Raw genomic sequence first — 72,089 nt, 5'->3', positions numbered from 1 at the left:
AATCCTGGAGGAGGTGCGGTAGGGACCTGTGACAATCCTGGGGGAGGAGCAGGAGGGACCTGTAACAATCCTGGGGGAGGAGCAGGAGGGACCTGTAACAATCCTGGGGGAGGTGCGGGAGTGACCTGTGACAATCCTGGGGGAGGAGCCGGAGGGACCTGTAACAATCCTAGGCGGGGTGCTTGAGGGACCTGTGACAATCCTGAGGGAGGAGCAGGAGGGACCTGTAACAATCCTGGGGGAGGTCTGGTAGGGACCTGTGACAATCCTGGGGGAGGAGCAGAAGGGACCTGTAACAATCCTGGGGGAGGAGCAGGAGGGACCTGTAACAATCCTGGGGGAGGTGCGGGAGTGACCTGTGACAATCCTGGGGAAGGAGCCGGAGGGACCTGTAACAATCCTAGGCGGGGTGCGTGAGGGACCTGTGACAATCCTGGAGGGGTGTGGAGGAGGGACCTGGGACAATCCTGACAGTGGTACAAGAGGGACCTGTGACAATCCTGGGAGAGGTGCTTTAGGGGTCTGTGACAATCCTGGGAGAGGTGCTTTAGGGACTTGTGACAATCCTAGGGGAGGTGCTGGAGGGAACTGTGACAACCCTGGGAGAGGTGCTTTTGGGGACCTGTGACAATCTTGGAAGAGGTGCTTTTGGGGACCTGTGACAATGCTGGGGGAGGTGCTGGAAGGACCTGTGACAATCCTGAAGAGGTGCGGGAGGTATTTGTGACAATCCTAGGGGAGGTACAGCAGGACACTGTGACAATCCTGCAGAGGAGCTGAAGAGAGAGACCAGTGACAATTCTGGGGGAGGTGCTGGAGGGACCTGTGACAATCCTGCAGAGGTGCTGGAGGTATTTGTGACAATCCTAGGGGAGGTACAGCAGGACACTGTGACAATCCTGCAGAGGAGCTGAAGAGAGAGACCGGTGACAATTCTGGGGGAGGTGCGGGAGGGACCTGTGACAGTCCTGCAGAGGCGTGGAAGGTTCATGTGACATTCCTGAGGTTGTTACAGCAGGGAACAGTGACAATAATGGGGGAGTTGAGGAAGGAACCTGTGACAATTCTGTGAAGGTGCAGGAGGGACCTGTGTCAATCCTGCAGAGGTGTGGGAGGGGCCTGTGACAATTTAACAGAGGTGCATGTGATAATACTAGGGAGGCACAGAAGGGAACAGTGCCAATTCTGTGGAGGTGCAGGAGGGACCTGTGACAATTCTGGGGAAGGTGTGAGAAGGAACAGTGACAATCCTTTAAAGGTGCAGAAGGTACATGTTATAATCCTGAGGGAGGTACAGGAAGGTAAATTCAGCAGAGGAGTGGGAGGGACCTGTGATTATCCTGAGGGAGGTGCAGGAGGGAAATGTTATAATCTTGGGGGAGGTGAGGGAGGGAGCTGTGACAATCCTTAGGGACATGCAGGAGGGATCTGTGAAAATCCTAGGGGAGGTGCGGGAGGGAACTGTGACAATACTGGGGGAGGTGCAGGAGGGACCTTTGACAATCCTGGGGGGGGGAGCAGGAGGAACCTGCAACAATCCTAGGGGAGGTGCAGGAGGGACCTGAGACAATACTGGGGAAGGTGCGGGAGGAACCTTTGACAATCCTGAGGGAGGTACAGGAGGGACCTGTGACAATCCTGGGGAAGGTGCGGGAGGGACCTGTGACAGAACTAGGAGAGGTGCAGGAGGAAACTGTACAATCTACTGCATCACGCACCGGAGGGCCAGTCGCATCCCCCCATGTACGGGCTGGAGTGGCATGTGAAACCCGAGTGACCTGGAGAAGTGACATTGGGGTATCAGGCTCCTTAAGACATCTCAGCTCCATAAGCGCCAATAAATCCTTCTGCCGATCTGGATGGTCAGTATCCACCTCCCCCGTGCGCACAGTGAGGACTTTAACTGGATTAGTATAATGCATCGTCAACTGCTGAGCCAGCTTTCCCAACATTTTCTGTATAGCCAAGTAGCTTTCGTCGCTGCTTATTGTCATGGTTAGTCTTTATGTCCAGATCGATGTTAGCATTTTAACTTACTCCGTTAGATGCGGGGGTGTTGAGGCTTTCATAAACGTGGCCGCCGCTAGTCTAAGCTAATTAGTCTTCTACACTGGTGTTTCTTATGAAAGTAGGATCATTAGTTGCTATTAGTTGTATGCATCATAATATTTTGTTTTCAAGTTTAGATGATAGGATGCATAGCTGATATTCAGTGGATATTCAGGATCATTCTTTGTCAGTGTAAAAAATGCTGGCAGCCATGACAGTGGTCTGGACACGCCCCCCTAAAAGATCTGATTTTTAAAAAGTGATCGCTGCCAGAGGAAGAAACAAATCTGATATTTTTTCCAAAACGTTTTAATTTATTTTTTACTTTTGCCATAGGAAATGGACATCTGCTGAACACTCAACTGATGCTTATCCTATTAAATAATCTATGGTGATAACCCAGAGGGAATTGTTTAGAAGCTGGAATATAAAGTAGAAAAAAAATTAAGGAGAGGCAAATGTAAACAAGAATCAGTATAAGTGAAACTGTAGTGGCTTTCTCAATCAATACTAATTGATTGGTAACTGCACATGGGAAATAAGTGGCTAATGGACAGAGAAAGTAGAAGGAAATGAAGTAAGATAGATGGTGCAATACATAGATTTATGTTCCCACAGGAATAGGACCCTCAATTCCTCCTATATGTGTTTGTCAAATTATGTCTTGTCTCTTTCAAGTATTGTATCATTGTTTTACTTACAGTATATGAATTGCTGCAGAATATATTGGTATTATAATAATAATAATAATAATAATAATAATAAAGTGTATATATATAAAATATTTGTGAGGTTCTTTGATTTACAACAGAAAAATACTTTGGGGACGATTTAACAAGGTCCGTATTGGCCCCAATGCCTCTGTTTCCGTGAGAGCCTATTGATGTTTCAGTATGTGACACACTGTTTGTGGTCTGTGGTCTTGGTTTTTCAGTATGTGACACACTATTTGGGGTCTGTTCCTTGGGTGTTTCACTATGTGAGACACTATTTGATGCCCCTTTATTTTTTAAAGACAAACCCACACACACATATATATATATATAAATATATATATATATATATATATATATATTATAGGTAAATTATTTAAAATTTTGACTAAATTCTGAGCAGTGAACAAGTGCGGTCTGTATGTTTCCTGTCTCCTTTGGCCCTTCTGCCTTGATGTGATAGCCTTTGGGCTTTTGTTTTTATACTGCACGCCTCAATAAATTATTACTTTTATTGGAAGCTCTTTCGCAAGTTTTTTATTACCATTTGGCTCCTGTTTTATACATCCTAGCTGTCAGGTGATACCGCGGACTTTCTCTCCCTTCACTTCCAATTTCTGTATCGTCGTTATGAAGACACTGTCTGCTTGGGCCCCTGGACCAAGGATTCGACATTGGCAAGCTGGATGACTGTGCACACACTGAAGAGACGTTGCCAGGGTACTGTGAATGTGGTAAGCGCCACTGTTGTGGTTTTTCCTTGTTAAAAATCCTATGACCCTGCAACATGCACAGCCCTGGGTGCTCAAAAGGAATATAAATGCATTGCTGTCAGACTGTGGGATTAATATATATATATATATATATATATATATATATATATATATATATATATATATATAGTATATATATGCATTGGTGTCAGTGGATCAATATATCTTAAATGCAAATGTAATTTGTGTGAGAGGTATAAAATATATATATATATATATATATATATATATATAATACCATCTGAAAATCCGGATGAGGTGTAAATCCCTGTGGATTCTCAAAAAATGTAGGCACTAATGTTTAGGCCCCAAACAAATGCCTTGTTCACATGGAGGCAAGAAGAAATATATACAAAATATCCCAAATAAGTCCCTATAAATACCCCTAAGTGTTACCTGAATTGAATCATGGGCCCGTGAAACTGATTAAAAATTAAAAGCTCCTGTATGTCTCCCAGGTGCATAGACATCATCACTACGTGACAGTTGCTATGGAGATATAAAACAATGTGTCAATGTGAGATGCGCATCGCTCAAAACCTCTAGATGCAGTGTGTGCCGATGTCTCAAACCGAGGACGTCATCATCAGGTGCCATTGTTATGGCAACAAAATAACAAACTGTCACAATAGCAACACCGTAATAAGATTACATGTAGTTTTGCGGACACACATGACCAAGACATTAAACCCATTCTAAGTGAGAAAGCATATATACTGTACATATAGCCACTAGTAATATTAACTAATCCTAAAATAGACTTTTAAAAATAGACTTGTAAGACCTTATAGCTAGCGGAAAGGATGCCCACAGTCTCATTTGTAGAAACCACTATAATCCATCATTGTATTCAGTCCTCTGGGAGCTAATGTATCCAATGTATGTAACCATCTTAGCAAACTGTTGCTTTATTCCCACCATGTCTTGTCTTAGGAATATTATCAATCAGTATGCTCCTCATCGAGGAAATGGCATGGCCAGCCTATTGGAAATGCTTCACCAACTGTTGGTCAGATCCTCATTTGTCAATCGCCTGTCTAATGGCGGACTTATGGTTGGCTAATCTTTCTCTGAACAGGGTTATTATTTTACCCATGTAATATAGCGAACATGGACAGATGACGATGTAAATCACGTAGTCAGATGTACATGTCAACCGATGCTGTATAGAAAATGTCCTGTTTCTGTGTGGGTGATGAAATTGATTACCTGTGATCATTCCATTACATTTCATACAATTGCATATATATATATATATATATATATATATATATACATGCATTAGTATCAGTGGGTCATTATAGCTTCATTGGTGTCAGAGGGCTTACTTACCTTAGGTCCAATCCATCTTCACCTTGTCATGCTGCTGCTTAACCACCGCTACATGCGCACAAAGTGTCATGTGCAATTGCTCTCTGACATGCCCGTCTGGTATTTCAGATGTGTGGAGCCCTGGCATTTTAGAGTGAGCAGTGGTAGTTTGTCGGGTCATGGCCCACCAGCAGGGCAATTGGGGCCCAGTTGTTGAGAAACACGGGACTAGATTACAAGTGGCACGATAGTGCTAGCAATAAGCAATATTGTGCCCGTGCTAAATTGCATGCATATTACAAGTTGAACGCTCGACTGCAAACAAATTTCTATAGGACCTTATTAGGGGGCCCTTTATAGTGTAGCAAGTAAACAGATCTAGGCACTGTTCTATCTATTCACTGAGAATTAGCTTAAAAGGTAAGAGGAAAAATAAATAAATACATTATTTATATATATGTGTTTGTCAAATTATGTCTTGTCTCTTTCAAGTATTGTATCATTGTTTTACTTACAGTATATGAATATGCACTTTGGAGCCCGTTCCACTCAAATACATTAAAAAATGAAAAATCATTTTAATTTAATTGAAATATGTTATAATGTGTTTTGCTATGTATTTACTGTAAAGATCTTATATTCTACTGTTCTTCACATATTAGAAAATGTTCTTAGATTTTTTTTAAATATAAATGCCTTTATGTGTATATATCAATACCTGTATATATTAATATAAATATATAGGTATGAAGATAAGGATTCAGCACTCTCCCATAACGTCGAGGGAATTTTTTGCGACATTTCACGAAAAACAACTTATAGGTATGAAGATAAGGATTCAGCACTCTCCCATAACTTTCCCTTCCTCAAGCTACGACGAGAAAGATGTATTTCCCGAAATGTCGTAACAAATTCATTGTTCATTGTTATTTTTTTTTTTTATATAATTATATATATATATATATATATATATATATATATATATATATATATATATATATATATATATGTAAAAGAACAAAATCTTCTATTTAAGATCACTGGAATGTAAAATATGCATAACTACCTTTGAGTTTAACGCTGTAGGTATAATGCAGTGTAAGTTCAGCACATGATCAATTAGTGTTAGCCTGCTACATTGAAGTGTAGGGAGAAGAAGTTAGTGCGGTTGGGATATCTGAAGTCCTGAAGTTAGCGCACATCAGAATTTACTCACGTGCAAAAATTTTACTTTCAACTTGTTATATGTGCGTTAACCTGCTGTCAGGGTACCAGGAATCAGACAGAGACTTGAAATGCAACATTAATCACACCTTTATTAAAAACAAAAAAAATAACAAGTCCAAAAGCCAAGCCAGGAGTCAAAGCCAGAGCAGGTAGTCAGACGAGCCAGGTCAGAAGCCAAAGCAGGTAGTCAGATGAGCTGGGGTCAGGAACACTGAGATCAGTGATGTCAGGAACAAGCCAGAAATCAGGAACCAGAAGAGAAATCAAACAAGCCAGGTCATAAACGGAGTCAGGAACACAGGAACTCACAGTGAAGTCTGAGACCACCTAAGGGCAAAGGCAGACTGGACTGAGGCAGTAAAATAGTAAGTAATGACATCATCATTCTGGGACTGCAACCTGTCTCTCTCTGATGATGTTCTCCAGTTTGGCCATATGAGGGAGCCTAGGTATAGTGAGCAGCATTACACACTCTGTTTCAGGCAAGGAGAAAACACAGGTGAGTCTGAAATGGCAGACATGAAACCCTGACACCCGCTCACATTAAAAGTTTACTTCCAGCGGTGTTTGCGTGAGAGCTAAAGCACTAAATAGCTCGCCAGTTGTAATCTGGCTCTTTATTTGTTTATACATATTGTGACAGAGTCTGGGACCATGTATTAATCACTCAGAGCATACAAGCAGTAATTTATCCCAGTTGTTAAGGGTTTCAGTTTTTAGGTCAGCCAGCACACCTGTTCCTTGATAATTATGCCCAGAGCTATATAGGAGCTCTGAGAGAGCAGGGAGGGGTCTCAGGCTGTGCTGGGATGGTGTACTCGAAGACTTGTAAATTAGCTGTCTGCCGGCAAAGCTAAAGGACTGGCGAAAAACGTCGTTTTTGGAAAATACTGTGATTTTCTGCATACTTTGGTCAAAAAAATGTATATGAAGCTCCTTCTCATTTGAGAACCATTTGCCTCCTGCTATGGAAGGACTGCAACAAGCTCCCCAATCTGAATGACTGTCATCAGACTCTATGATTAAATCTGGGGCTTTTCAAAAATAGCTCTCAAATTCAAAGCTTCCATGTTGGAAAGCCACCAGAAAAGCTCCTCCTTAGTTTCCGACGATAATGGAATGGGGTCAGAGTATGAAAAACCTTTCTGTAAATAGGATATTTTGATCCTTTGTAATTCATGATAATGTAGTGGGGCTCGGAAGATAGCCTCAATAGAGGATGAAAGTAACTCTACTATTCTGACTATCTATCTGATTGGTACAGATTGTTTGGAAAGAATTCTCTAGATTTCTTACTTTATTTTCTTTATTTTCTCATGGGGAGACTTAAAGCGGCTTTTGTGGAATTTATTTGAAATCCAAGAAAGGTTAGGGATTTTAAAGGAGTTAAAACTGTTTTTTTTCTTTTTCTATAAGGAAGAGGAAGTGTAAGCTTTCTAATAGATCTAATGTAACTTTTAATTGACTTTGAAGAGTAAGAAAATTCTGGTTCATTAAGAGAATATTGTCTAAATAAATAGACAAATTTCTAGATAACCAAGATACAACAGGTTTAAAAAAAACTGCAAAAATCTGAGCGGCGGAAGATAGACCAAAAGGATGACATGAAATTCCAATTTTGATCTTTTTCCATGAAAAAGTTAAACATTTTTAATGCTCTTGAGCTATGGGCACTGTGAGCTAAGCATCGGAAAGATCCCCTCGAACTAACCAATCGTTGTCTAGAAGACATTCCCCAAGAAGGTGAATGCCTTCCATCTTTAAATGATTGTAGACATAGTCATTTAGATATTTTAGATAGATAACTGTTCTTGAAATTACTTTTTTTATTTTGTTGGGTTTGGTGGGTGGGGGTTTTACTGTTAGGGGGGGGGACTTAGTATTTTTTAGAGGTAAAAGAGCTGTTTAACTTAGGGTAATGGCCTACAAAAAGCCCTTTTAAGGGCTATTGGTAGTTTAGTTTAGATTAGGAAGTGTTTTTATTTTAGGAGGGCTTTTTTATTTTCATAGGGATTAGGTTTAATTATTTATTTTTGATAATTTGGTTTAATATTTTCTGTAAAGTTAGACTTTTTTTTATTTGTGGTAATTTTAGATTCATTTAAACTTATGCTTTTTATTTTTAACCCCTTAATGACAACTGACGTAGCAGGTACGTCCTGCAAAAACTTTCAGTTAGTGACAATGGACGTACCTGGTACGTCAGTTGTCTAAGAGAGTGCTGGAAGCGATCGCAATCGCTTCCAGCAGCTCTCAGGGTATTGCAGTGATGCCTTGATATTGAGGCATCCTGCAATACCTTTTAAAAAGCATCCGATGCAGAGAGAGCCACTCTGTGGCCCTCTCTGCACCGGTAGCGATGGTGCCGTTGGTGGGTGGGAGCTTACAAGGGAGGCGGGTGATCGGCCCATCGCTCCCCGGCATCCGGTTCCTTCAAGTGCTTTGTGCACGCCGGATGCTGGGAGCGTGCAAAGGGGGGGCCTGCGGGCGCGCGCGCGTGCATGTGTGTGTGTGCGCACGCGCGCAGCAACCACTACCACCAATGATCATCAAAGAGAGAGGGGGGCAGAAAACTTTTTTTTTTTTTTTTTTTAAAATAGGATCTGCTATGGTAGGGGGATGGGGTTAGGTGGGGGGAAGCTAGACTACAGAAAACCGATGTTTAAGAAAAAAAAAACAAAAAAAAAACAACCTGCAGACAGCTGCCAGTACCCAAGATGGTGGCAAATAGGTAGGTTGGGAGGGTTAGAGAGCTGTTTGGGGGGGATCAGGGAGGTTGGGGGCTAAGGCAGGGGTCCATCACAGATAAATAATTTTAAAAAAATAAAATAAAAATAAAAAACACCTTTTATTTTAGTACTGGCAGACTTTCTGCCAGTACTTAAGATGGCGGGAACAATTGTGGGGTGGGGGAGGGAAGAGAGCTGTTTGGGAGGGATCAGGGGGTGGGATGTGTCAGGTGGGAGGCTGATCTCTACACTAAAGCTAAAATTAACCCTGCAAGCTCTCTACAAGCTACCTAATTAACCCCTTAACTGCTGGGCATAATACAAGTGTGGTGCGCAGCAGCATTTAGTGGCCTCCTAATTGCCAAAAAGCAACGCCAAAGCCATATATGTCTGCTATTTCTGAACAAAGGAGATCCCAGAGAAGCATTTACAACCATTTGTGACATAATTGCACAAGCTGTTTGTAAATAATTTCAGTGAGAAACCTAAAATTGTGAAAAATTGTACTTTTTTTTTTTATTTGCTCGCATTTGGCGGTGAAATGGTGGCATGAAATGTACCAAAATGGGCCTAGGTCAATACTTTGGGTTGTCTACTACACTACACTAAAGCTAAAATTAACCCTTCAAGGTCTCTACAAGCTCCCTAATTAACCCCTTCACTGCTGGGCATAATACACGTGTGGTGCACAGCGGCATTTAGTGGCCTTCTAATTACCAAAAAGCAATGCCAAAGCCATATATGTCTGCTATTTCTGAACAAAGAGGATCCCAGAGAAGCATTTACAACCATTTGTGCCATAATTGCACAAACTGTTTGTAAATAATTTCAGTGAGAAACCTAAAGTTTGTGACAAAATTTGTGAAAAAGTGAACGATTTTTTTTTATTTGCTCGCATTTGGCAGTGAAATGGTGGCATGAAATATACCAAAATGGGCATAAATCAATACTTTGGGTTGTCTTCTAAAAAAAAATATATACATGTCAAGGGATATTCAGAGATTCCGGACAGATATCAGTGTTCCAATGTAACTAGCGCTAATTTTGAAAAAAAGTGGTTTGGAAATAGCAAAGTGCTACTTGTATTTATTGCCCTATAACTTGCAAAAAAAGCAAAGATCATGTAAACATTGGGTATTTCTAAACTCAGGACAAAATTTAGAAACTATTTAGCATGGGTGTTTTTTGGTGGTCGTAGATGTGTAACAGATTTTTGGGGTCAAAGTTAAAAAAAGTGTGTTTTTTTCAATTTTTTTCCTCAAATTTTATAATTTTTTTTATAGTACATTATAAGATATGATGAAAATAATGGTATCTTTAGAAAGTCCATTTAATGGCGAGAAAAACGGTATATAATATGTGTGGGTACAGTAAATGAGTAAGAGGAAAATTACAGCTAAACACAAACACTGCAGAAATTTAAAAATAGCCATTGTCATTAAGGGTAAGAAAATTGAAAAATGGTCCGGTCATTAAGGGGTTAAAGTAATGTTAGTTTTTTTATTTTAATTGTAAATTAGTATTTTTTAATTTAATGTAATTGGGGTTCATTTAGGGGGTGTTAGATTAGAGGGTTTAGTAATTTAATTAGTTATTTGTGTTGTAGGGGGTTGGCAGTTTAGGAGTTAATAGATTTATTAGGTTAATTGAATTGTGGGGTTTTGGCGGTTTAGGGGTGAATAGATTTATTAGGTTAATTGCGTTGTGGGGGGTTAATAGATGTATTAGCTTTTTTTGCGTTGTAGGGGTTTGGCGAATTAGGGGTTAAAATGTTTATAAGATCATTTACGATGGGGGTTGGCAGATTAGGGATTAATATGTTTATAAAATACTTTACTTTGCGATGTGGGGATTTGGTGGATTAGGGGTTAATATGTTTATAAGATACTTTGCGATGTGAGGGTTGGTGGATTAGGGGTTAATAGGTAGATCGTGATGTGAGGTTTGGTAGATTAGGGGTTAATATGTTTATAAAATACTTTGCGACGTGGGGGTTTGGCAGATTAGGGGTTAATTTTTTATTAAATAGATTGCGATGTGGGTGAATGGCGGATTAGGGGTTAATATACTTTATTAGATATTTTGGTGGGAGATTGCAGTTGACAGGTAGATATTGTGCATTCATAAAGTAATATTTTCTGGGAGTTACTGTGCTCACATTTTCAGCGCAAGGCTTGTTGGGCGTGCCTATGTGTGGCGAGGTGAAAATGTGGTAAAATTTCTCACTTTTTTGCCAAGTAATTCCTTGCACTGAATATGTGATACTGATTTGTGACATGGTTCTATGTTAGTTTATGGGAGTAAAAATAGTGGGTGACGGGTGAAATATACGTGCCACATTTATATGCAGCGCCGTATATGTTATAGCAAAACCAGACTAAAAACCGACGTCGCATATGGAATCTTGCCCTAAGGGGGGTTGTAGTTTCCGAATTCTGAGACATAATATTAAAATAACTGTATGTTTGCATAAATAATAATATTAAATATTTACAAATTAATAATAAGAAAAATGTTATAACAATTGAGGAAAAAAAATTAAACTGTGAGGATAATTTACACTCTATAAAATGAATTTCTCTAACAGAAAAAATGTTTATTACAAAAAAAGTTTATTTATTTAATTGCCACTGTACGAGTTATGTGTTATAATGAAAGATAATTGAGAGATCAATTTTTGCCTAATAGGAGCTTCCTCAGACTGACAAATTTTTGTGGAAACTAAATAGTTAAATAGAAATGATTGTGGGAGCCAATCAGGGGTTGATGATACCTTTATAAAGATGCAGGTGTGCGTGTTGTATAATTAGGCTTCTGAGGATGGCGCAAGCCGAATCATGTCACGTTTTTTTCTGCACTTGAAGTATAAGTTTTAGTTCCCATTTTATTTCATATTTCAATAAATCTTTTTTTTTTTTTTGTGCATTTATGCTTTTTCAATTTTTTCTAATTCTACAAATAATATTGCCACAGGAAGCAAAATGAGTAAAACTTAAAAAAAAATGTTATTTAATTAAATTGAAACTTTGTTTATCTAAAACGATACAGAGCCTACCTGGTGAGTTGTGGGTGGGAAGAAACCGTAAAGGAGGTTTGGCAGAGGGTGGGAAGTATGACGCAATAAAAATATGCCCCAAAAATGGCGGTGATCCCAGAAAGGCAAACACCGGATAAAAAAAAACAGGAAAAATGTAGAAAATGAAAGAATTAATGAAATAAGAAACTGAAGTGAATAGAAAATAAAAAGGGGAAAAAAAATAAGAAAAAGGGAAATGTGACATAATTAGATTGAAGGAGGAATAAAATAAGTATGGGAATACCTGATTAACAACAAAGATAACGAGGCCTATGTATCAAAGGTCTGTCGGACCTGATCCGACAGTGCAGATCAGGTCTGCAAAACCTCGCTGAATGCGGAGAGCAATACACTCTCCATATTCAGCATTGCACCAGCAGCTCACATATTGAGCTGCTGGTGCAACGTTGCACCCTGCAGACTCGCGGCCAATGGGCCGCCAGCAGGGAGGTGTCAATCAATGCGATCATACTCAATCAGTTTGAATTGTGCCGATTCCTGTCCACCTGCTCAGAGCAAGCAGACACGGTTATGGAGCAGCAGTCTTTAGACCGCTGCTTCATAACTGCTGTTTCTGGCGAGTCTGAAGACTCGCCAGAAACACGGGCCCACAAGCTCCATACGAAGCTTGATAAATGGGCCTCAAAGGATAAGAAGAAAAAAATAAGGGAAAAAATGGAATAATAAAAAAAAAAAAAAAAAGAAACGTCGTTCTCTTGCTATATTTCTTTGAAAAAGCAGGAATGTAAGCATAGGAGCTGGCCCATTTTTGTTCAGCACCTGGGTAGCGCTTGCTGATTGGTGGCTACATTTAGCCACCAATCAGCCAGCGCTACCCAGGTGCTGAAACAAAAATGGGGAAGCTCTTATACTTAAATTCCTGCTTTTTCAAATAAATATACTAAGAAAATAAAGAAAAATTGATAATAGGAGTAAATTAGAAAGTTGCTTAAAATTGCTTGCTCTATCTGAATCATGAAAGAAAAAAAAAGGGTTTTGTGTCCCTTTAAATATAATTTTGGTTGTATATTGTGTTATCTCTTGCCCCATTGATGTAATCTATTCTTGCTTTTCCCAAGCTAACTTAGCTTTGTCTAATCTTTTTTTTATGTAGATTTTCTGTAGAACGTATGTTATGTTAAAAATTGACCATGTTTTCCCCTTCTGGCTTTGACCGGACAAATGCAATGCAATTGCTCAGGAGAGTTTTAATGTTTGCATATGAGTAACCAATCAATAATGTTTCTAGCTTGTTGGCTACTCATGGGGTTTGAAGCATCTAAAATCTGTTAGATGACATTTGTTGTAACACTACTTAATAATATTCAGAAGGTTAGCATTTTATAGACAACTGTACAATAGGCAGTTTTCTACACTGCTTAAAGGGACTCTGTACCCAAATTTTTTCATTCGTGATTCATATAGAGCATGCAATTTTAAGCAACTTTCTAATTTACTCCTATTATCAAATTTTCTTCATTCTCTTGGTATCTTTATTTGAAAAGCAAGAATGTAAGTTTAGATGCCGGCCCATTTTTGGTGAACAACCTAGGTTGTTCTTGCTGATTGGTGGATAAATTCACCTACCAATAAACAAGTGCTGTCCAGGGATCTGAACCAAAAAATGGATGTCTCCTTAGCTTAGAAGCCTTCTTTTTCAAATAAAGATAGCTAGAGAATGAAAAAAATTGATAATTGGAGTAAATTATAAAGTTGCTTAAAATTGAATGCTCTATCTGAATCACAAAAGAAAAAAACATGGGTTCAGTGTCCCTTTAATAACCAGGTATGTGCCAACTTCATACACACACTATGGGCCAGATTACAAGTGGAGTGCTAAATATCACTTGTATGCAAGCGATATTAGTGGTCCACTTTGTAATACCAGTGCACGATTATTATTGTGCGCTGCTATTACAAGTTAATCTCTCTTGTTCACATTGCTAGGAAGCATTGCGCTAACGAGATCACGCTTCCATAGACTCCTATGGGAGCCTCGTTCTGATTCCACCACATATGGCATCAGAACCTCTCGCAGCGAAAGAGCTAAATAGCGCAGTGATGGGCAGCATTTTTTAAATATATATGTATTATTATTATAGAAAAAATAACTAATTGTGTAGTTCATTAACAAATCTAGACAGGCCCAGAGGCTTGTTTTCACACAGAAAACCTCTGAACTACATTGTTTCCAATGCAGCAAAGGTTTCTGGGTAAGATATGCAAATTAAGTACACAATGACACACCTTTTTACTTCAGTCTGCTTTTCAGCAGGTTCCCTTTACGCCAAAGTATCGCTGTTCACACAGCTTATAAACTTAGCTAGGGTTAGTGCAGTGATTCATAACAATCCCAGGACAGACTGTTTCGTGGTTTTTGCCACTCATCAGCTGGGAGAAGGTTAGAATCACTGCTGGATGAAGTTTATTCCAGGCAGAAAACAACAACGTTTTAAATTAGGGGGAGATAAAAGGCGAGTTTAAAATCCTCCACTACGCACTCCACTTTTATCTCCCCCTAATTTAAAACGTTGTTGTATTCTGCCTGGAATCAACTTTGCCCAGCAGTGATTCTAACCTTCTCCCAGCTGATGAGTGGCAAAAACCACAAACAGTCTGTCCTGGGATGGTTATGAATCACTGCACTAACCCTAGCTAAGTTTATAAGCTGTGTGAACAGCAATACTTTGGCGTAAAGGGAACCTGCTGAAAAGCAGACTGAAGTAAAAAGGTGTGTCATTGTGTACTTAATTTGCATATCTTACCCAGAATCCTTTGCTGCATTGGAAACAATGTAATTCAGAGGTTTTCTGTGGGAAAACAAGCCTCTGGGCCTGTCTAGATTTGTTAATGAACTACACAATGAGTTTTTTCTATATTTTGTGCGTACTGGAGGATTTTAAACTCGCCTTTTATCTCCCCCTAATTTAAAATGTTGTTGTATTATTATTATTATACTTTATTTATAATGCGCCAACATATTCCACAGCGCTGTCCATGGGTACAATTTATGTAAATAAAACAATGACATAAAACTTGCAAGGGACAAGACAACATTTTACAAACACACACAGGAAGAATTAAGGGCCCTATTCCAGTGGGAACTTACAATCTAGAAGGGTAGGAGGTTGAGAAATAGGAGGTGGGGACTGCAAGATTGAGAAAGATGTTTATGCAGAGTTAGATGAGGGAAGTGAAATTAATTTATTATTGAGTTGGGTGGTAGGCTTCTCTGAACAAAAAGTCTTCAGGGAGCATTTAAAGGAAGAAAGATTAGGGCAAAGTCTGACATCATGAAGGACAGTGTTCCAGAGGGTAGGTGCTGCACGACAGAAGTCCTGCAGTCTAGCATGGGAAGAGGTGATATTTGAAGATGCAAGGAGCAGGTCATTATTGTATTTCAGTGGGTGGGCTCGAGTATACTTGTTGATTAGAGAGGATAGGCAGTGGGGAGCGGCATTGGTGAGAGCTTTGTATGTAAGGGCGAGAATTTTAAATTTAATTCTGCTGTGAATGGGGAGCCAATGAAGGGACTTGCAGAGAAGTGCAGCAGATACAGAGCAACGGGAAAGGTGGATTAGCCTGGCAGAGGCATTTAGGATGAATTGAAGGGGGGAGAGGCGGGAAAGAGGAAGGCCAGTAAGTAGCTTATTGCAGTAGTCAAGACGGGAAATAACAAGGGTGTGGATTATTTGCTTTGTGGTGTTAGCACTCAAAAAAGTGCGAATCTTGGAAATATTGCATCGATGGTTGCGGCAGGATGAAGAAAGCGATTGGATGTGGGGGACGAAGGATAGATTTGAGTCTAGTGTAACTCCAAGGCAGCGAACGTAGTGCGATGGGGATGTCGTCGACAGAAATAGAAAAGTCTGAAGTAGGCGTAGAGCTTTGAGGAGGGGATTAGAAGGAGATCAGTCTTGGACATGTTAATCTTTAGGTGGTGAGAGGCCATCCAGGAAGAAATACCAGATAAGCAGTCGCTGACATTATAAAAGACAGAGGGAGAGAGAGCAGGTGTGGAGAGGTAGATCTGGGCGTCATCAGCATAGAGGTTATATTTCAAGCCATAACTGTTGATAAGTTTACCTAGTGAAGAAGTATAAATGGAGAAGAGTAGAGGACCTAAAACAGATCCTTGAGGTACTGCAACAGACAGAGGCATTGGAGAGGAGAAGTACCCAGCAAATTGCACAGAAAAATACCTGTGAGAAAAATAAGAGTGAATCCAAGAAAAAGCAGTGTCACAAATCCAAAAGAGCTAAGGGTCTGTAGGAGGATGGGGTGGTCAACTGTGTCAAAGAAGATCGTTAGTAACCTTGGTAAGGGCAGTCTCAGTTGAATGTTTGAGGCAGAATCCGGATTGCAGGGGGTCAAGCACAGAGTTGGTGGACAGGAAGTGGGCTAGGCGATTGTAAACTAGTTTTTCAAGGAGTTTTGATTTTAGTGGAAGCAGTGATATGGGGCGGTAGATTTCAGGTGAATAATGGTCAAGGGAGGGTTTTTTGAGTATGGAAGTGACCTTTGCATGTTTGAAAGAAGATGGGAATAAACCAGTAGAGAGAGATAGGTTGAAGATGTGAGTAAGTGCAGGAGTGAGGTTGGAAGACAGGGAGGGTATTGGATGGGAAGGGATAGGGTAGAGCGGGCAGGAAGTGAGGCGTGAGGAAGATAGTAACAAAGAGACTTCATTCTCAGTGGCTGGATGGAAAATGCAGAGGGTGACAGAGGGAGTAACTGGGCCTGTTGTTGGAAGATTGCAGGTTGGTGTTGGGATGTTGTTTCAGATAGTACATGTTTTGTTTAAAAAGTAGTCTGCCAGGTCTTTAGCACTAACAGCATTTATGAAGCAGCGGCCTTAAGACCGCTGCTCCTTAACTGGTTTCTCTGAGGCTGCAGTCATAAATCCACCCAATCCTATATGATCGGGTAGATTGACACTCCCTGCTAGCGGCCAATTGGCCGCGATTCTGCAGGGGGCGGCATTGCACAAACTGAACCAGAACTGCTTGTGCAAATGTTCAGCAATGTCTGTCGGACATGATACGCTACAGCATATCATGTCGGACAGACATTGATAAATCAGCCACATAGACCGCAATCTAAAGCACTTTTCAGTGCCGTTTTTTTTCTAACACCCCACTCTCACCAACTTTAAAGTCCAAAAACTGGCTAGTGCAGTTTTTTTTATTAAAAAAATCCTAGATTTTTTTTTTTAATAAAAAACTATATTGCTCTGTTTTTTAGGGCATTTTTTGCATTTTCAGAAAAGTAACCAGAGATCTAATCTCTGGCTAATTTCCGGAGCATTAATTGCTACCGAGAGCTTGCGGTACCAATAACCAGCCACTTGTAACTGGTTAATGATTGCACTCCCGCAAACGAGCCTGTTTGTGGGAGCGCAATAATTTAGCGTTCCGCTTGTAATTGTCAAGCTGCGCCGTTGCAAGGGGCGCGGTGTCCTCTCCATGCTCATTGCCTAGGGCTGTGTCGGCTCAGGAGGCGTGTGGCGCTGACGTCATCGCCGCATGCTCCTGATGCCGGCCGTTCCTTTGGCGCCATTCACAGGTATGTAAGCGGGCAGTGAACGATCTGTCACTGCCCAAGTATAGGTGCTACTTTCTTGTGCTCCTGGGAGTGAATGATCGTTTACTGGTTAACCCCTATTCTGCTGGACTGATGCCTTGTTGCCTGAACCCTGCCTGTCTCACTATGCTAACTGGTTAACCCCTAATCTGCTGGACTGATACCTTGTTGCCCGAACCCTGCCTGTCTCACTACGCTTACTGGTTAACCCCTAATCTGCTGGATTGGTTCTCTGTTGCCATATTCTGTCTGCATAATTTGCCTTTTGCTGTCCAGTCTGTGGTGAGTGCTGCTCTCCTCAATTTCCTGATATTCTCTGCTCTGGGATATTCCCTATCTTTCCGGCTTGATGCCGGGATAACAAGACTACTGGCCTAGTCCGGTCTGATAGAGGAGTATCCCACGAGCCTTACATTATACTTGGGCCATGGAACCAGATGAGGTGGCACGAGCTGTTTATCTGCAAGGACAGATGTTGGGAACCCATACTACACAATTGCAGAATATGGATTCCAAGCTAGAGGCTATCACCGCTCAACTCTCCTTACTAGTCAGTTTGAGGAGTTCTGCTCCTGTTGCTACACCGCCATTACTGCTTCCAGTACTGTGGCTCCTCCCTCTGCTTCTGGAAGCATACCCCGGATACCTTTGCTTGACAAGTAAGAAGTTACTACGGATTGCAGGGGTTTCCTTAACCAATGCAGGCTACACTTTCGTAATGATCCGCACACCTTTCAGTCTCCCCAGTCAAGGGTCACCTTTATCATTTCTTTGCTGAAAGACAAGGCCCTAGCCTGGGTCTCTCCTCTTCTGAAACAGGATGCTCCACTCCTGCATGATGCTGATGATATGCTCCACTCCTGCATGATGCTGATGATTTCATTTCTGCTTTTTCTGCTGTGTTTGGGACTTCAGATCGTACCTCTGCTGCGGAGTATTCCCTCCTGGATCTTTGCCAGGGCAACAGAACCGTGGCTCAGTTTTCCATTGAATTTCGCACCTTGGCACTTGAAACCACTTGGGATGGCAGTGCTCTCAAGGCAGCCTTTAGGAGGGGTCTGCAGGAACGTATCAAGGATGAACTCACCTATCAGGATGTTCCTTCTTCTTTGGATGACTTTATAGTGCTTTGTATCAGCCTGGACTCTTGCTTTCAGGAGAGACAAGTGGAGAGAGACCTAACAAGGAGGGTCCTCCCTTCCAATCCCTCTGTTCGTCCAGTTCAGGTGATATCCTCCACCCCTTCAGCAGCTCCAGTTACCTCAGTGGAGGAACCCATGGACCTCTCCTCCTTCAAACCCTTAGAGTCCAAGAGACAGAGAAGAAGGTGACTGAGACTATGCCTTTATTGTGGCTCTAACTCCCACCAACTAAAAGACTGTGACATTCGGCCAGGAAAAGCCAATGATCTCTACAAAATCCCCTCTGTCCTCTAGGATCCTGGTACCTGTTACCCTTACCTTCCTTCAGAATACTGTCCACACTCAGGCCTTCATTGATTCAGGGGCAGCTGGCAACTTCCTATGATTCAAGCTGGTCTACCCCTTCTACAGAAAAGATATTTTCTCAAGATAACTACCCTGGATGGCTCCCCCCTTGGCTCAGGCTTGATCCATTTTGAATCAGCGCCCCTGACCCTGACCGCCGGTTTTCTTCATACCAAACAGCTCCAGTTCGAGGTCATTCATTCCCCTGCTCAGCCTGTCATCCTTGGCCTTCCTTGGCTTCGCTTAGACAGTCCCCAGTTCGACTGGGCTGAGGGACAATTGGCCTCTTGGGGTGCCTCCTGTTTCCACTCCTGCCTTGCTAAAGTCACTCCTCCACATTCCCATAGCCAGCATCCAGACTCCCTCCATTCTTCCTTCGGTATATACAGACATTGTTGATGTCTGTGAGAAAAAAGCAGCCGATGTGCTGCCACCCCACTGTCCCTATGACTGCAAGATCGACCTCCATCCCAGAGCCCCACTTCCTAAAGGCAGGACATATCCACTCTCCAAGGCTGAAACCAAATCCATGTAGGAATACATCCAAGAGAACCTAGCTAAAGGTTTCATTTGCCCTTCTTCCTCTCCTGCTGGGGCTGGCTCTTTTTTGGTGGTAAGAAGGATGGTGGACTCAGACCCTGCATAGACTACAGGGCCTTGAACAACATAACCATCAAGAATCACTATCCCATACCACTGATCACTGAATTGTATGACTCGCTCCAGGATGCCCGCTTCTTTACTAAATTGGACTTACGTGGGGCATACAATTTAATTTTCATCTCTCCAGGCCACGAATGGAAGACAGCCTTCAACACAAGATCGGGCATTATGAATACCTTGTAATGCCCTTTGGGCTGTGTAACGCCCCTGCAGTCTTCCAGGCATTTGTCAACGACATCTTTCGTGACCTCCTCAACCGCACTGTCATTGTCTACCTGGATGGTATCCTTGTTTTCTCTCCCACTTTAGAGGAGTATCACAGGCACATGAGACAGGTACTTCTTCGTCTCAGGGATAACTGTTTGGTAGCCAAGCTAGAAAAATGTGAGTTTGATCAAGTCCGGATCCAATTCCTTGGATATGTCATCTCAAAGGAAGGTTTTGCCATGGATCCTGCTAAACTCATCGCTATACTAGAATGGCCTCAACCTACCTCCTTAAAGGAATTACAGAGGTTCTTGGGATTCTCCAATTATTACCGCAAGTTCATAGACAACTTTTCTCAAACAGTCGCTCCTCTCACTGAATTGACTAGATGGAAAAAGTACTGCAAACATTGGCCTCCTGAGGCCATAAATGCCTTCTCTTGTCTGAAAAGGGCTTTCTGTTCTGCTCCTGTGCTCCGCCATCCTGATCCTGACCTGAAGTTCACTTTAGAGATTGATGCCTCCGAAGTGGGGGCTGGAGCAGTTCTTACCCAAAGAGACCCTCTGACTTCCAAATCGCACCCTGTAGCCTTTTTTCCTAAACGTTTCACTCCTGCTGAGAGGAACTACGATGTGGGTAATCATGAACTCTTAGCCATTAAAATGGCCTTAACCGAGTGGAACCAAGAACAAGAAGGCAGACGCCCTTTCCTGTCAGTTCCCTCACTCAAGTGATTCCTCCGAAGCTCCTATTGAACACATCATACCCCCCTCCTGTGTGATCTCTCAACTCAATACCACTCTTCTGCAAATATTGCAACGTGCTCAGTCTAGTAAACCTCCTGATGCCCCCATGGCCTCTGATATCCTCTTTGTACCTCAGAACCTCCATATCCCTGTGCTAGCCTGGGCTCATGATAGCAAACTCTCTGGGCATCCTGGTTTGACTAGGACCTTCAGGCATCTTCGCCAACATGTTTGGTGGCCTTCTATGAAGTCTGACGTTCAGGACTACGTGAAAGCCTGCACAATTTTTGCTGCCAACAAAACTCACTGATCCTTGCCTTCTGGCTTGCTCCAACCGTTGTCCATTCCCAAATGACCCTGGACACACATAACATTGGACTTCATTGTTGATCTTCCCTCTTCCGACCACCATATGGTCATCTGGGTTGTGGTGGATCGCTTTTCCAGACTGGCTCACTTTGTACCCCTAACCAAACTGCCTTCTGCTCAGGAATTGTCGTCCCTTTTTCTCTTGCATGTGGTACGACTTCATTTTATTCCTGTAAATATTGTCTCCGACAGGGGTTCACATTTCATCTCTGCCTTCTGGAGAGCCTTTTGTAAGTTGATTGGAACCACCGTTTCCTTGTCATCTGGCTACCATCCTCAGACAAATGGACTAACCGAGAGAGCTAACCAGGATCTTGAAGTCTTCCTTAGAGCCTTTGTCAACATTCACCATACCAACTGGTCTGCTTTGCTACCCCTAGCTGAACTGGCAAGAAACACTCATTGGTACTCGTCTTTGCAATGCTCTCCATTTCAAGCCGCAGCAGGTTATCAACCTTGTATCTTCCCTCTTTCAGCTCAGTCCACTGGGGTTCCTGCCACAGACCGTCACGTCACCGATCTCACCCCTCATTGGCAACGTATTCGCTCTCAGCTGCATTCAGTTTGCTGACCATCATAGGGCTTCTGTACGTGCCATTCCAGTGGGTGAACATGTTTGGGTCTCCACTCGACATATCCTCCTACGTCAACCCTATCACAAATTGGGGCCTAGTTGTATTGGTCCCTACAAGGTCCTGAAAAGACTGTCTCCTGTTGCCTACAAAGTGGCCTTGCCGAGAACCCTACGCATACATCCAGTCTTCCACATCTCACTACTCAAACCTTACATCAAGAATAGATATTCCCAGCCTCAAACTCCTCCTCTGCTCTTTATCCGTGGTAACCCCAATATGAAGTAGCCAAGATTCTGGACTCTAGATACAGGTGCAGACAACTGCAGTATGCCCGTGATGTACATGCTCCATCTCTAGTCTCCAAGTACCATGCTGCTCACCCTTTGAAGCTGGCTCTGGTTCCCGGAGGGAACCCTTGAGGTGGGGGCTATGTCAGGCCGCACCGTTGCTAGGGGCGCAGCGTCCTCTCCATGCTTGTTGCCTAGGACTGTGTCGGCTAAGGAGGCATGCAGCGCTGACGTCATCGCCGCATGCTCCTGATGCCGGCCGATCCCTTGGCGCCATTCACAGGTATGTAACCGGGCATTGAACGATCTGTCACTGCCCAAGTATAGGTGCTACTTTCTTGTGCTCCTGGGAGTTACTGATCGTTTACTGGTTAACCCCTATTCTGCTGGACTGATACCTTGTTGCCTGAACCCTGCCTGTCTCACTACGCTAACTGATTAACCCCTAATCTGCTGGACTGATACCTTGTTGCCTGAACCATGCCTGTCTCACTACACTAACTGGTTAACCCCTAATCTGCTGGACTGATACCTTGTTGCCTGAACCCTGCCTGTCTCAATAAGCTTACTGGTTAACCCCAAATCTACTGGACTGGTTCTCTGTTGCCATATTCTGTCTGCATAATTGTGCTGTCCAGCCTGTGGTGAGTTCCGCTCTCCTCATTTTCCTGATATTCTCTGCTCTGGGATATTCCCTATCTTTCCGGCTCGACGGCGGGATAACAAGACTACTGGCTGAGTCCGGTCTGATAGAGGAGTATGCCACAAGCCTTACAGTAATCTAGTCCTATCTGTCACTTAATTTATACATATGGGGCGCGATCCAATATGCAGCGTAGTTTGCGGTGCAAGTGAGGGAACCCCTGCCGCCCGCAGTTTCAGCTCGCAACTTGAGCTATCCTATATACAGCGCTGTCAGATGCTAAAGTGCCGTAAGTCTGACAAACCAGCGATGTCCAGAAATCTGCGTAAGCACAAATTTCTGGAGTCGCCAGTGACTTACGGCACTTTAGAAACTGCCGGCACCTACAAAACCTGACTAAAGTATGAAATCACCCGCACTGTCTAACACGTCTCCCAAACATAGCCCGACACGTTTAACCCTCTATCCGCTATCCCCCCTCACTATCCTAACAATAAAAAATGTTATTAACCCCTAAACCGCCGCTCCCGGACCCCGCCGCAACATAATAAAGTTATTAACCCCTAAACCGCCGCCAACTATATTAAATCTATAACCCCCTAATGTGAGCCCCTACCCCGCCGCCATCTACCTTACCTACCCCCTAAAGTGAGCCCCTACCCTGCCACCATCTATTTTAAAATTATTAACCCCTAATTTAATCCCCCTACCTCGCCGCCAGCTATATTAAATTAATTAACCCCTAATCTAATTCCCTACCTCGCCGCCAGCTATATTAAATGAATTAACCCCTAATCTAATCCCCCTACCCGCCGCCAGCTATATTAAATTATTTAACCCCTAAAATACTAAACTATCCCTACCACTAAACCTAAGTCTAACCCTACAAATAGCCCTGAAAAGGGCTTTTTGCGTGGCATTACCCCAAAGTAAACTGCTCTATTGCCAGCCCTTAAAAGGGCTTTTTGCGGGGCATGCCCCAAAGAATTCAGCTCTTTTACCAGCCCTTAAAAGGGCTTTTGGAGGGGCTTTGTAACAAAGTAAACTGCTCTTTTGCATCTAATCTAAATCCACCTACACCGCGGCCACCTATAATAAATGTATTAACCCCTAATTTAATCCCCCTACACCGCCGCCGCCTATATTAAACACATTAACCCCTAATCTAATCCCCCTACACCGCCGCCAGCTATATTAACTATATTAATCCTAATTATATTAGGGTTAATATAGTTATTATATTATATATATTAACTATATTAACCCTAATTATATTAGGGTTAATATAGTTAATATAGTTATTATATTATATATATTAACTATAGTAACCCTAATTATATTAGGGTTAATATAGTTAATATCGTTATTATATTATCTATAAATTAATTATAATAACCCTATCTAACGCTAACATCCCTAACTAAACTCTTATTAAAATAAATCTAATATTAATATTATTAATTAAAATATTCCTATTTAAATCTAAATACTTACCTATAAAATAAACCCTAAGATAGCTACAATGTAATTAATAATTACATTGTAGCTATTTTAGGGTTTATATTTATTTTACAGGTAACTTGGTATTTATTTTAACTAGGTACAATATCTATTAAATAGTTAATAACTATTTAATAGCTACCTAGTTAAAATAATTACCAATTTACCTGTAAAATAAATCCTAACCTAAGTTACAAATACACCTACACTATCAATAAATTAAATAAACTACAAATATCTAAACTAAAATACAATAAAATAATCTAAACTAAATTACTCAAAGAAAACAAACACTAAATTACAAAAAATAAAAAAAATATTACAAGATTTTTAAGCTAATTACACCTATTCTAAGCCTCCTAATAAAATAATAAAGCCTCCAAAATAAAAAAAATTCCCTGCCCTATTCTAAATTAAAAAAGTTAGCTCTTTTACCTTACCAGCCCTTAAAAGGGCCTTTTGCGGGGCATGCCCCAAAGAAAACTGCTCTTTTGCCTGAAAAAAAAAACAACATACCACCCCCCAACATTACAACCCACCACCCACATACCCTAATCTAACCCAAACCCCCTTAAATAAACCTAACACTACCCCCCTGAAGATATCCCTACCTTGTATTCACCCAGCCGAGCAGAACTCTTCATCTGATCCGGGCGATGTCTTCAATCAAGCTGCAGAGAGTCTTCTTCCATACGGCGATGTCTTCAAGCAAGCGGCAGAGAGTCTTCTTCCATCCGGTGATGTCTTCCAGCAAAGCGGCATCTTCAATCTTCTTTCTTCGCTCCTCCGCCGCAGAGCATCCATCCGACACGACGACTTCCCGACGAATGAAGTTCCTTTAAATGACGTTATCCAAGATGGCGTCCGTCGAATTCCGATTGGCTGATAGGATTCTATCAGCCAATCGGAATTAAGGTAGAAAAATCTGATTGGCTGATTGAATCAGCCAATCAGATTCAAGTTCAATCCGATTGGCTGATTGGAAGAAGACTCTCTGCCGCTTGCTTGAAGACATCGCCGGATGGAAGAAGACTCTCTGCAGCTTGATTGAAGACATCGCCCGGATCGGATGAAGAGTTCTGCTCGGCTGGGTGAAGATAAGGTAGGGAGATCTTCAGGGGGTAGTGTTAGGTTTTTTTAAGGGGGGTTAGGGTGGGTTTAGATTAGGGGTATGTGGGTGGTGGGTTGTAATGTTGGGGGGTGGTATTGTGTGTTTTTTTTCAGGCAAAAGAGCAGTTTTCTTTGGGGCATGCCCCGCAAAAGGCCCTTTTAAGGGCTGGTAAGGTAAAAGAGCTAACTTTTTTATTTTAGAATAGAGCAGGGAAATTTTTTTTATTTTGGGGGCTTTATTATTTTATTAGGGGGCTTAGAATAGGTGTAATTAGCTTAAAAATCTTGCAATATTTTTTTTAATTTTTTGTAATTTAGTGTTTTTTTTTTGTGTAATTTAGTTTAGATTATTTTATTGTATTTTAGTTTAGATATTTGTAGTTTATTTAATTTATTGATAGTGTAGGTGAATTTGTAACTTAGGTTAGGATTTATTTTACAGGTAAATTGGTAATTATTTTAACTAGGTAGCTATTAAATAGTTATTAACTATTTAATAGCTATTGTACCTAGTTAAAATAAATACCAAGTTACCTGTAAAATAAATATAAACCCTAAAATAGCTACAATGTAATTATTAATTACATTGTAGCTATCTTAGGGTTTATTTTATAGGTAAGTATTTAGATTTAAATAGGAATATTTTAATTAATAATATTAATATTAGATTTATTTTAATAAGAGTTTAGTTAGGGATGTTAGAGTTAGATAGGATTATTATACTTAATGTATAGATAATATAATAACGATATTAACTATATTAACCCTCATATAATTAGGGTTAATATAGTTAATATATATAATATAATAACTATATTAACTATATTAACCCTAATACAATTAGGGTTAATATAGTTAATATATATAATATAATAACTATATTAACCCTAATATAATTAGGGTTAATATAGTTAATATAGCTGGCGGCTGTGTAGGGGGATTAGATTAGGGGTTAATGTGTTTAATATAGACGACGGCGGTGTAGGGGGATTAAATTAGGGGTTAATACATTTATGATAGGTGGCCGCGGTGTAGGGGGATTTAGATTAGATGCAAAAGAGCAGTTTACTTTGTGACAAAGCCCCCGCCAAAAGCCCTTTTAAGGGCTGATAAAAGAGCTGAATTCTTTGGGGCATGCCCCGCAAAAAGCCCTTTTAAGGGCTGGCAATAGAGCAATTTACTTTGGGGTAATGCCACGCAAAAAGCCCTTTTCAGGGCTATTTGTAGGGTTGACTTAGGTTTAGTGGTAGGGATAGTTTAGTATTTTAGGGGTTAAATAATTTAATATAGCTGGCGGCAGGGTAGGGGGATTAGATTAGGGGTTAAGTAATTTAATATAGCTGGCGGCGGGGTAGGGGGATTAGATTAGGGGTTAATTAATTTAATATAGCTGGCGGCGAGGTAGGGGGATTAGATTGGGGGTTAAATAATTTAATATAGGTGGCGGCGGGGTAGGGGGATTAAATTAGGGGTTAATAATTTTAAAATAGATGGCGGCGGGGTAGGGGCTCACTTTAGGGGGTAGGTAAGGTAGATGGCGGCAGTGTAAGAGGCTCACTTTAGTGGGTAGGTAAGGTAGATGGCAGCGGTGTAGGGGGCTCACTTTAGGGGGTAGTTTAATATAGTTGGCGACGGTGTAAGGGGATCACATTAGGGGGTAGTTAATGTAGGTGGCGGCGGGGTCCGGGAGCGGCGGTTTAGGGGTTAAATATTTTTATTTTTTAAAAAATATTTTTTTTTATTGAGATTACAGAGAGTTACAATAACATATTTTGTCCATTTACAATAACAGATAATGCACATGTATGTATAGAACAAACAGTTGGTATGTTACAAGATAATCTATACGTCAAGTTTGAGAGCTTAAGAAATATACGTCAGTAATAATTTGTTGATGGAAATAGTGAATAACTAGGTAGATAAGCACTTGCTGAAAATCCCTTCATGTATGATGATATATGATCAATTATGAAAGTACTCAAAACATGGCTATTGGTCAATAAATCAGATTGTAAATGGATTATTCTTAATGAAATCTCTTTTTTTTTTTGGTGGACTGAAAGTGTAAATTGAAATAGTAAATATAAAGAAAAAATTGGGGGGAAAGCAGCGGGCAAAAGCCGCTCGAAAATTAAGAGGAGGGGGGGGGGCGTGTCCAAGGGATTTTTAAAAACGTTATGGTAAGTATAATTGGGCCAATTAACAAGTATATGTCTTTTAGGGCCTACATAAAACTAGAGAGGCATATAAGAAAAAAGGCTAACGCGCATCAGAGGGGTATTCCCAAGCGAATTTACATTGTAGGGGGTGTACAGAACCATATATTATTATCTTGAATATCAGCTATATATCATCTATACGTAAGAAGATGAGTCATTGCCTGCAAAATGGTAACATTAAATGATTCCGAAGGATGATTAACCTTAGCACTCATTAATGTGAAAAAAGTTGGAGCATACACTCCCCAGTAAATAAATTGCCTGAAACCGCTGCAAATACAAAAACAGGGGACTAAGTACAGTTAGTGTTCACTTTTATGTTAGATGTAAGGTATAGTATGGTCTGAGGGGTGTCATCAATAACTAGATGTTTAACTTAGGATAGAAAACTGGCATATAGTAATATTCATATTGTAATGGGACACTTATGCAGTAGCTTGTGAAAACACACATTCCGATCATATCAAGTGTCAGGTACAATGGCAGCGATGAGACTGTGTTCATATCTACTAGTAATATAAATAAACAGAGTGTAATAGCAAGCTGATAGACAGTTTAGATGGTGAGTAGATGTTCTTGGGTATGGTTTTGTATCCATCTAATCATACAATCCAATAAGAACCTCTCTAACTCAGACTGGATAGCATTCGTGGTGTACAGTTTTATTGGTATATATAAGGAAGCTGTCAGCTCTAGGTTGTAACTGCTAGGGGGTGTTATGTTGAACGCTTCAAGTGGGAGTGAGTGAAGTGTAATATAGTCCCTGATTTAGTCAATAAGTAGTTTTCTCATTATCTATTAGGTACCTCTAAAACTACAAATAGAAGCATGAGGCAAGCTAAGAGTGACTTGTTGTCTATTTGCAGGGAGCTCTGTAAATAAATGTATGAACGCCTAAGCAAGTTTGGGCTACTCTGTATGCGCAGACTCCATCAATGAGCCTATAGAGCTGATAGAATGTTAAGCCCGCTGGTATCCCTGCTTAGCCCTCTCATCCCATAGTGTAGGTTAGGGTGCATAGTACATTGTATCAATATGACATAAACTCTGACCCTCAAGAACATAGTCCCTTAAACATCATAGGCATAGATATTCCACTAAACAGTAATATATTTGATCCCAACAAAGTAAATATATAGGAGACCAAGGGTATCTAAAAAAAAAAAACACACAAGGGGTTAGGGCTATCAAGTTACATAAGAAATGCATGTATATTCAAAAACATAAACTAATGCTTTGAGAAATAAAACATATGAGAAGCTATAGTTTTGCTATATAATTAGTTATATTATGGACAAACCATATTCTAATTAGAATTATATTATAGAGGTTGTAATTACTCCTATACAGCATGGCGTTTAAAGGAACACCAGACTATACATATCGCTGATGTCTTCCTCTACCTACATAAGGCTGCACATTGTACCTAGAGAGGAGTCTCAAACCAAGTAAATTGTCACTCTCAGACTACTAATGCTATATGTACACTAATATCTAAGGCTAAATAGTAGTGAGAGAGGAGGGGAGGGAGGATAACAACTGATAATGTTAATAATAGAGCAGGTAAACTGGGCTGTAATGCATATAATATGTTCCTATTACAATTTAAATTATAACAACCTTTTGGGTCTAGGATATATATGGAAAGGAGCAAGCAATTGGTGTTATATAACTGCATTAAGGCATATCATGAGTACCAGTAGTACATTTATAAAGCTATATCATTACACACTAAAAAGAAAGAGATTAATGAGGTAAGTGAGAAAACTACTGAACTAAAAGAGTATACAACAGACATGAGTTATTAACCATGAATTGGACACATTCCTCAGGCAGGATAATTTTCATCAGAGTGCCCCAATACAATTAGACTCAAAATTTCAGTCCAGGTCACTGTTATCGAGATTAAGTGGTAGAAGCACCTAAAAGCATATAGTGCATTGGGTATACATTCTGTAATAATAGTCCATAACTGCAGTAAAATGGAAACAGAATGAATGTACGTTTTATGTTATGCCTTGTGAGATGATCCAGTAAGCTTGAGGGTATTACAAGTAACATGTGGAGTGTTTCAGCAGCAAGTATATATATATGAGCTGGGCTAGCAGTAGGGAAACAAATAAAATCCTCCTAGCAAAGAACATAGTGAATAACATGGAAGGAAAAGTGTGTAGAAAGATCGTGAAACAAATATGGAACCTTATGTAGGTTTGAAGATGGTATGGATCTCCAATAGCAAGTAAAAGTTTATACATTATAGGGTCGGGCATCGGACTGTATAGTCGTCATCTGAGTGATAAATGTAAGTTCAATGTCTCGGAAGTGGGTCTCCATAAAGGGATATAGACCTGAAAAGCTCATTACCCAACACTGTTCTTAATACGGTGAGCAGAAGGAGACCAGGTTAGATAGCTGCACGTCGCTATCGGAAGGACACCTCCTATTGTTGAAGGGCAGCATGAGTGATGATGTCTCCAGCACAGGAACCGGACTCTGCATGCTTTAACTAGGCAGGGCAAGCCGAGATGACGCATCGTAGGGTAGGCCGCTTCCCCTAACTTTGTCGCCCAGGATCGCATATATTCACTGCCCCTGAGAGCTTGCTTCTTGTCAGGTGTTCCTGACTCTGCATCCGTCCGTTTGGAAAATAGTAGGGTATTCTCCTTCTGCTCTAGCGTAGCCGGGGTGGCCATTCGGAATATCGGCATGTTCAGGAGACCACGTGACTCATTTTCTGAGCATATCAACGGATTCAGTTCCCCCTTTAAAGAATTAGCGGTGGTTCATGTCTCAGGGCTAATCTTGTCTTGGATGTGTGCGGGTGCCTTAGGAGAGTCCGATAAGAGTGGTTGTTTGTCAGTCGGTCCCATCTCTGACTTTAGAACAGACCTCAGGTCGTCCATTTTCATGCAGAAGTCCTGTGCAAAGTCCCCAAAAGTGTATATATTAGATGATCCATCTCCTCTGTATTTGCCTGTATGTTATATTCCGTATGTTGAAGGGATATAATTAGCGCGTTTGCAGCCAATCCTTAGTCACCGGGGTAAGGGTGAAAAGTACGCTTGGAAGGCCTCTAGTAAAAGTCCAATGAGGTCGAAAAGGTCATAGAACCAGTAAAATTTTCATATGGTTCTGTTTGAGAAATGAACAGCTCCTCGGATATCACTATATGAGTGCAAGATGTTGGTTATTCCAAGATATATTTGATAGATATCTCAGTTCCCTTTTGCAGACTCAAGAATTGCGACCGGCCATGTTCCCTGCTTAGCCACGCCCCCAGGGGTTAAATATTTTATTAGGAATTGCGGCGGGGGATAGCGGTTGACAGGTAGATAGACATTGCGCATGCGTTAGGTGTTAGGTTTATTTTGTAGCTTGTTTAGGGAGTTATGGGGCTCCAATAGACAACGTAAGGCTTACTACGGCTTCTTTTTCTCCATTTTCTCCATTTTCACCACGTAAGTCCTTATGCTGTATATTGGATACCAAACTGCGCTGGTTTGGTATACCTGTCTATAGCCCAAAAAATTACGGGCGACGGCAGAAATATACAAGCGTAACTTTTAGGTTACACCGTATATAGGATACCAAACCAGCGCAAAATTCGCCGGCATTTGCGGGCGACGCTGCATATCGTATCGGGCCCATGGTTTTTGTAAATTAAAGTGATATTTTTTATGACTACATTTAAGCAACATTTTGTAAAGAATTATAACAAAGCAAGCAAGTTTAAAATTCACAAATTTTAATGAGCCAAATATGACATTCAGAAATTGACTAACAACTCACAAGACATTGAATTCATTATATTATGTTAAAATGGGCTCCATTTATAAGCAGCAGACTTAAGCTAAATGATTGACAAGCCCTGCTCTTGTTCAATGTTATATTTGAGCAGCATATGCTGCATAAGAGGTCTTGAACATGGACAGACAGGTTCCCTGCCAGGAAACGTATTTATACACTGTCATACACAGGGACCTATAGCTCATGTAAACTATTACTGTTCTTAAAAGAAAAGTATTGCAAATGTATAATATATGAGCAACTGATCACCGCATTGCAAAAAAAATCTGCACAGTAAACAATTTTTTAAAAGTATGTAAAACTGTACTTTTGTTAGCAAAATATGCATTGCAGTCTAGGGACATACTGTAAATCTTAAAAAAAACCTCTTGATTATACTTTGCCACTGTGAATTAGGGAAGATATAAATGATCCCCTGCAGGTACTGGAAAAAATGCTATAGAATGGTTGCATTGTGGCATAATTCTACACTTCCATATTAGAGTTACCTTAGAACAGGTAGGTCACCCTCCTACACAATTCTACACGCTCACCTTAAGAATTACCTTTGCACAGCTCACACACCTGCTACAGAAGCCTCATCACCTGATGTTAAAAGGCCCGCATTTCCATCACTAGTTCCTTGGTTATCAAGTCTATATTACAGCATAGCTCTTAGCATATGCTGTGTTAAATCATCTGTTACTAGCTTTTTTGGCTTCTGATTTGCCTAACCTTTTGCTCCTAGATTCTCCAGTGAGCTCATTCATTTATTTTTCCTTTGGAAGTTTTGTTTTGTGACGACAGTGATGAGGATTGTTACATGCTCTCTCTTTACCTGTTTCAGTCCACAAGAGAGTGAGAGACAGCACATAGGGGCTGAATTATTAAGCTCCAAATGGAGCTTGATGCCAATGTTTCCCCGCGAACCTTTAGGCTCACCGGAAACAGCAGTTATGAAGCAGCGGTCTAAAGACCGCTGCTTCATAACTGGTCCACTGCCTCTGAGGCTGCGGTCTGCAATTCAGTTGATCGTATATGATCGTATATGATCGTGCTGATTGACACCCCCTGCTAGAGGCCGATTGGCCGCAAATCTGCAGGGGGTGGCATTGCACAAGCCGTTCTAGTGAACTGCTTGTGCAATAATAAATGCCAACAGTGTATGATGTCGGCATTCAGCAATGTCTGTCGGACATGATACACTACAGCATATTATTGCACAAGCAGTGGCTACTTCCACAGATGCCAACTCCTCCGCATCAACCTCCACCACTGGCTCACAGACTGCGCCAACACCCTCGCCCCTCTCAAGAAACCGTCCAACCGCCAACCCACCAACAAAGCTAGTTGGTTCACCCCTGCCCTCCAGGACTCCAAACGCCACTGCAGACGATTGGAAAGAACCTGGAGATCCAGCAAGACCCCCTCAAATAAAACAGCCTTCAAAGAAGCCATCACTACCCACCACCACCTCATCAAAACCACCAAGAAGACAGCCATCCAAGATAGAATCAATGCCAACGTCCACAACAGCAAGTATTCACAGTCATCAAGGAATTCTCCAATCCCAACAGCGACACCAACTACATCCTGCCCTCCCAGGACCTCTGCGATAACCTCGCAATGTACTTCCACCGCAAGATCGTTGACATCTATGACACCTTCATGCCCCAGAACTCACCCACCACCACCTACCCACCAACTCCCAACCCACCAACTCCCACCGACACCTCACACAAATACACCACCGCCTACCCCCCACTGACCATCTGGATCCCCCTCACCACAGAGGACACCATCAGAATCATGAGATCGATCCGCTCCGGAGCACCCTCGGACCCATGCCTGCATCACATTTTCAACAAAGCGGGTGACACCATCGCCCCTGAGCTCTGCAGCACCATCAACTGCTCCATCGAAACCGGCACCTTCCCGGATGACTGGAAGCACGCAGAATTAAAACCCCTACTGAAAAAACCCATGGCTGACCCCAATGATCCGAAGAAATACCGCCCAATCTCTTTGCTCCCCTTTGTGGCCAAAGTCATCGAGAAGTCCATCAACGCGCAACTCGTTGACTACATCGAAGCCAACCACACCCTGTACCCCTCCCAATCCAGTTTCAGGAGCAACCACAGCACCAAGACCGCCCTCCTCACCGCCACAGATGACATCCTTGCCCTACTCGACCGAGGAGAGACCGCCGCCCTCATTCTCCTAGACCTCTCAGCAGTATTCGACACTGTCTCCCACCTTACCCTCCGCAACCGACTACACAATGACGGCATACGTGGATCACCTCCTTCCTCACCGGCAGAACCCAGAAAGTCAGACTCCCACCCTTCACCTCCAAGCCCACAGAAACCAGCTGCGGTGTACCCCAAAGCTCTTCACTGAGCCGCACCCTATTCAACATCTACATGGCGCCTCTCGCCACCATCGCCCGACGACACAACCTCAACATCGTCTCCTACGCCGACGACACTCAGCTAATCATCTCACTCACCAGTGACCCAACCACTGCCAAGAGAAATGTCCACGAAGGGCTGACAGCAGTCGCCACCTGGATGAACTACAACTGCCTAAAGCTGAACACAGACAAGACCGAAGTCCTCCTCCTTGGTCCCACCACATCCGCTTGGAATAACTCATGGTGGCCCACAGCCCTCGGACACCCTCGAACCCCCACCGACCATGCACGAAATCTAGGCGTCATACTGGACTCGTCGCTCTCCATGGACCGGCATATCAATGTTGTCTCTTCTGCATGCTTCCACACACTTCACCTGCTGCGAAAGATCTTCAAATGGATCCCAACCGAGACCAGGAAAACTGTCACTCACGCTCTCGTCAGCAGCCGACTGGACTATGGTAACGCACTCTACGCTGGCACCACCATCAAGCTCCAAAAGAGACTACAGCACATTCAGAACTCCTCAGCCAGACTAATCCTTGACATCCCTCATCAATGCCACATCACCAAACACCTGCGGGACCTGCACTGGCTCCCCTTCAACAAAAGAATAACCTTCAAGCTTCTCACCCACGCATTCAAGGCCCTCCACAACATCGGTCCCGAATACTTGAACCACCGCGTTACCTTCTACACCCCTACCGGACAACTTTGATCGGCCGAACAAGCCCTCGCTGTCATACTCCGCACCAGGAAAACCACAGCAGGAGGCAGATCCTTCCCTCATCTGGCAGCCAAGACTTGGAACACCCTCCCGCTGCACCTCGAACACCCTCCCGCTGCACCTCAGACAAGCTACCACCCTAACTAAGTTCAGAAAGGACCTCAAGACCTGGCTCTTCGACTGAACTGCAACCCTCAGCACCTTGAGACCCTTACGGGTGAATAGCCGCGCTTTACAAGAAGCCAATAGATAGATAGATAGATAGATAGATTGACAGATAGATGTCGGACAGACATTGATAAATCAAACCCATAGCTTGAAGAGAAAGGTACAATTAATTTGTTTACCTCTCATGATATAAAGTTTACTCTGTGTATATTTTATCTGTAGTTACAATCTGTCTGATTCCTCTAATATAAACAATATTAGTTAGTGTGTGAAGGATCTTATATCTCCTTATCACTGTACAAACCTCTGCTAACAAATCCATACAGATTATACCAGTACCAATTTCATCCTTAAAGGGATACAATCTCTTTACTGCCTTGTCTTTCTTCTTCAGTGTTTCAAGCCACAGGTACTTTGTGTGCACTATATTTTGTAAAAACATCAACTGCTCTGCAATAAAACTCACTCGTATTAAAATAGAATCAGCTCTACAGGTGTGGTCTATTGATTTATACATTGACAGGTGTGACACAGTCAGTATACTGGATCCTGCAAAGAGCAATATCTTGTAGAAGGGATAAAACCACAATGGTCAGTAAAATTTCAGTAAAAATAACAGGTGATCTTAATGTTGCAAATATGTGGTAACTTTTTTACTAACCAAACTTAAAGGGCCATTATGCACTCAAAAAAATATTGGCTAATTAAATAAAGCATTAAAAGAAAATAAAGTTTTAAATTAACATGTATTATCAATTTTACTGCTTAAGGTTCTAAAAATGATGTTAAAGTTTAAAGTCCTCTGACTTCATGAGAATACGTTTGTAGTACCCAGTAGCTGCAGAACAAGGCTTTTTTCCACAGTCCCTAACTTGTGTTTAGAAAGCCCTCCTGCTGGAGCGGTCTCTGTAATGTGCTTTGTGTGCAGTAATATGTTGAAAGGCAGAAACTATGTAGATATACACAGAAGCTGAAGAATTCCACTTCCCTTTCCCCCTCCGGTTACCACAGATCTCCTCTAGTCTCTGCACACCCTTATAAATGCCGTGGTAACCGAGAGGGGGGAGGGAAGTGGAATTCCTGCAGCGTTAGAACGGACAGAAGGGAAAATATGCTGCTGAGTTTAATAGCTTCTGTGTATATCTGCATCTGCTGATTTCACACAGTCCGTTCTAACGCTGCAGGAAATCCACTTCCCTCCCCCCTCCCGGTTACCACGGCATTTAATTAGAGTGTGCAGAGACTGGAGGAGATCTGTGGTAACCGGAGAGGGAAAGGGAAGTGGATTTCTTCAGCTGTGTATATCTACATCGTTTCTGCCTTTCAACATATTACTGCACTACAAAGAACATTATAGAGACCGCTCCAGCAGGAGGGCTTTCTAAACACAAGTTAGGGAGTGTGGAAAAAAGCCTTGTTCTGCAGCTACTGGGTACTACGAACGTATTCTCATGAAGTCAGAGGACTTTAAACTTTAACATAATTTTTCGGACCTTAAGCAGCAAAATTGATAATACATGTTAATTTAAAACTTTATTTTCTTTTAATGCTTTATTTAATTAGCCCATATTTTTTTGAGTGCATAATGGCCCTTTAAATATTTTGGGCTAGATTACAAGTGGCACGCTTTTGTTAGCACGAGCAAGGCCAGATTCGCCTACTAGGATACCAGGAGATTTCTCGTGGGCTGCAGCAGCTGGGGCTTGAAAGATACAACTTAAAGGGGTGACTAAGGGATGCAATTGGGCGTTAGAGTGCTTATAACAACAATCTGGTGCTTTTTTTAAAAATAGAAAATAATATAAAATCATTTTGAAACAAAATATTGGGGGAAGGATTATTCCTATTTTCCCTTTGAGAAAAATAGGGTTTGCATTATACTGAGTCAACGGAAAATAGGGCTAGGGGTATATTTACCAATGTGCGAGAGGACATGATTTGAAGTAGCGTATCATATCCGGTGCACATCGCGGCACATCTGCCTGCATTTATCATTGCACCAGCAATTCTGTCCGCCGACTCAGAGCAGGCGGACAAGTTATGGAGCACCCGAGCTTTATAAATATGCCCCCAGGTCTCCATATTTTCCAGGGCTGCTTTTTATCCCCAATACGGCCCTGACACAAGTCGTAACAAGCAGTATTGAGACCACGCTAACTTACGTGGGTATTACAAGTTCAAAGTAAACATTTGCGCAAGCACAATCTAAATTTGTGAGTGTCAGGTTAGCGTGAGTGGAGACCTAACATAAAGAGTAAGAGTTAAAAAAAAATGTGCACCAAACACAACATAAATACATTAAAATACAGCGCTATTCCAGGATGCTTGCAGCCTGAAGGGAGGTCATAATAGCGCGGTACTGCCGCTCACTGTGCGACCCGTGCTACTATAACCTGAAAAACCCTTAACGACCAGCCATGTACAGGGTACGTTGTGGTTGTTAATGGGTTAAAAAAGATTTACGTAAAAACAGATAACATAGCAGTATTTCCAAAAACGGCACAGCTTTTAGATCTTTAGAGCTATATAAATTTGTAACTACAAACCTCTGTAATTTTTGGTACGTACTATAAATCTCTTCAGTGGTTTATTGGTTGGAACGTTATCTCAGTTTATAAAAGTGTAAGAACTCTGCTCTCAATGTGCAGTTCATTCACACAGAAACTCGAGCAAGGAAAATATGCATAATGTGACAGCTTGTGCTGCCAGAATTGGATTCAGTTTAGTGAGTATAAAACTGCAAATCTTCTCTTGCCTCTGAAGGTCTGTGAATAAAACTGTATTGCTGCTAGAGAGATCAGTCTGGATGTCACAAGCTTGAAGTCTAAAGAGCAAAACATGAATTAAAAAATGAAGAGGAACGAGTAATAAAATAGAGATTTAGAAATGGCTTAAACCAAATGATTTTGGGACATTTGTTTTAAAGAAAACAGATTTAAAACATGTTGGTCTTGATCACAATCTAACATCTGTGGCTTTTTATTCCCTCTTTTTTTCTAGCTAAGAAGGCTACTTTTTTATTCAGTATGTGTGTATATGTGTTTGTGTACGTGTGTATAAATCTAATGGAAGTTTAGACAAGCAGCGTTGGAAAATAGAGCAAGAGGTAGATACAGGGGTTAAATAGAATTAGTAGAACAAGGGAACAGCATGAAAAATAGTACAGATGTCCCCAATTTTGTCCTAGAGTGGAGAGCTATCGATAGTGTAGGGTGTGCAGACGACATGTATATACATAAATATATAGATATGTATATATTTTCTTCTAGGTGAAGAACAAAGTTATTTGAAGTATTACCTTCGGGTTAGTGTGTGAGCGAAAATCGGAAAAGGCTTTTGTAGCACAACCATAGAAGTCTATAGGGAAAGTGAATTAATGAGGTCCCTAAACCCACACTTCTTGTTTTGAGAAAGTGAATTAATGAGGTCCCTAAACCCACACTTCTTGTTTTGGCCTTCATATGCTAAATGAGGCAATTCTTGATCCTCTACGAGATCAGTCATTAGTGAACAGGATTTTATAGGGGAGGAGCCTCCATGCATGCTAAATCCAAACTCATAAACAACAGTGCATATGCTTTTGAACTTGTAATCTGGAACAAGCAGTCATGACTCATGACCATGAGTCCAAAAGTGTTTGCACTGTTGTTAATGAGTTTGGACTTGCATGGAGGTTCGTTCCCTATAAAGCGACTTTAGGAATGTGCAATCTTGTTAAAGGGTCTCTTAGAAAGCTACAAATCAGAAGAGCAGTGGGTCACAAATTACATTGTAAATGAAGTGAAATTACTTTAAAAATATATATATTAATTTTCACATAGAAACTTGCAGTCAACATTTTGTGTACAGTTTATGCTTAAATGGAAACTAGTCTTTAACAAACACTTGGAATAAATATCCTTGTGAAAGTTGTAAAACGACCATGAAGTGATAGAAAAATAGTTCAGTATGTCTTTCCTAGCAACCTAAAAGATGTATTTAGGTGGGTTAGCAGTGATGCAGATGGAAACAGATTGCAAAAGTTAATTCTGAAAGCCATGACTACGTGATCTCCTTTAAAAGCATAATTTTAATAACACCTGTACTGTTAGTGACAATCACAACAGAGCAATTAAGAATTACAATCAAATATGAAAAATGAAATATTAAATCATTTGTAGATATAGGTGTCCTGGAGTGCCTATAGAAGTGTGTCCACCCTTCCAAGATAATTCTGCAATTCAATTGGAGTGTTTAGCATGTCTTGTGATAAAAATAGGTGAGTGTCACAGATGCAATTTAGCATTTTTCTTGACAAGTGAGCAAAGGGGTAAAATGAATTGGAGCATTCCTGTGACCTGAAGCTATTGTATGTGTCAGTTTCGGGACAACTCACAGTTTTTATTTTGAAAACAGGCACTTGTCACAAGAAAACTCATTCATGGAGTTGTGTTTTTAACAAACAATATGATATTGCATTGTGATCACTCAAGAAACTCGGACCCAATTCGTCCAGTAATCAAAAAAACATTTTTTGGGAGCCAATAGCCAATTAAGGGTTAGATTCGCAGAAGCGCAAACTAGCACTCCCGCTTGCACATTAACGCAGATAGACATAAAAAAAAATTAAGACTGTTAACTTCTTCCATATAAGTCAATGGAGAGTGAAAAAAAAAGTAACACCCATACTCGCCCAGTCCAGTCTGAAAGTGTAGTTCCCTTCCATGTTTATTATATCTTTAGGGTGATTACATAAGTTTGTGCACCCTTGACTTTGGTTTGGTTGAGAGATTGCATTTTTTGGCTGTATTAGGGACCCAGGTTTTGGGAGAGTCCTTGACGTGGTACTTGGACTTGCCCATTTGGACTGATGCCTTAACAACTAACTCTTACATTTTTGCTTTAATCTTAGCTGAGTGCTTGCAAGTGAGTGCAAGACTTCCTCTGTGTGGTGTCTTAATTTGTTTTGAAGTTTTCCCTATGGGCACTTGTCTGGGGTTAACTGCCTGGGACTCTGGAGACAGTACAGCTGCCTGTGAGTGCTATTGAGCACCCAGGGCTGTGCATGTTGCAGGGTCATGGGATGTATACCCAGTCCAGTCTGAGAGTGCACCCCCTTCCATGTTTTGTATGTATGTGTGTGCATATATATGTATATATATATATATATATATGTATATATGTATATTATATACAGTATCTGACAAAAATGAGTACACCCCTCACATTTTTGTAAATATTTTATTATATCATTTCATGTGACAACACAGAAGAAATGACACGTTGCTACAATGTAAAGTAGTGAGTGTACAGCCTGTATAACAAAATAACTCAACACACAGCCTTTAATGTCTAAACCTTTTCCAGTCCATCACCTTTACCCTCAGCTTCTTTAGCAAGGCAGTGGTCATCTTGGAGGTGTGTTATATATATATATATAGACAGTTGTATGGAAAAGTTTAGGAACCCCTGACAATGTCCATGATTTTTATTAGACAGGTGCATACATTTGGGCACCCTTGCCATTTTGTTGATTTGAATACCTGTAACTACCTAGCACTGATTAATTGGAACACACAATTGGTTTGGTGAGCCCATTATGCCTTGAACTTCATAGACAGGTGCATTCAATCATGAGAAAATGTATTTAAGGTGGCCATTTGCAAGTTGTTTTTCTCTATGACTCTCCTCTGAAGAGTGGCAACATGGGGGCTACAAAAAGCTATCACAGAGATTTAAGCTGTCAGTGTCCGCTGTGAGGAACATAGTTAGAAAATGGAAGACCACAGGCACAGTTCTTGTTAAGGCCAGAAGTGGCAGGCCATGTAAAATATTGGAGAGGCAACGGCAAAAGATGATGAGAACGGTCAAAAACAGCTCACAGACCACCTCCAAAGACCTACAACATCATCTTGCCGCAGATGGTGTCAATGTGCATCGTTCAACAATTCAGCGCACTTTGCACAAGGAGAAGCTGTATGGGAGAGTGATGTTTTCTGCACACACACCACAAACAGAGTCGCTTGAGTTATGCAAACGCACATTTGGACAAGCCAGCTTCATTTTGGAAGAAAGTGCTGTGGACTGATGAAACAAAAATTTAGTTATTTGGTCATAACAAGGGGCATTATGCAAGGCGGCTGCAACACATACCCAGTTAACAACTAGTTAGAATTTGAATAAAATTCTATGTGGGAATAAATATAAATAAAACGATAGGATATGATATATGTAGCTATTTGTTTTGACATCTTATGTTCTTTACATAAGCAATTAATATAGCTAAACATTATTAGACACAATGGGAATGTTTGCCTAACAAGAAACTTAGCAGATAAGAGGTTAAACAAAAATAAAATATAAATGGAAATTCAGTGTGAAAACACAAGCAAGGTTAGTTGATCTGTATCCTTAGGCTTACAGGTGTTATTAAGTAATTGCAAACACAGAACCCACAGCAGTTGGAAAATAAACTGAGCCAGTTTTAGATTGAAATACAGTCACTGTATAGATTTGAGAAATAGAACAATACCTTACGAGATTTGATTCAAAATGTTCCACTGGATTTGTGAAGGGAGACACAGGAAGGTGATGCCTGAGAGTGTTGACCTGAACTAGCAAAAAAAGCAGTTTTCAAAGTAAAATTTGTGGGTTAGCTTTAACTGAAAGTTACAGGCACAACATAGAAGAATCTGGAGAGAAAACAAAACAAAGTAGATGAGTCTGCCGATAAGCAACCAAATGATGACAGGAAACACAAAAATCCCTTCAATTAAATTCCCTGAAGATATAAAGGAAGTTTAGACACACTGCTGCTATATTACAGAAGCAATGAAACTGACTTGCATTAATCAAGCAAAGTTTGCTTGTCTGAACACAGCTGATAAAGGCAGTGTTCAGAGGAGGAGAAGGTACTTCCTTAAAGAGACAGGAATAGTAGTGACAGTATCCCCCCCTGAAGGAATTCACTACGAGGATTCAATGGTGAGGTTTCAATGGGTGAAGTCTATGGAACAACTTGACAAGCTTAGGTGCATGAATCTCGGTATAAGGAATCCAAGAATCCTCCTCAGAACTGTATCTGCGCCAATGGATCAGGTATTCTAATTTTTTATGTCTTATCCTAGAATCTAGGATGGATTCAACTTCATATTCAAGATGGTCCTGGACCATAATAGGAGGTCTTGCTATATAAAGACAAAACAAAGGGGCGCCTCATGTGTAGTATCATCAAATAAGCACAAAGCCCCAGAAAAAAGCCAAATGGGTACTCACAAGGCTCTGGAGCACACCTATGTGCTTGTAGGGACAGGCTGCAGATTTGTTCAAGTGTGACAGCTCACCCACAGAGGATAACAGTCATTAAATGCTAGATGAGCACACTTATGTGCTAGTAGGAGTAAGCTGGCATATTATGGTAAGGTGTGTCAGCTCACCACCAATGGACTTTTCCTTAGGATGCAACATCCAAAAGTGGCAGACTTCTGTGTGTTAGGTTCCACTCCAAGCAGGTGTAGGCAGGTAAAATCACTCACAAGAGTATTTTTTAAAAATTAAAAGTACTATTTATTAAAAACAAATTAAAATACATGTACAAAGGAGTGAACAGGGGCATACAGTCAAGCCCCTTGTAAATGCAATGCGTTTCTCGGCTCATACGCTGTCTCCTCAGGCCTGATTTTACCTACCTGTGCTTATTTGATGATACTACACATGAGGCGCCCCTTTGTTTTGTCTTTTATATAGCATATCTGGACCATTGTTGGTGAGGAGGAGGCTGCCATCGTTGGGAAGAAAGATACACTTCTTAATCTGAAATTGAACTTTCCTTTAACATGCCAAATTGCTGGCGATTCTAATTGTATTGGCAGAAATTGATTGACAGCTCCCTGCTGGTGGCCGATTGGCCGTGTGTCAGCAGGGGGCGGCGTTGCACCAGCAGCTCTTGTGAGCTGCTGGTGCAATGTTAAATGCAGAGAGCTTATTGCTCTCCGCATTTAGCAAGACCTTTGATAAATAGGGGCCTTTGTTTCTTACTAGGGTCATTCAGTTTGAGGTTTTTTTTGTAGAAAGCCAAACTAGATCATTGAGTTTATAATGAGATGGTGCGGTTCAGTGTTGATCATAGTATTGTTTTTTATTTCTTTTTTGCTTGACTATTAGCAATTTTTTTATATTTTTTGACAAATCCAAGGCTGCTGGAGATGAAGAGGTAGTTGGCAATGGTGGAAGTGTTTGTGGATGGTAACCATATGTGACAAAAAAGTAGTAGTCTTGCTGGAAGAGTTAATAGAATTATTATAGACAAATTCTGCCATTGGCAAGAGCTCCAACCAATCAGACTGTAAATGGGTTGTATAACATCTAAGGTATTGTTCCAAGGTTTGGTTAACACGTTCAGTGAGTCCATTTGTCTGTGGGTGGTAAGCACTTGATAACCTTGAATCAATCTGCAGCAATTTACATAGGTGTCTCCCGAAGTTTGAGGTAAATTGCGTTCCCCGATCACTTAGAATGATTGTTGGTAATCCATGTAATTTAACTATATGAGAGATGAAGACTTCAGCAGTTTTTTGAGCTGTGGGAATTCTTTTAAAGGTATAAAGTGGGACAATTTAGTTAAGTGATCAACTATCACTAGGATAGTATTGTGGTGTTGAGACTTTGGTAAATCTACAATGAAATCCAGTGATATAAAACTCCAGGGCACATCTGGAATGGGTAGTGGAGTAAGGAATCCAAAAGGTTTTCTGCTGTCTACTTTATTCCGAGCACAAATTTCACAAGTGGTAAAATAATCATAGACTGTGGTGTCTATTTTCGGCCACCAGAATTCTCTTTGAATAACTCCAATGTCTTGGTGATACCGGGTTGACCAGAGATAGGAGAGTTATGAAAGTGTTTAAGAAGGCTGTTGCGTAATGATGGAGGGACATATAGTAGATTGTTATGGTAATATAATCCTGTTGAGCTTGTTGTGGATAAATGCTCTAGATGCCAATATATTGTGTAAATTAGGTTTTCTGGATAAATATTCCATTTTATTTTAGAATGTATGTTAACTTTTTTAAGTGTGTGTAAACCTGTGTTCCTCCAGTGGGGGAACAGGTAGCGTCACAAATCATGTCTTTAAAGATTGCTTGTGTAGCAGAACGGTATGCTTGGTTTGTAAAGCACTTTTAAAAGCTCTTGATAAAGACGGCTGGGTCCGTTGAAACGCTTTGGGGAAAATAAATATACTATATTTATACCTGAAAATCTGTGAAATCCTTTTTCGCCTCCACCTGGCACACCCTATCTATCTGCACAGATTCCAGGAGAAACTGTGGGATGGCTGCGGTTATGATTTCTTAAGGGAAGTATCAATCCATATAGTACACTGCTTTGTGTGTCTGTATGTAATGTGGAAATCAAACCTGTCAAAAAATAATGACCAACGAACTTGGCAGGATGAGAGCGTCTTGTTTTTTAAATATTCGAGATTTGTATGATCAGTGTAAATGATGAAGGGCATCTTTGTACCTTTTAGTCTCTAAGGATGACTTTATAGCCAAGAGTTCCTTATCACCCACTGAATAATTGAATTTAGCTGGTGTAAGTGTTCTAGAGTATAAAGCTACTGGATGTAATGTGGTGGTTGTTTTATCCCTTTGAGAGAGTATAGCTCCTAATCCAACATTAGATGCGTTTACTTCAAGTATAAATTGCTTATCTGAATCTGGGTAACTAAGGATTGGTGCTGAAGTGAATTTTTACTTTAATAGTTGGAAAGCCTGTTGTTGAAGAGTAAACCATTTGAATTTGTGGTGTTTCCCTGTTAGTTGGGTGAGAGGTTTTACAATTTGTGAGAAGTTATGAATAAATCTTCTGTAAAAATTAGCAAAACCGAGAAAACATTGTAATGCTCATTGCGTGAAAGGTATAGGCCAGTTTTTTATAGCGGAAACTTTGTCTGAATCCATTTGAATGCCATTTTCGGAAATTATTTAACCAAGGAATTTTATTGAAGTGACGTGGAACTGACATTTTTCCAGTTTTCCGTAGAGATGGTGGTCCCTGAGACGACCAAGTACACAACAACATGTTTTGTATGCTCCTTCATATTATTAGAATAAATCAATATATCATCGAGATATATAACAACGCATCTATCCATTAAATATCTGAAAATATCATTTATGAAAAACTGAAAAGTTGCAGGAGCATTAGATAAACCAAATGGCATGACACAGTATTAAAACAACCCATAACGGGTTCGGAATGCGGTTTTCCATTCATCGCCTTTTTTGATCCTGATCAAGTTATATGCTCCCTTTAAATCAAGTTTTGTGAAAATTGCTGCGTCCTTTAATCATTCTAGTAGTTCCGGTATTAGTGGTAATGGGTAACTTTTTTTTCCGTTATGGAATTCAGAGCACAGTAATCGATAAAGGGCCTAAGTGATCCGTCTTTATTTTTTATAAAGAACAAGCCTGCTGCGGCAGGGGAAGTTGAAGGGCAAATGAATCCTTTTTCTGAGGTTTTCATCAAGATATTCACGCAAGAACTGTAATTCATGTTGAGAAAGAGGATAGCTCCTGGAATGGTATTAATAGGGCAATCATATATTTAGTGAGGTGGCAAATTCTCAGCCTCCTTTAAGCTGAAAACATCAATAAAATCAATGTAAATACCTGGAATAGAAGGTTCAATGTGAAGTATTGGTATTTGTGGTGTGCAAGTTGATTGGCAGCAGTGTGATTGGAATGTGACTATATTTTGTATCCAATCTATGTGTGGGTTGTGTTTTTGTAACCAGGGATGTCCAAGAATAATGGAATGTACTGCTGTAGGCATGATATCAAAAGGTATGTATTCTTTGTGACCTGTTGAGGTAGAAACAAGAAGGGGAATGGTATGATGTGTTATGGGATCCTTTAAAAAATAAGACCCGTCAATTACTCTCACAGGAATAGGAGTTTGCTATAACACTGTAGGTATTCTATTTTTATTTACAAAGGATGTTTCAATAAACAAGCCGAAAGCACTCGAGTCAATCATAGCTTCACCAGGAATTACTTCATGGTCCCACTGTAAAAATAGAGAGAGTTAACAATGAGGTACGTGACTAGGAATACTGAGTACTGTAGAGGCAACTGACTTACCCTTCTTCTGATGTGCTAGGAGTGGGCAGGAGGATACCAGGTGTTTGTTACTGGCACAATATAGACACAAGTTTGCCATTTTCCTTCTGACTTTCTCCTCTTGTGAAAGAGGCCCTTTAACAGTACCAATATCCATGGGTGAAGCAGCTTGAGTAGCTCTTTCTGAAGGGTAATATGAAGTCTTCCTAATTTGATAATCAGGGTGTTCCTTTTCGGCTTTCCTCTCTCTGTATCTACGATCCATGGTGATGGAAATTTTAATGAGTGATTCTAGGGAATCAGGCATCTCAATATGGGAGAGTTCATCTTTTAGATAGTCTGAAAGTCCAAGTCGGATTTTAGTTTTCAAGCTTAATTGATTCTAGACAGAATCTGTGGACCATATTTGGAATTCTGACACGTAGCCTTCAAATGCTCTTCTTCCTTGCTTTAAAGCTCTAAGATTGTTCTCTGCTGTTAATTGTATGTTAGTATCTTCATATAAAGTAGCCATAGCTGAGAAGAATTCTTCTAGTGAATTAAGAATAGGATTTGTGGTTTCAAAGAAGCGATTCGCCCAAATACGTGGTTCTCCTTTTAAAAAAGAAATAGTGGTGCAAACCTTGATCCTTTCGGTATTATACATTTTTGGCTTCAGTAAAAAAACAATTGGCAAGCATTCCTAAATTCTCTGAACTCAGAGCGTACCCCTGAGAATACCATAGGGAGGTTAACAATCCGGTCTGGGGAGTCAGTGGTCTTACTGGATAGGAAGTCCTTTATTATGCCTCTTAAACTGCGGTTTTCAGCATGCAGTTCAGTTAAACCATGAGCAAAAAAATCCACCTTTTGAATTAAGGTAGTAAATTTTCTGAGTTGCTATTTCATCTGGATCCATTTATATATATATATATATATATATATATATATATATATATATATATATATATATATATATAAAATTATTATTATTATTATTATTTATTATTTTTTTTATATAGGGCTTGATTAAACTGCAACACATAACCAGTTAACAAGTAGTTAGAATCTGAATAAAATTATATGTGGGATTAAATATAAATAAAACAATAGGATATGATATATTTAGCTATGTGTTGTGACAACATATGTTTTTACCTAAGTTGTGCATAAACAAATTAATAGCAATTAATATAGCTAAACATTATTAGACACAATGGGAATGTTTGCCTAGCAAGAAATAAGCAGAAATAAATGAGAATGTATATACAAACTTAGCAGATAAGAGGTTAAACAAAAATAAAATATAAATGGAAATTCAGTGTGAAAACACAAGCAAGGTTAGTTGATCTGTATCCTTAGGCTTACAGGTGTTATTAAGCAATTGCAAACACTGAATCCTCAGCAGTTGGAAAATAAACTGAGCCAGTTTTATATTGAAATACAGTCACTGTATAGATTTGAGAAATAGAACAATACCTTAGGAGATTTGATTCAAAATGTTCCACTGGATTTGTGAAGGGAGACAAGGGCCTAGATTTAGAGTTTTGTCGGTAACGACCCGCGTAGCTAACGCCGGCTTTTTTCTGGCCGCACCATAAAAATAACTCTGGTATTGAGAGTCCACAAAAAGGCTGCGTTAGGTTCCAAAAAAGGAGCGTAGAGCATTTTTAACGCAGCTTCAACTCTCGATACCAGAGTTGCTTACGCAAGCGGCCAGCCTCAAAAACGTGCTCGTGCACAATTCCCCCATAGGAAACAATGGGGCTGTTTGAGCTGAAAAAAAACCTAACACCTGCAAAAAAGCCGCGTTCAGCTCCTAACGCAGCCCCATTGTTTGCTATGGGGAAACACTTCCTACGTCTGCACCTAACACCCTAACATGTACCCCGAGTCTAAACACCCCTAGCCTTACACTTATTAACCCCTAATCTGCCGCCCCCGCTATCGCTGACCCCTGCATATTATTATTAACCACTAATCTGCCGCTCTGTAAACCGCCGCTACTTACATTATCCTTATGTACCCCTAATCTGCTGCCCCTAACACCGCCGACCCCTATATTATATTTATTAACCCCTAATCTGCCCCCCTCAACGTCGCCTCCACCTGCCTACACTTATTAACCCCTAATCTGCCGAGCGGACCTGAGCGCTACTATAATAAAGTTATTAACCCCTAATCCGCATCACTAACCCTATAATAAATAGTATTAACCCCTAATCTGCCCTCCCTAACATCGCCGACACCTAACTTCAAACATTAACCCCTAATCTGCCGACCGGAGCTCACCGCTACTATAATAAATGTATTAACCCCTAAAGCTAAGTCTAACCCTAACACTAACACCCCCCTAAATTAAATATAATTTTAATCTAACGAAATTAATTAACTCTTATTAAATAAATTATTCCTATTTAAAGCTAAATACTTACCTGTAAAATAAATCCTAATATAGCTACAATATAAATTATAATTACATTGTAGCTATTTTAGGATTAATATTTATTTTACAGGCAACTTTGTAATTATTTTAACCAGGTACAATAGCTATTAAATAGTTAAGAACTATTTAATAGTTACCTAGTTAAAATAATAACAAAATTACCTGTAAAATAAATCCTAACCTAAGTTATAATTAAACCTAACACTACCCTATCAATAAATTAATTAAATAAAATGCCTATAATTATCTACAATTAAACCTACCACTACACTATCAATAAATAAATTAAATACAATACCTACAAATAACTACAATGAAATAAACTATCTAAAGTACAAAAAATAAAAAAGAACTAAGTTACAAAAAATAAAAAAATATTTACAAACATAAGAAAAATATTACAACAATTTTAAACTAATTACACCTACTCTAAGCCCCCTAATAAAATAACAAAAACCCCCAAAATAACAAAATGCCCTACCCTATTCTAAATTACTACATTTCAAAGCTCTTTTACCTTACCAGCCCTGAACAGGGCCCTTTGCGGGGCATGCCCCAAGAAATTCAGCTCTTTTGCCTGAAAAAAAAACATACAATACCCCCCCCCAACATTACAACCCACCACCCACATACCCCTAATCTAACCCAAACCCCCCTTAAATAAACCTAACACTAAGCCCCTGAAGATCTTCCTACCTTGTCTTCACTCTACCAGGTTCACCGATCCGTCCTGAAGAGCTCCTCCGATGTCCTGATCCAAGCCCAAGCGGGGGGCTGAAGAGGTCCATGATCCGGCTGAAGTCTTCATCCAAGCGGGAGATGAAGAGGTCCATGATCCGGATGAAGTCTTCTATCAACGGCATCTTCAATCTTCTTTCTTCCGGATCCATCTTGCAGACCTCCGACGCGGAACATCCTCTTCTCCCGACGCCTACTAGCCGAATGACGGTTCCTTTAAGGGACGTCATCCAAGATGGCGTCCCTCGAATTCCGATTGGCTGATTGGATTCTATCAGCCAATCGCAATTAAGGTAGGAATATTCTGATTGGCTGATGGAATCAGCCAATCAGAATCAAGTTCAATCCGATTGGCTGATTCGATCAGCCAATCAGATTGAGCTTGCATTCTATTGGCTGTTCCGATCAGCCAATAGAATGCGAGCTCAATCTGATTGGCTGATTGGATCAGCCAATCGGATTGATCTTGATTCTGATTGGCTGATTTCATCAGCCAATCAGAATATTCCTACCTTAATTCCGATTGGCTGATAGAATCCTATCAGCCAATCGGAATTCGAGGGACCCCATCTTGGATGACGTCCCTTAAAGGAACCGTCATTCGGCTAGTAGGCGTCGGGAGAAGAGGATGTTCCGCGTCGGAGGTCTGCAAGATGGATCCGGAAGAAAGAAGATTGAAGATGCCGTTGATAGAAGACTTCATCCAGATCATGGACCTCTTCAGCTCCCGCTTGGATGAAGACTTCAGCCGGATCATGGACCTCTTCAGCCCCCCGCTTGGGCTTGGATCAGGACATCGGAGGAGTTCTTCAGGACGGATCGGTGAACCTGGTAGGGTGTAGACAAGGTAGGAAGATCTTCAGGGGCTTAGTGTTAGGTTTATTTAAGGGGGGTTTGGGTTAGATTAGGGGTATGTGGGTGGTGGGTTGTAATGTTGGGGGGGTATTGTATGTTTTTTTTTACAGGCAAAAGAGCTGAATTTCTTGGGGCATGCCCCACAAAGGGCCCTGTTCAGGGCTGGTAAGGTAAAAGAGCTTTGAAATGTAGTAATTTAGAATAGGGTAGGGCATTTTGTTATTTTGGGGGTCTTTGTTATTTTATTAGGGGGCTTAGAGTAGGTGTAATTAGTTTAAACTTGTTGTTATATTTTTCTTATGTTTGTAAATATTTTTTTATTTTTTGTAACTTAGTTCTTTTTTATTTTTTGTACTTTAGATAGTTTATTTCATTGTAGTTATTTGTAGGTATTGTATTTAATGTATTTATTGATAGTGTAGTGGTAGGTTTAATTGTAACTTAGGTTAGGATTTATTTTACAGGTAATTTTGTTATTATTTTAACTAGGTAACTATTAAATAGTTCTTAACTATTTAATAGCTATTGTACCTGGTTAAAATAATTACAAAGTTGCCTGTAAAATAAATATTAATCCTAAAATAGCTACAATGTAATTATAATTTATATTGTAGCTATATTAGGATTTATTTTACAGGTAAGTATTTAGCTTTAAATAGGAATAATTTATTTAATAAGAGTTAATTAATTTCGTTAGATTAAAATTATATTTAACTTAGGGGGGTGTTAGTGTTAGGGTTAGACTTAGCTTTAGGGGTTAATACATTTATTAGAATAGCGGTGAGCTCCGGTCGGCAGATTAGGGGTTAATAATTGAAGTTAGGTGTTGGTGATGTTAGGGAGGGCAGATTAGGGGTTAATACTATTTATTATAGTAGCGGTGTCGTCCGCTCGGCAGATTAGGGGTTAATAAGTGTAGGCAGGTGGAGGCGACGTTGTGGGGGGCAGATAATGGGTTAATAAATATAATATAGGGGTCGGCGGTGTTAGGGGCAGCAGATTAGGGGTACATAGCTATAATGTAGGTGGCGGCGCTTTGCGGTCGGCAGATTAGGGGTTAATTATTGTAGGTAGCTGGCGGCGACGTTGTGGGGGGCAGATTAGGGGTTAATAAATATAATACAGGGGTCGGCGGTGTTAGGGGCAGCAGATTAGGGGTACATAAGTATAACGTAGGTGGCGGTCGGCAGATTAGGGGTTAAAAAAAATTAATCGAGTGGCGGCGATGTGGGGGGGCCTCAGTTTAGGGGTACATAGGTAGTTTATGGGTGTTAGTGTACTTTAGAGTACAGTAGTTAAGAGCTTTATGAACCGGCGTTAGCCCAGAAAGCTCTTAACTACTGACTTTTTTCCTGCGGCTGGAGTTTTGTCGTTAGATGTCTAACGCTCACTTCAGACACGACTCTAAATACCGGAGTTAGAAAGATCCCATTGAAAAGATAGGATACGCAATTGACGTAAGGGGATCTGCGGTAAGGAAAAGTCGCGGCTGAAAAGTGAGCGTTAGACCCTATTTTGAGTGACTCCAAATACCGGAGTTAGCCTAAAACCAGCGTTAGGAGCCTCTAACGCTGGTTTTCACGGCTAACGCCAAACTTCAAATCTAGGCCACAGGAAGGTGATGCCTGAGAGTGTTGACCTGAGCCAGCAAAAAAGCAGTTTTCAAAGTAAAATTTGTGGGTTAGCTTTAACTGAAAGTTACAGGCACAACATAGAAGAATCTGGAGAGAAAACAAAACAAAGTAGATGAGCCTGCCGATAAGCAACCAAATTATGACAGGAAACACAAAGATCCCTTCAATTAAATTCCCTGAAGATATAAAGGAAGTTTAGACACACTGCTGCTATATTACAGAATCAATGAAACTGACTTGCATAATCAAGCAAAGTTTGCTTGTCTGAACACAGCTGATAAAGGCAATGTTCAGAGGAGGAGGAGGTACTTCCTTAAAGAGACAGAAATAGTTGTGACAGCGGCAAAAGAACACAGCGTTCCAAGACAAATACTTGCTACCCACAGTAAAATTTGGTGGATGTTCCATCATGCTGTGGGGCTATGTGGCCAGTGCCGGTACTGGGAATCTTGTTAAAGTTGAGGGTCGCATGGATTCCACTCAATATCAGCAGATACTTGAGAATAATGTTGAGGAATCATTCACAAAGTTGAAGTTATGCCAGGGCTGGATATTTCTTTTTTTTTTTTTTTTTTTTTTTTTAAATTAAAGATTTTTATTGAGGTTTTAAAATGAAATAAACAAATTATTACACAGAATGTCACGCCAAAAACAAAATTGACAGTTACCTAGTCACCCAAAAAAAATTAAAAAGCACCATCCATTAATACATATGCAACTTGAAAGTATTAACAAATATTAAGCATTGAACCTCAGTTTTCTAATAGGAAGTGTCCTCTTGAAGAATGATAATATACAAAATTAAATTAAATTAGTTCCCCCAGAGAACTAAAGAGGCCTCTCTTGGACCTCCTGACCTGTAATATAAACATAATGAGGGACTTTAAAGAGGAGATAAAATAACAAAATAGGCCACTCTTGGACCTAAGGGTTGAAATGATAGAATATGATATTTTGTCAGATTAATATGTAATACTATATGTTTCCTGAATTCCAATTACGACTATATAAAATACATCAATAAAGGTTATGTAACACCATGGCTACTTACAACTTGTGTAAATTGGGATAAAAGCAGTTTGCCTTAAAAATAACTGAGAGTCACATCTATTACCACAATGAAGATGTAACTTAACAACCTAGAAGATAAGTAGCATTAGGTCAGGTTACAGATCTTAGCTGCAGGCAAGATGGTTATATTAGAGGCAGTTTTAAACAGAGGGAGTTATATGTCTAAATAATCATATGAATGGGTATTAATGCTAAATACCATACAGCACCTAATTCTCAACTGAAGCCAGGGTCTCACATACTTAGTTGCATAACAGTATGGCTATCTACCACTTATGTAAATTGGGTTAATAACAGTTTGTCAGGATAGGAAATGTTCTTATATCCCCAGTAAAGCTTACTCCGAGCAGACTAAAATATAGGAAAACATAATATCCCTTTTTGTACAGAATACACTATAGGCAATTATACATACATTTAAATTATGACCTGTGCCAACTATATGAACATGCTTTTAGATATTAATTGTTATGCTTCAAATACAAAACCCATATGTACAAATAGGGCGGTGCATAAGTTATCTGAGTATAGGGTTGGTAGGCATAAGATGAGACTGCATAATATCCAGCGGCAATATAATACCAATAGCATTTTCCCCCTATGTATTAGGCATCGTAATGGAACTATCTGTTGTTGTCTTGCCAACCAGACTCAGAGGTCGTCATCTGAGTGGCCAAAGTTAACAATAGACAACCTGGTAGGGAGCATTTTGTAGGGCTAAAAATTAACCTTATGTTATAAATAGGTTGTATGATATGCTTCAACAATAGAACAACAACCTGATAACCATTGCTGCCACTATAAAATTAAAATACTAGCAGTGGATATAATAGTGTAAAATATTAACATTCAAATTAGTGAGATTACATCAAAGACATGCATTTTATTTGCAAAAACTAATATCTGCCAGGGAAAGAAAGTATTTCAAGCTAGTGGCGCTGCGCATAATACACCAAATGAGGTAGCTTATAATGCTCCGCTACAGAACTAGACCAATATTCTACAGTAATAGAAAGTTAAACTGACATGCAACACAGCAATAGAGCTAAACAGGTGAATATGAAACAGTCAAGGCCAGTAAGTGAGGAAATGACAAGCGCAGAGGCACTATGAAAATACAGACCTATCTCACCCTATTCTAATCACCAACTGAGCGTAATTCCCACAAATGACAAGTTGCGGTAGTTCTTTTTAATGGAGAACACTTAAGGAGTTCAAATCAACTGAGTAGTGTTCTCCCATGTCGAAAAATATGAAGGTTATAGGAGATACCTATAATATAATATAATAATATAGTATATATAGTATATATATAGTATAGTATAATAATAAGTACCTTTATTATAGCCCACGTCTTAGTATAGGCATGCTAGTGAAGATGGCCGCTGCAGAGGAACAAGTCACAACAGTTAGGAGCCAGGTTAATGTTCTGTATGAAAGCATCCCTCTACTTATATCCTCTACTGTGGTGTCAGACCATCCAAAGTTCTAAGAGGTCAGACTCCCGCAAGGAAAAACGTTTGTGAAGGCATAGGTGTCCCTTGTCACCTCCGTTCCACCTAGCTCCTTAGATAGAGTTTGCTGGCAATCCGGTCATCCACACATATCTGGGAAGCAAACAGTCTCTCACCAGTCTAACCCCTCTGTTCAGCCGATGTGGGCAATGTTTTCTGTGATCAGCCGACTCCAACTTTGATAGCTCTTGTCCCACAGAAAGGTATACATACATTGATAGGGAAAAGGCTGCTTTGCATATCAGGGGCAGGAAGTAGGCTACCACATTGGGTCCCCAAGTATCTTGGATTCTGCCACCCTGGTGCAAGAAATCTCACTTCTTTTTGAGTACTATGCGGCAACAGTATATTGAGCTGCGGATTCTGAGAAGTTTCTATGACCTCAAAGTTAGGTAGGGGGACCGCTGCCTGTTTCGCCAGATCCCCGTAGGTCACTGCACCAACCTTAACAGGGTCCCTGGAACCAAATCTGTCACCTTCGATCGTGGACTGCACGGTGCTCCTTATGCATGTCTCAGATACTGTGTGTACGTTTGGACTTATGAACCCTCCATGGCGTCTGTGCGGTAGCGGTGTGGTAAGTTGGTGAACCTGAGTTATCAGCATTCTCGCAGTACTGATCAGGGTGTTATCTGTTTTTCCTGGGCAAAACCCGTAGAGCCTGTCACCTGCGTTGAGCGGATCTCTAGGTTTGGCTCCGGCAACCTCCACTGATGGAAGTATATCCCCGCTCACATCTGTGTCATGCTGCAAGCGTGGCTTTTCACTCTGGCTGTTTAAGTGCCTTTTAGGAGACATGTCTTTGAACGCTGCTATCAGCAGTTGTTTCATTCTTTGGAAGTGGTCATCTAGAAGATTGCAGATTTCCTCTTCTCTTAAAGGAAGCGTCATCTTAGTGTCCCTTCTATAGAGTGTTTGAACTTGCGAAAGGAAATTGCAGTTGTTTTTTGTAGAATTGAATTATGCAAGGTATTAGCAGCAATAATCATCTGAGTCCAAGAGTAGATATTGCAGCCAAATAGTGGCTGCCTAACCCGTGTTAACAGGGGGGGGTGTTGAACTCTTCGTGGTAGGCCGCCGCCTGAAGTTACAACGGTCCAGATCTGGGCTGGAGGGACACAAGCACAGTGATCCTAGGATCGATATATTCAGTGGGGTATAAGCGCACTTCATACATAAGTTTGTTGCGGGTATGCTGTAAATTCCCCTAATTAATCGGCGTATTAATAAGATCTCCTCAGCAGCCTCAAATATTGCGACCGAAGATGGCCGCTGCCCGGACACGCCCCCCAGGGCTGGATATTTCAACAAGACAACGACCCAAAACACTGCTCAAAATCTACTCTGGCATTTATACAGAGAAACAAGTACAATGTTCTGGAATGGCCATCCCCGTCCCCAGACCAGAATATCATTGGAAAATGTGGGGTGAATTGAAGTGGGCTATCCATGCTCGGCAACCATCAAACCTAACTGAATTGGAGATGTTTTGCAAGGAGCAATGGTCCAAAATACATTAATCCAGAATCCAGACACTCATTACAGGCTATAGGAATTGTCTAGAGGCTGTTATTTCTGCTAAAGGAGACTCTACTAAATATTGATGCAATATTTTTGTTGGGGTGCCCAAATTTATGCACCTGTCTAATTTTATTTTGATGCATATTGCACATTTTCTGTTAATCCAATAAACCTAATTTCACTACTGAAATATTACTGTGTCCTTCAGTTATTTGATAGATCAAAATGAAATTGCTGATCCAAACACCCAATTATTTATAAATGAAAATCATGGCAATTGTCAGGGGTGCCTAAACTTTTGTGTTTACTATATACCCACTATATATATATATATATATATATATATAGCGGGTATTGCAAATAAGAGTGGGCAAATATTGCACAGTCTAGATGTGCAAAGTTAGTAGAAACATATCCCAAAAGACTAAAGGCTGTAATTAAAGCAAAAGGTAGTTCAACAAAATACAGACACAAGGGGGTGATCCTTTTTCCAACTCAATGAATCAGTTTTTGAATTGTCTTTACTTTTTCCTGACATGTTGGGCATCTTTCACTTGGATATTATAAGTTGCACTGAGAATTTACAACTGGATAAACAGATAAACAAAAACTATGAATTTATTATTATTATTATTATTATTATTATTATTATTATTATACTTTATTTATGAAGCACCAACATATTCCACAGTGATGTCCATGGATACAATTAATTTAAATAAAACAATGATATAAAACTTTACAAACACATACAGGAGGAATTGAGGGCCCTATTCCTGTGGGAACAATCTAGAAGGGTAGGAGGTTGAGAAACAGGAGATGAGGACTGAAAGATTGAGAAAGATGTTAATGCAGAGTTAGATGAGGGAAATGTTGTTAGGTAAGTAACAGGGGCGAAACTACAGGGGGTGCAGAGGTTGCAGGTGCAACTGGGCCCCTAAGGGTGGGGGCCCAGCTTACAAAAAAAAAATTAATTTTTTTTTTTATAATTTTTTTTTAATAAAAAACGCTAACTTTCCACTGCCTGCACTGATATCATGGGAGTGTGACATGACTACAGGGGTTAGTGTTTCTGTTTTACATTGGTGTTTATGTGTGTGTGTATGGTGTGTGTGTGTGTGTATGTATGTGACTGTGTGTATTTATGCATGTATGTATGTGTGTATGTGTATGTTTGTGGAACCAGCAAATTACAGACCTTGTTACTACAGCATGGGGGGCAGGGGGTAAACAGTGTCACTATACAGTACCACTATATACAGTATGGGGGGTGGACCATGTCACTGACTACTGTGGTCACTTTATAAAGTACTGGGTGGGTAGGGTCAGGCCAGCCATCTCACCGGCAGACTACAGACTGTGTCACTAACTCACTATATACAGTACTGGTGGGTTAAACAGTGTCACTATTTACAGTAATAGGGGTTCAGACCATCTCACAGACTGTAGGCACAGGGTACCTCCTTTTGCAGACATGTAATCTGATTCACATTTTTTCGGTGTTAATTTTAAATGTAAAAAAAAAATAAAAAAATTATATGTATTAAATTCACATTTTTTTTGGCCCTTCTTAGATTCTTGCACCTGGGCCCTGTGTTTTCTAGTTACGCCTCTGGTAAGTAAAATTAAATTATTATTGAGTTGGGTGGTAGGCATCTCTGAACAGAAAAGTCTTCAGGGAGCATTTAAAGGACCAGTCAACACAGTAGATTTGCATAATCAACAAATGCAAGATAACAAGACAATGCAATAGCACTTAGTCTGAACTTCAAATGAGTAGTAGATTTTTTTCTGACTATTTTAAAAGTTATGTCTTTTTCCACTACCCCTGTACCATGTGACAGCCATCAGCCAATCACAAATGCATACATGTACCATGTGACAGCCATCAGCCATTCACAAATGCATACACACTTATTCTTGCACATGCTCAGTAGGAGCTGGTGACTGAAAAAATGTAAATATAAAAAGACTGTGCACATTTAGATAATGGTAGTGAATTGGAAAGTTGTTTAAAATGGCAAGCTCTATCTGAATAATGAAAGTTTAATTTTGATTGAGTGTCCCTTTAAAGGAAGAAAGATTAGGGTAAAGCCTGACAGCACAAGTAAGAGTGTTCCAGCGGGTAGGTGCTGCGCAACAGAAGTCCTGCAGTCTAGCATGGGAAGAGGTGATAGTCGAGGATGAAAGGAGCAGGTCATTGTTGGATCTTAGTGGGTGGGCTGGAGTATATTTGTTGATTAGAGAGGATAGGTAGAGGGGAGCAGCATTGCTGAGAGCTTTGTATGTAAGGGTGCAAATTTTTAATTTAATTCTGCTGTGAATGGGGAGCCAATGAAGGGACTCACAGAGAGGTGCAGCAGATATAGAACAACAGGAAAGGTGGATTAGCCTGGCAGAGGCATTTAGGATGGATTCAAAGGGGGAGAGGCGGGAAAGAGGAAGGCCAGTAAGTAGGTTATTGCAGTAGTCAAGTCGGGAATAACAAGAGGGTGGATTATTTGCTTTGTGGTGTTAGCACTCAGAAACAGGGCGAATCTTTAAAATATTGCGTAGATGGTTGCGGCAGGATGCAGAAAGCGATTGGATGTGGGGGGCGAAGGATATATTTGAGTCAAATGTTACTCTAAGGCAGTGGTCTTGGTGTGATAGGGAAATGGTGATGCTGTCAACAGGAATAGAGAAATCTGAAGTCGGCGTAGAGCTTGGGGGGTAAGAAGAAGCTCAGTCTTGGACATGTTAATCTTTAGGTGGTGAAAGGTCATCCAGGAAGAAATACCAGATAAGCAGTCGCTGACATGAGAAAGGAAAGAGGGAGAAAGAGCAGGGGTGGAGAGGTTGATCTGGGTGTCATCAGCATGGAGCTGATATTTGAAGCCATAACTGTTGATAAGTTTACCCAGTGAATCAGTATAAATGGAGAAGAGTAGAGGACCTAGAACAGATCCTTAGGCTACTCCAACAGACAGAGGCATTTGAGAGGAGGAGTCGCCAGCAAATGACACAGAAAAAGACCTGTGAAAAAGCTAGGAGTGAATCCAGGAAAGAGCATTGTCACAGAGGCCAAAGAGCTAAGGGTCTGTAGGAAGAGGGGGTGGTCAACTGTGTCGAAGGCAGCTGAGAGGTCAAGTAAGATGAGTATAGAGTAGCGGCCAATATTTTTAGCAGAGAAAAGATTGTTAGTAACCTGGATAAGGGTAGTCTCAGTTAAGTTTTTGGGGAAGAATCCAGATTGCAGGGGGTCAAGCAAGGAGTTGGTGGACAGGAAGTGGGTTAGGCAATTGTAAACTAGCTTTTCAAGGAGTTTTGATGTTAGTGGAAGCAGTGATATGGGGCGGTAGCTTTCAGGAGAATTAGAGTCGAGGGAGGGTTTTTTTGAGTATGGGAGTGACTTTTGAGTGTTTGAAAGAAGATGGGAATGAGCCAGTAGAGAGAGTGGGGCCTATCTATCAAGCTCCGAAAGGAGCTTGGTGGCCCGTGTTTCTGGTGAGTCTTCAGACTCGCCAGAAACAGCAGTTATGAAGCAGCGGTCACAAAGACCGCTGAGCAGGCGGACAGACATCGCCGGAAATCAACCCAATTTGTGTCAATCAACCCGAGTACAATCGGGTTGATTGACACCTCTCTCGGGTTGATTGACACCTCCCATTGGCCGCGAGTCTGCAGGGGGCGGCGTTGCACCAGCAGCTCTTGTGAGCTGCTGATGCAATACTGAATATGGAGAGTGTATTGCTCTCTGCATTCAGCGAAGTCTGGCGGACCTGATCCGCACTGTCGGATCAGGTCCGCCAGACTTTGTTAAATAGAGGCCATAGGCTTAAGATGTGAGTAAGAGCAGGAGTGAGGGTGGAAGACAGGGAGGGTATTAGATGGGAAGGAATAGGGTCGAGTGAGTGGGTAGTGCGGTTTGAGGAAGATAGTAAGGAAGAAATTTCATTCTCAGTGGCTGGATGAAAGATGCAGAGGGTGGCAGAGGGAGTAATTGGGGACCTGTTGTTGGAATATTGCAGTTTGCTGTTGGGACGTTGCTTCGGATAGTACATGTTTTGTTTAAAAAAAAGTAGTCTGCCAGGTCTTCAGCACTAAAGACAGACGGGAGGGGTAGAACAGGTTGGTAGAGGAGAGAGTTAAAGGTGGAGAAGAGTCGTTTGAGGAAAGAGTACATATGAGAGAAGAGAAGTAGGTTTGCTTGGCTACGTGAAGGGCAGAAGTGTATGAATGAAGAATAAACTTATAGTGTATGAAATCAGGTTCAGAGTGAGTTTTCCTCCAGACATACTCCGCAATATGGGAGCATTTTTGCAAATAGCGTGTTTGCTGAGTGTGCCAGGGCTGCAACTGACGGCGTGATGTTTTGCGCAGCTGGGGAGGGACAAGTGTGTCTAGTGCAGAGGATAGAGTTTTGTTATAGTGGGCTGTAGCGAGATCAGGGCAGGTTATAGTGGAATGTAAGGGAGGAGATCTTGAATGATTTTTGAAAATTGGAGCAGATCCACAGCATGTAGATTTCTACAGGTGCGGGGGCGGGATGGAGAAGTGGGTTTAGCTGTTGCAATATTATTATTATAGGTGACCAGGTGATAATCTGAAATGGTAAAAGGGCAACAGGTGAGTTCAGATATAGAACAGAGGTAGGAAAATACGAGGTCGGTGGAGTGTCCATCACGATGAGTAGGGAATAGGGTGGATTGTGAGAGACTGAAGGAGGATGTGAGTGAAAGAAGTTTAGAGGCAGCAGGGGCAGATGGGTTGTCAATGGAATTGTTAAAGTCCCCAGGAATTAGGGTTGGTTTATTTGTAGAGAGAAAGTGAGGAAGCCAGGCAGCAAAATTATCAAGGAATTGGTAGGTCGGTCCAGGAGGACGATAGATGACTGCCACTTTAAGGGAGAGGGAGGAGAACAGGCCAATACATTGGACTTCAAAGTAGGAGAGAGATGGGATTGGAGGTAGGTACTGATAAGTGCAGGAGGGGGAGAGCAGGATCCCAACACGGCTGCCACTTTTCTCACCTGGGCTAGGGGTATGGCTAAAGTGAAGACCACCATGTGTGAGAGCAGCAGTGGAAATAGTGTCAGAGGAAGATAGCCAGATTTCGGTAATTGCTAAAAGGGTGAAAGCATTTGATATAAACAGGTCATAAATGGTTGTAAGTTTGTTGCAGACAGAATGAGGGTTCTGAGAGCTGCAAAGCAACAAAATGTGATTATTTTAAAGGGGTGTGATTCTTTTCAATACACACTGTGTATATGTATATACTGTATATATATATATATATATATATATATATATACATACAGTATGTGTGTATGTGTGTATGTATGTATATATATATATATATATATATATATAAAGTATATATGTGTATATACATATATATATATATTTTTTTTTTTACATGAACAGTATGAGTTATATATAGAAATATATATTTAATAATAAAAAATACATTTATTTGCTATATGAAGAAAATAAGAATGTAAAATATGATGTTTCGTGATTTAGATTTTAACAGGTATGTTAATTTTATTTAATATTTTATATGTAATATTCTAATAATGTGCTTTAAGATTACTGAGTTTTCGTGTCGCTAACCTGTCTGCATTAAAATCCAATTTGCAAAAACACAATGCGCAAAACGCCTATGTTCTTCACATAGAACATTTTTTTACTTTTTATTAATAAATATTTCTATATATACTGTATCTTATACTGATCATGTAAAAGACATGTATGTGGCTATATATCTATAGGAATAGATGTGGTGTGTGTATATGTGCACCCTTGGTAAATATGAGCAAAGAAGGCTGTGAAAAATTGTCTTTATTGTTTAGCCTTTTGATTTTTTTTGTTCAATAATACTATTCTCTCATGGATATCAAATAATTGCAAACACAACACAGGTTTATAAAAAAAACATTTGTTAAATAAATTTGGTACAATTATTGGCACAATTTTAGTCAATACTTTGTGCTACCTCCCTTTGCCAAGATAACCGCTCTGTCTTCTCCTTTAATGCCCAATGAGGTTAGAAAATACATGGCAAGGGATCTGAGACTATTTTTCTTCGATACAGAATCTCTCCAGAACCTTCAAATTTAGAGGTCAACAGTGGTGGACTCTCCTCTTCAGTTCTCCCCACAGGTTTTCTATGGGGTTCAAGTCAGGGGACTGGGATGGTTATGGCAGGACCTTGATTTTGTGGTCAGTAAACCATTTTTATGTTGATTTTGATCTATGTTTTGGATCATTGTCCTGCTGGAAGATCCAACCACAGTCCCTTTTAAGCTTTCTAGCAGACAGGGCTGACCTTAGGGCAAGGCGATCGAGGCGGCCGCCTCGGACCCCGCGCCGCCTAGGGCCATGCGCTTGTGCCAATTTTAAACTTGTAAAAAAAAAAAAATTACTGCCATTTTTTTTTTGGCTCAATTTCATTTAACTAAAAAATCCGGGAACTCAGGTCTCTGACTAGAGGATGGTGACTGGGGGTGAGGAGTCACATGATGGTATGGGCGGTGTGTGAGAAGCAGAAGCTTCAAGCATCAAAGCACAGCAGCCATAAGCAGTAGCAGCAGGGGGGAACTACGGTGGTGATGCATGTGACGGTCCCATAGGGGGGCCCAACTTTAGACAGCTCACAATCAAACCAGTGTGCTAGAACGGCTATTTTAAAAAGATATCCTTAATTGAATAAAAAGTAGATAAGGTTCACCAACGAGGGCTAAATACAACATGCATACAAAAAGGAGTTAAAAACAGTGCAGAGTGACACACATCCCCTCAAACAGGACGCATTTCGGGTTGCCCCATATTCACATATAATTGAGGCGGGTACTCTGTTCCTAATTATACTATAGTAGATGTGGAACACACCTGATTCTAATAAAACAACTAACAATTAAAATGCTATGTGAATAAAACTTTTCTAACAAGGAATGTAACATTTCTGTTATTATTATTATTATTATTATTATATTACTCATGTGGGCATAGACATTCAGAAACACTTTGGACACTTAAGCTGCTATGGGAACAGCAATGTCAATCTCGTTATTCTATATAAAGATAAAAGGGCTCTATGTTTCCCTTACTAATATACGCAATGCAGACACTTGCTAACAAGCTATATACAAAGTGTGTGTACCTGTAAAATGAGAACAGCAAGAATATATAGAACAGAACAAGAGGTATTATATTTTACTAATATATAAATCTGAACCAAACTGAATAAAACATGTCTAGCAAGAGGTATGACCTTAGTATTATTTTTACTATTACTTATATATGCATATACACTAGGTACACTCTAAATTCTTGAAAACAACAATATTAATTTAATTTTATTCCTCTATATAAAGGTAAACAAGTGCTATATGTTTCCCTTACTAGTATATGCAGTATTAATAATTGCTTACAAATTACATGTGAGAGATATACATCCGGTGTTGGGACAGCAAAAATGTAAAAAAATGGGATCTTGCACTTTACTTATATTAAATGTATGAAAAAAGAATATTTTAAGGACTACATCTTATGTCAGATGGTGCATTTATTTAATCACTTAGACTATTTCAAGCTTGGTTAAACTCCGGATGAAGGGAGTTATACTAAAATGGTGTAAATTATATGGGAAAAATATAAATACAATATTAGAACAGTAACAAGAGGTCTTGCACTTCACTTATATTAAATGTATGGTACCAGTAATGAAGAGAATCTTTTAAAAACTACATCTTATATCATGAGATTAATGTATTTGGACCCTTTAACTATTTCAAGCATAATTAAACTCAAGGTAAAATTATTATCACGTAGGGTGTTATACCAGAATGGTATAGATATAATACTATAACTATTAACTATTATTGTCATAAAAATAATAATATGACGACAAGACTGATGTCATACATGAGACAATATGAGGCAATTGACTCTATGGTATAACTCTTTTTCTCTGTCTCCTCCTCTCTTAGGATTTTTTACAAATTCAATAGCTTGCCATCTGAATGTGTCAACTGATTGCCCATGTTTATATATAAAGTGTGTTGCTAAAGCTGAGCATACTTTCTTGCAATTAATATTACTTAAGTGTTCACGAATGCGAGACCTCACCTCCCTGGTGGTGAGGCCTACATATTGCAGTTTGTATTCAACACAAGAAATAAGATAGAAATGTAGCACATGCTACAGTTGATACATTGAGAAGTTTCAAATAGTTTGCCAGTTCTGTATGATTCAAAATGGGTACTAACCGAGATATAATCACATGCTTTGCATCTAAGATTTCCACATTGGAAGGTACCTTTGTGTATCAACCAACTGTTACCACTATTTCGTTTAGGGAGCACTGTGGGTGAAAGAATGTTTCCTAGAGTAGTGCGTCTTCTGTAAGAAAACCTACAACCTTGATCTGCTATCTCTTTGAGTTTAGTATCTGCTAAAAGGATTGGCATATGCTTCCTAAAAATTTTACAGATTTCGGGGTATTGATCACTGTAGCTTGTAACAAAGGTGACCTGACTATAACTATTTCTTTAGTGTTAGATACACTTCCTTTTTCTTTTAAAAGTTCTTTTCTAGAAATGCCCTCTACTTTTTTACAGGCTTTTGAAATAGTTCTTATCTTATATCCCCTCTGTAAAAAATTACAACTTAATCTCTCACATTCTTCAAGGTATTCATTCTCTTTGGAGCAATTGCGCTTCATCCGAATAAATTGCCCTTTGGCAATTGCTCTGGCAATATTCTTTGGGTGATTACTTGAACAATGAAGGAGATTATTCTTGGCTATTGGTTTGCGGTATGTACGGGTTTCAATCTTATTAGTCGCAATGTCAGTAAACAAAGTTACATCTAAGTAATTAATTATTGTATTGTGAAACTCCATAGTGAACTTGATACCTATTTCATTAGAATTCAAATAATCCAAAAATAAAAAGGCTTCTTCTTGGGTACCACTCCACACCATGATGAGATCATCAATAAATCTCTTATAGAGAGATATTGATGAACGAAACCAATTTCTATCTCCAAAGATGTGGGACGCCTACCACCAGCCAAGAAATAAATTGGCATAGGATGGCGCAAATTTTGCATCCATGGCTGTCCCACATCTCTGGAGATATAATGAAGCCTCAAACTCAAAATAATTATGTTTCAATAAATAGCGTACAATCTCAACAAAGAAATCAACTTGGTTTGAGTCAAAGGTAGTTGCTGTTGTAAGAAAATATTTAATAGCTTCCATTCCCCACACATGGGGAATGGAAGAGTAGAGTGAGACTACATCAATGGTGATCCAGCTATGGGTATCCTCCCACTTGAAATCAGAGAGCAGATTCAAAAGGTGTTTAGTATCTCTGAGGTAACTTCACAGCTGGACCACCATTGGTTGAAGGACACTGTCCACCCATTCTGAAAGGGGCTCAAGAACTGACCCTATTCCAGAAACGATAGGTCTACCCTTAATGTCATCAAGGGATTTATGGACCTTAGGGAACATATGAAAATCTGGTGTTTTTGGATGAGGAACACATGGAAAAGCTGCTGTCTTTCTATCTATATAACCCTTTTCAATTCCCTCATCTGCAAAGGACCATATCTGTTCCTGAATCTGATTTTTGGGGATACCTTGTATTTTTATATAGGTGTTCCTATCATTTAACTGACGTAAGGCTTCTGAAATATAATCCTCTTTTTTAAGGATGACGGTAGTGCTCCCCTTATCATATTTTCTGATTACAATTTGTTCATTATATTTAAGTTCTTCCAAAGCTTTTCTTTGCATTTTAATAAGATTTTGTTTGTATATTCCCTGTCGTGAGTATAGTAATGTTAGTTCTTTCTCTACACTTCTGTGGAACATTTCCTGCACATCCCCTCTGCTCTGTATTGGATAAAATTGAGATTTGGCTATCATCGTTTGCGTCAGAGGCTGATTCACTGGACTATATTCCACAGAGGGATCACTGCTATCAAGAGCCATTAGCTCCTCAAGGTCTCTGACACTACATATATCATCAAAATGTAATTCAGAGTATGTGAGTACATTATTGTGGTCAGTGGTAGATACAATATTGTCAGAAGTATCTGAAAAATGCCTCTTTAATGTTAGATTTCTAACAAAACCATTAAGATCTATTAAGGTATTAAACAAATTAAAATTAAAGATGGTGCAAATCCTAAACCTAGGTTTAATACTACATATTGATTTTCTGTAAGTTCTATACCTGAAAAATTGTTCAGATTTCCTACTATCTCAATAACCCTATCTTGTGAGTTTACATATCTCTCTTTATTTAATTCCTGTTGGTTCTCAATTGATATTGATTTTTAGCCTGTTGAGCCTCTTCCTAATCCCCCCCCCTTCGGGTCTTTCTTGGGGGAGGTAAAAAACCTGTGCCATACTTTCATTGCTTTCTCTATCCTCAGGACCACCACCTGTTGCTGGATCTATTTTGATTGTTTTATTGTTGTATCCACCTCTACCTTTTCCCCTAGCAGGTGAGCTTGTGACATATCCCCTGCCTCTGTTAATTTGGGAGTGCTGTTTATTATCATAGTATCTAGTTTTATTAGCATTACTTTTGTTAGATTTCAAGATAGAGGGCCTATTACTAGCCACATTATAGTCATTATTTGGTCTAATTAGATTCAAGTTCTCTTCTTCATTGGAAACTTGATACCCTTGATCTCCATACACTTGTGATTCGTCTTCTCCAGATTCAGCTTCTGTATCTGAAAAGTTCACTTTCTTGTGATGTGGATGGTCTTATTTGCTCTTTTCTTCTGTATCTGTATTATCCCATTGCTTAGAGCGTGGTCTAGAGTGCCATCTTCTGGTTCTCCTGTTTCCTTGTCTATTTTGTTGGAATCTGTCTTTCTTTTTCCATATAAACACTTAATTGTTAGAGTAGTCATCATAATCTCTAAGGTATTTAGAGTGTTTAACTTCTATAATTTCTTTTCTAGTGTCTTCTACCATATTTTGTAAAATTTCATCCATCTCTTTATAATCTTTATCATGGGTAAATGCATCCAAAGACACTTGAAGATTTATGATTTTATCTCTAGTTTTTGTTAATTCTGCAGCCTTAAATTTAATAACCAACAGCAATAGTTTAATAGAGCATTCGGCTAGGACACTATTCCATTCCTTAATGAATTCTTCTTCTGTAACCTCAAATTTTGGATATTTATTGAGACGAAGCCCTCTTGGTATCATGTTTAAATGGTGATATCTTTCTAAAGTCCATTTATCTATTTTAAATCTTGCTTCTTTCAATTTTAGATTTTCCATTTAAAAAAACAGATCACCTAGGGCTGATTGTGTCCTACTTTTTTAGAATATGTTCTCAAATTCAGTACTCTCTAACTCCTTATCAAAGGCTCTATCTAAAGAGTAGTATGCTGTGGTCATATTGCTTGTTTCCATATTGACAAAAAGTTTTTATTTTATTGCAGAAGATTGTTTTATTGCAGGAGAAAGAAAAAGAAAATATCAAAATGTAGTGTTTAAGTCTCCAAATACTTTCTGTCAATAAATAAGACAATGAGATGATTGTGATACTCACAATATATTGGCATTTTTTAGAATATCAACATCAGGGGGTTCCATTTACAATGTTGTATTAATATATATTTATTACTTCCTCTCTAGGGAAATTAATGCCTCTCGTGGTATAATAAAAACCTTATTTGTTGGTTTATAATCCATAGACAGTAAGTCCATAAATAAAGTAGGGACGTATTAGCAAAATATGACTGTTAGGGTAACAAATGTGCTTAGCAAAAAATCCTGAACACGGACTTGAATACACTGAATCCACAAAAAAGTCCCAGCACTAATTGGATACCCTTGAATCAGGTCATAAGTAAACCAGTTTCCCTCAGCGTTTGCATACAATGATATAATGTAGCGGTAAACAACAAATGATCATACCAGGAATACACTCACTTGTCTTCAAGCATTGTATTTCCTTCAAGCATTGTAGCCCGAAAAGGTTGGTGTGATCCTCGTTAGGTTTTTGGGCTGACCGACTGAGAAGGAGATACAATGCTTGAAGACAAGTGAGTGTATTCCTGGTATGATCATTTGCTGTTTACCGCTACATTATATCATTGTATGCAAACGCTGAGGGAAACTGGTTTACTTATGACCTGATTCGAGGGTATCCAATCAGTGCTGGGACTTTTTTGTGGATCCAACTTTAGACAGGCCAGGTTGTTGTTTTTTTTTTTTTGTTTGTTTTTTAATGTAATTATTTTTTTGCAGGAGGGTTGTGGGAGGGCTGCCGGGGGTGGGGGGTCATAGGTGGGGGCTCATGGGGTGGGGGGCACTGGAGGGGGGCATTTTATTGCTGGGGCATCATTTTTTTGCAGGGAGTCTGAGGGAATCATTTTAAATTGCAGGGGACATCATTTTATTGCTGGGGCTGGGGGCATCATTTTATTGCTGGTGGCATCATTTATTGCAGGGGGGTTTAGGGCATTATTTTATTGCTGGGAGCATCATTTTATTGCTGAGGGCATCATTTTATTGCTGGGAACATCATTTTATTGCTGGGGGCATTATTTTATTGCAAGGGTGCTGGGGGCATCATTTTATTGCAAGGGTGTTGGGGGCATCATTTGATTGCAGGGGGGCTGGGGGCATCATTTTATTGCTGGGATCATCATTTTATTGCAAGGGTGATGGGGGCATCATTTTATTGCAAGAGTTATGGGGGCATAATTTTATTGCAGGAGGGCTGGGGGCATCATTTTATTACAGGAGGGCTGGGGGCATCATTTTATTGCAGCAGGACTGGGGGCATTATTTTATTGCAGGGGGCTTGTCTGGTGCTTCATTTTATTGCTGGCCTGTGGGCTTCATTTTATTGCTGGGGGCATCATTTATTGCACGGGGGCTTAGGGCATCATTTTATTGCAGGGGGGCTGGGGGCATTATTTTATTGCTGGGAGCATCATTTTATTGCAGGTGGGCTGGCCTGGGTGCTTAATTTTATTGCTGGGGCATCATTTATTACAGGGGGGCACAGTGCATAATTTTATTGCATGGGGGCTGGGGGCATCATTTTATTGCTGGCAGTATCATTTTATTTTAAAACATTTATTTTTTGCATTTCAGTTTTTAATTGAGGCTATAGTCACGGTCAGCTTGCTGGCTTTTTTTTTTTTTTTTTCCCAAAAGGTTTTTTTATTGAGGATTAAGCATTACAACAGATGTCACAGCGCAGGTGACCAACAGGTTAACATACACATAAACATTATGCCGTTGTAATGACACAGTAGACATAGCTATTAATGAAAATACTGAGCATATAGGTCGAGCATGTCAAGTATGAAATAAGATATCTACCATATAAACCTCATTTTCGGTTAATGTGAACAAAGAAATATATCAATTATGAAAACCTCGTTTACGAACAGTATGAACAAACTTAGAATACAAGGACCGGGTAGTACCTTAGTCCTTCACAGTAACTCAACTTTCTAGGAATTTCGTGAAGTCAGCTTAGGAGTACCTCTCCGTGTACTTCAACTAGTAATTATAGTGCGCATCTCCAGGCGGGGGAGGCCTGGTATGGAAAGAGGCGGGGGGAGGAGGAGTATGAGCTTTCATGTTATATGAGGGGGGAGGGGGAGAAGGGGGAAAGGGGGAAGGACAAGATTATGGTGGTAGGGGTGACTGGAACCTTTAATTCGACTAGGAATTTAGCTTTGAGCTCCCTGGTGGTTAAACCAGGACTCCCAGATCTGCCAGTATAGCTCTTCCTTGTCCATATAGGAATAGAAACTTTGTTACATTTTGGCGTACACCTGCATTATAGATGTAACAACTGTTACATCTGGGGGATGGGTTTGTTTCCAGGCCCTTGCTATCGCCAGTTTTGTGGCCGCTAGGACAAAGATGACCAATTTAGAGACGTGGGTTGGAACGCTCCTCGGGAAAATGTGTAGAAGAGCGGTTGCAGGAGTGAGTGGAATAGAGAGCCCAAGGTTAGCACAGAGGGTTTTTACCTGTGTCCAGAGAGGTGCCAATTTTGGGCAGTCCCACCAAATATGCATATCTGAGCCTCTTTGCATGCACTCCCTCCAACACAAAGGGGACGTTGTGGGGAACATCTGTGACAGCCTCGTGGGAGTATAGTACCATTTTAGGAATAATTTCATGTAGGCCTCCAATGTATTTGCACAGTGTACCGTCTTTTTAGTTAACGTCATGGTTGTGGATAGGTCTTTATCTGAAATAGGTCTGGATAAATCTCCCTCCCAAGCCCTTAGCTGCCATGGTCTGTCTTTGTTAGTGGACGACTGTAGAAGATCATAGTGGAATGATATGAGCCTAGGAGTCCTAATAGGGAGTTGCCATAGCTTTTCCCAGTTAGTCAGGGGCCTGTTTAGGGCTTTGGGGAATCCCCAAGATGTCATAAAAGCGTAGCGCCTCGAGTATTCAAAAGAGGCCCACGGGGGGGCTCTGGGATAATTGTATTGATATTATGGGGTGAGATTAAGGTGCCCGAGAGGTATACACGGGAGAACACTTTCAGGTCCCAATCACTCCACTGCTGTATGTGTGTGTCAGGGAGAGCCGCCAGTAAGGCTGGTATAGAATGAATGGGAGACGGGTGTGGAGCGATGTCGCGTAGGTTTCTAAGGCTATACCAAACTTTCAGATTATCTCTGATAATGACATTTTGTAATCCCAAGCTGTCAACGCAATGACTAGGGATCCAGGGTAAGTCTGCCAACTTTAGGCCCAGGGGACTGCCAATGTTTCTATGCTTTTCCAGCCCCGTTGTTCCCCCTTGTCTGCCCACGCTGTGATATGAGAAAGCCTGGCTGGCTCATAATATCCACGTAGACTCCACGAGGATGTTAGCTCAGTAACCTCTTTAATAAGGTTTGTATAGTTAACGGAAATAACTAATTTCGGGTCTGGACCAAGTTGTACCCCCAAATGCCGAATGGTGGTTCGAGACCATTGGAAGGAGTACGATGTTTGTAGTATATCCAATTCAAATGCTGGAATGCATACTGGTAAAGCCTCTGTTTTGGTGACATTTACCTTGTAGTAGCTATGAGCTCTGAACTCAGTGGTAGTATCAAAGAGTACTGGCAGGGAGCCTATTGGGTTTGTTAAAAAGAGTGTAACATCGTCCGCGTACAGTGCGATCTTCGCAGTCGCGCCTCCAAGCTGGACCTCTCTTACTGTAGGTGATTGCCTAATAGCCTGAGCTAAAGGTTCAATAGCCATGGAAAAAATTAAAGGTGACAGGGGACATCCTTGTCTGGTGCCGTTGGTGATACGTATTTCCGGAGAGGCAAACCCCATAACCTTAACTACTGCTGAGGGGCAAGAATACAGGGCACGAATTGCCTTAATCACGGTCTCTGGTATGCAAAATTGAGCAAGCGTATGCCATAGGTATTCCCATCTGACCCTGTCAAACGCTTTTTCTGCGTCTAGCGACAGGGCCAGCATGGGCGACCTCAGTCGGGAGGCTTCTGTAAGTATGTTTAGCATTTTTCGAGAATTGTCTGGGCCTTCTCTACCAAACGTGAAATCAACTTGGTCTGTATGTATCACCTTCGGGAGCAGGCTATTAAGGCGGTTAGCCCATAGGTTTGCATATAGCTTTACATCACCATTTATCAAGGAGATTGGTCTGTAACTCGTACATTGTGAGGGATCTTTGTTTGGTTTCGGAATGGGCAGAATTACTGCTTGTAAAAATTCTTTATGGAATGAGCCTGCCTCTCGGGCTTCCGAAAAGACCTTGAGGAGGATCCCATGGAGTTCCGATTTAAACAATTTATAGAAGGATGTTGGGTATCCATCTGGACCTGGAGCCTTGTTATTTTGGGAGTGTTTAATGGCTAAACTAAGCTCATTTAGGGAAAATGGAGCTTTAAGTGCTTCTCCATCCCCGTCTGGGAGGGATGGCAAGCCCAGCGTCTGTAAGAAATGTACTTTTTCACACGAGGATGACTCTTTAGTAGCCATCGAGGGCTTAAGATGGTACAGATCAGAGTAATATTCTGCGAACGTCTCTCCAATTTCCCTAGGGGAGTAGACCGAAATGTTACCTCTCTGGAGAGATAAGATCCTAGCCACCGCTGTCCTGCTCCTTAATTTATGGGCAAGGAGGGTTGAGGCCTTATTACCTTGGCAATACATCAGCTTCTTGAATCTAGCATAAGAGTCTTTAACTCTTTGCAGGTCTCTATCTGCCAATTGCGTTTGCAGTTCCTTAATTTTATTGGCTAGGCTTGTAGTTGGGGAATTTTTATTCTCCTGCTCTACAGCGCGAAGCTTAGCCATGAGAAGGCCTAGGGGTAGACCTGCTTGACGTCGTAACATTGCCTGCCTTCGAATGCATATCCCTCTTATGTATGCTTTCAGAGCGGCCCATATTGTTTGGGAGGACATATCCGGGGTTTCATTTATTCTTAAAAACTCTACAATAGAGGCTTGGAAGGAGATTCTAAATGCTTTATCTTGGAGCATTTGTTTTGGGAATTTCCAGCTAGGTCTAGTCTCTGTGGCTAAGTCAGTAGAGAGAGTAAACATCAGAATATCATGATCTGACCATGAGCAGACCCTAATGTGTGACGTTAGGACTCTATTAAGTGTCCATGAGTTAGTGAAGAAATGGTTTGCGCCTCACGTATGAATTATGGGGTCTAGAAAAATATGTGTAGTCTCTGTCATTGTGGTGTAGTGCCCTCCAGACGTCATACAGATTATGTTGAATAATGTGTTGTCGGAATTTGTTGGCAGTAGTCACAGAGTATGTGTCTATTGTTTTCCCACTCTGAACCTTCTTATCTAGTAGGGGGTCCCATATCATATTAAAGTCCCCC

This window comes from Bombina bombina, chromosome 5 (assembly GCF_027579735.1).
Source record: "Bombina bombina isolate aBomBom1 chromosome 5, aBomBom1.pri, whole genome shotgun sequence".
NCBI classification, from domain to species: domain Eukaryota; kingdom Metazoa; phylum Chordata; class Amphibia; order Anura; family Bombinatoridae; genus Bombina; species Bombina bombina.
The sequence above is the reverse complement of the archived record's forward strand: the minus strand, read 5'-3'. Positions refer to the sequence as shown.